This window comes from Bidens hawaiensis, unplaced genomic scaffold, assembly GCF_021521415.1.
Source record: "Bidens hawaiensis isolate Kalapana, Puna unplaced genomic scaffold, B.hawaiensis_p1.1 tig00019953_1, whole genome shotgun sequence".
In the NCBI taxonomy this organism is placed as follows: Eukaryota; Viridiplantae; Streptophyta; class Magnoliopsida; order Asterales; family Asteraceae; genus Bidens; species Bidens hawaiensis.
The window spans coordinates 365,906-437,994 of NW_027493034.1; the positions used below are offsets into that span (position 1 = coordinate 365,906).

The 72,089-nt window shown below is 33.9% G+C and overlaps 4 protein-coding genes and 2 pseudogenes across 4 annotated transcripts; 1 reads left to right on the forward strand and 5 right to left on the reverse strand.

Moving 5' to 3' along the window:
- Nucleotides 1-6,323: 6,323 nt before the first annotated feature.
- LOC143559624 (protein WHAT'S THIS FACTOR 9, mitochondrial-like) lies at nt 6,324-7,625 on the reverse strand. The gene has a single exon (XM_077048142.1). The coding sequence runs from the start codon at nt 7,623-7,625 to the stop codon at nt 6,324-6,326; it is 1,302 nt and encodes a 433-aa protein (XP_076904257.1).
- A 4,558-nt stretch (nt 7,626-12,183) lies between these two features.
- Nucleotides 12,184-17,577, reverse strand: LOC143559625 (uncharacterized protein At4g14342). The gene is made up of 4 exons (XM_077048143.1): nt 17,559-17,577; nt 12,686-12,771; nt 12,460-12,583; nt 12,184-12,277 (listed from the first exon to the last, which is right to left on the reverse strand). Exons 1-4 carry the CDS (start codon nt 17,562-17,564, stop codon nt 12,230-12,232), a joined length of 264 nt encoding a protein of 87 aa, XP_076904258.1. The 5' UTR covers nt 17,565-17,577; the 3' UTR covers nt 12,184-12,229.
- A 12,759-nt stretch (nt 17,578-30,336) lies between these two features.
- LOC143559626 (noroxomaritidine synthase pseudogene) lies at nt 30,337-31,656 on the forward strand (annotated as a pseudogene).
- An 8,199-nt stretch (nt 31,657-39,855) lies between these two features.
- Nucleotides 39,856-42,572, reverse strand: LOC143559627 (cytochrome P450 704C1-like). The gene is made up of 4 exons (XM_077048144.1): nt 42,282-42,572; nt 41,167-41,493; nt 40,235-40,438; nt 39,856-40,094 (listed from the first exon to the last, which is right to left on the reverse strand). Exons 1-4 carry the CDS (start codon nt 42,561-42,563, stop codon nt 39,900-39,902), a joined length of 1,008 nt encoding a protein of 335 aa, XP_076904259.1. The 5' UTR covers nt 42,564-42,572; the 3' UTR covers nt 39,856-39,899.
- A 20,223-nt stretch (nt 42,573-62,795) lies between these two features.
- Nucleotides 62,796-64,038, reverse strand: LOC143559628 (protein WHAT'S THIS FACTOR 9, mitochondrial-like; annotated as a pseudogene).
- A 4,547-nt stretch (nt 64,039-68,585) lies between these two features.
- LOC143559629 (uncharacterized protein At4g14342-like) lies at nt 68,586-69,263 on the reverse strand. Its single transcript, XM_077048145.1, has 3 exons — nt 69,103-69,263; nt 68,877-69,000; nt 68,586-68,694 (listed from the first exon to the last, which is right to left on the reverse strand). The coding sequence occupies exons 1-3, from the start codon at nt 69,210-69,212 to the stop codon at nt 68,647-68,649; spliced, it is 282 nt and encodes a 93-aa protein (XP_076904260.1). The 5' UTR covers nt 69,213-69,263; the 3' UTR covers nt 68,586-68,646.
- Nucleotides 69,264-72,089: the final 2,826 nt, after the last annotated feature.

Here is a 72,089-nt window from a genome sequence, read left to right on the forward strand (position 1 = left end):
ACTAGTTGTTAAATATGGTTCTTGATTCGACATCAATATTGATAAAGATGTGTTCTTGATGTATGTGAAGATGGTCGATTGAATAAGACGATGGTACGTAGGGCTAGAAGGGTTTGAAGATGGAAGTTGTAATGTAGGGCTAAAAGGGTTTGAAGATGGAAGTTGTAATCGTGTATAATGAATTGACGTTTAGTTTTTCTATATTATATTAATTTAATTAATTTAAAAATGAAAAAAAAAAACTAGATTACCTGCTAAGCAGGTAAAATATCTAGGATTGGAACAAAAATTAAACTTTAATTACCTGATTGAAACAAAAGATTTTATAAGTGACTTAATTGAAACAATTTAAAAACCTGGTTACTATTATATGGAGTAATCCCTTTCCGGAACCTCACATGTGTACCCATATGGGTTTTTGGTGTTTACCCTATTTTGTTCTTAATATATTACAAATTTATTAGTGACCTTAAAATTTTGAGTTTCAATTTGGTAAGAAGGTTGCTTAGTTCAATGTTCAAGCAATACAAGAAAAGATGACGCAAAAATTATTATACCCTCTGCAGATTGTGAATGTGTCTGAAAAGGGGACAGGAAGCATAAGCGATAACGATAACATTCGGGTATTCCATAAATGTGTCATGGTTTTTATTGTCAGTTAAAAATAGAGGGTCTAATACTGTAATAGTTCAAAGTAAAAGGGCTATGTTGTATGCAGCTTATAACGACTGCAACTGAGTTATAAAGTTGGAATTAGTTACAAATTATTTTGCACTAGGTTAGTAACCCGTGTATACACGGGCTGAAAAATGATATAATGTCAATAAAAAAAATGTTTGCATATTCGATACAAGTTATATGTGAGATCAAACATGAAAATATATGCCATAGCATATGAAACAAATATAATCATAATATATATTTAAAGCAAAACATGTTTTCTACATGGCATTCAAATATGCATCCATATTGAGGTAATTTTTTTTTTTGAAAATTAATAATTTTTTTGAGGTAATTAGAAATTATTAATAATATAATTTTATGAAAGTCATAATTGGTTTAATTGAGCTATTTAATAAATGTTAAATAGTAATAAATGCATTAATTGTTATATCATTTAACATAGAAATTTATTAAATTGAAAGAATGGTAATTAAAAAATTATTTAATTAGGTGGAATATGTATAAATGAAAATTGATTAGTTGGTATCACATGTGGATGACATATTTGAAGGCCATGTGAAAATTGAAAAACATGTTTTGCTTTAATATATTAGTTAGACTAGGTTAGAACCCGTGTGATACACGGGTTGATTAAGCAAATAATTTAATAATATACATAATAAAATACAAAATGGATTCATAAGATATAAAAAGTCATACAAGTTTAAATAACATGCAGCAATGTCTTGCAAATTACTAACAAATTAGAGTTGCCATAACACCCTTGTAAAATGTCCTACAAATGAATAAAAGAAATTAGGTTCAATTGAGTTAAAGAAATAAGTGAGACAGAAAGGGTGAATTGAGTTGAAAGTTTTTGAAAGAGCGCCTTAAATCCACATAAAATGAAATCAGTTAGGGGGTGTTTGGGTGGGCTTTTAAAACTTGCTTATTTGGTTGTTGAAAAGCAAAATGTGTTTGGCAAACCTCCTCCAAAAGCTTCAAATTGAAGCTTTTCAAAAGTTGCTTTTACTTTTCAAAAAGCAAATAAGCAAAAAAAAAAAAAAAAAACAATTTTAAAAGCTCACCCAAGCACCCCCTTAATATCATAAAACACTCATAAAAACTTGGTGACCTAAACTTGTTTTTGAACCAAATATGAACCCGACCCCCCGCCTGTTTAAGTTAAATAAAAACTAAAAAAATACATGAACAATGAATTTATCATTTATAAAGGAAAATGAACCAATTTTAGATAATTCGTTTTGAACGGAACTCATTCCGATCTTAAACGGTTTCAACCTGAACTCATTTTACTGAAAATCCCATTAACTCAAACTTATTTTGCTAAATATGAACTTGACACTTACCGTTTAAATTAACATAAAAACTAATTTAGCTACTTTTTATAGTTTGGTGAAAAGGGTGAAGGTGTACATGTAATATCTAAAAACGTACCTTTTGTTGGCTCTCGGCTCTCATGTCTTCTGATGAATCTTTAGAGTTTAGATATATACACCAAAAAGTCTAGGAGAATTTAAATTTCAACCCAACTTTCCCAAAAACTTCACCTCCAAATCCATAGAGATCGAGCTTGGTCTTACCCACTCCTACTGTAATCAAATTCTTACTCATTTAGTATGTGATACATAATTAACTTAAAAGAGTGCATAGTTTAATTTATAAATATTTCTACAACACAAAGGAACTCAAACAACCAACATCGCTAACAAAAATTTTTTAAAATTGGAATATAAATGTGGTCAACCCAACTACTACTACTTCAATAATAAAAGAAACAATATTTCTTTTGTATAAAGACAAAAAAAAAAAAAAAACTACATTCATAGCAGATCCATAACTTTTGTTGGCATCTTTTGATTAGCTGCAATCAAACTATTAACCAGCTCGACGGCAAGGCGAGCCTCTATATGTGTAATAAGAGTTTGAGGACTTGCAGTCCTACCTTCTAACAGTGTGCAGCCACAGCTAAGTTGGCAAATAAAAATAAATATCAGAAACCATCAAAAAACAACCAACATGTTTAAGAAAATGATTTAGTTTGTAAGAAAATGATTTATAGAAACATTCAAAAATGTTAAAAGAGCATTGGAAATTTCCTGAATCGGCTCTTTTGCTGCTTCTTCATAACCCTATGAAGAAAATAACACATTATTTAGGCTTCATGAACTAAACAAACATATTATTACATAAGATATTAAATATTATATATTCACCTTTAACTTTGGATATCCATGTTCATTACTCGGCACATGACTGACATTAAGTAAAGAGGTCAAATATTCAATTATTACCTTATCCCATTTCACAATTATGGTAAAAAGGCCAAATATAACACATGCTGCCCAAATTTAACCTCTTAACGTTCACACAGTGATATCAACGAAAACTTGCCAATAGATAAACGGGAAGTAATCAGACACTTAAATCTTACTGGATCCATTTCAGAGCCAGACCAAAAATACTGTTTAGCTTCTTTCAAGAAAAGGGCATAAAATGACATTATTTGTATGCCCTTTGCAACATTTTGCAAAATCTCATAAGCCAGCCTGCTATCTTCCCCTGACTCTATTATTAATACCACATGCTGTGTTAATAAAACAATGATAACTACAATACATAATTAGAAAAATGTAAGTTATTAAAGAATTTACACTATTGGTCGGGGCAACGGGGCTCTCCAAATTGGAGAGTGCGGTGGCCTAAACACAAAAGAAAAATAGTAGATTTGGCCTAAATAATTTATGTGCCAACAATAAAACAACAATAAAACATAAACATCATAATAAAAGGTAACTAAACAAAAACATAAAACATCACCAGTTTGAAACTAACACCAGATTCGTAAAAAGTACAGTGGCGAAACAAACATCTACATCATATATCAAAGGTATAATTTTTTGTCCAAAATAATCGATTAGAAGACCATTTGCATGAACAAACTTTACCCAATCATGCACCCTAAACCTCATATTACCTTGATTCCATTCAACATACACCTAAGTATAATTGTCCACGCCTTTAGGATTCGTTATGACCAAATCTGTCGCCATGCCCAATCCATTCTTTGTTGAAAATTAATTTGGAAAACACTACAAAATATAATAATAGATTAACAAAAATGATAAGAAGTTAACGAAATAATTTAAACAAATATACATAATATTGTAAAACATACCATAATAAACTAAAACAAATAAAAACATCATCTTATTGTGCATCTAGGACAACCAACACCAACTGCAGGTCACAAGCCGAAAACTTGTCATCATCATCTTAAATTGTTACAATCAATAGGCAAAAAGTCAAAAACCAAACAAAAAATCAAGTAAAAAAATTATTGTAACTAATGCTGAAACTTTAATGATCAACCTTGACAAAGACAAATATCAAACATAGAGAACACAATCATATGGCCTCATCAGTAATATATAGCATGCATAAAAATATCTGGAATTTTAGGGTAAAGAATAGAATTAGCTAACGAATAAATATGCAAATCATGATGAAATTATTGAATCATTAGAAGACGAAAACACTGTGAATTGACTCAGTACATATGAATTAGGGTATAATCATCATAAAATTAGGGTTGAGGATTACAATTACATATGAATTTCATTTGTCTTCAGAGAATTAGGGTCGAGGATTACCTTTAATGTTGAAGATGGATAGATTTAAAATGAATTCCGATTGAGGGAATTGTTAGGGTTAAGCTGAAGGATGGAATTGAGTTGACAGAGTCGTTTAGAGGATAGCTGCGATATGTGAATGGAATTTCAATTTGATGAAAAGAAAATTTTTAAAAAAAAGGAAAATTTTTCAAAATTCCATGTGGCAATTGAAGAGATTTGGTGAAAAGTAAGGAGATTTGTTGTTGAAAAACCCCTTCTTTTATTACATAGGTAGATTATATTAGTTTTGTAACTACCAGCGCCGCCACTACTAGAGCCGCTGCCACCATCATCGTCGCCATCTGACCACGGCCACCACCACCACCACTGTCACCGCTACTGCCACCGCTTTGCCGACCACCACCGTCATTGCCAATGCTGCCGCCATTACCATTTTTTTACTTTGATAAATTTTCTTTATTTTAAGGCAGGGGCATTTTTGTCATTTGTATTTCATTCGTTCGTCTTTTCATGTGACGGTAAGCTCCGGGACGGTTTTTAATACATTCTAGGTCAACCTGATTTACATTCAATAATTGATTTTAAGTTATTTAATATACAGGGAGTGCTGTGCTATAATACAAAGAATGCTACAATGAAATAGGAAAACATTAATAACTCTGGATTCTATCCTAATATATTACAAACTAGGATAGAGCCCGTGTAATATACGGGTGGTTAAAGAATAAAACAAAATGGAATGTTATGAATCTATAATAATTAAGAAAAAGAAAATGCTAACATCAATTCATTCTAGTTGAGTTGGTAAGCCACAATCATTTTAAAAGCAATGTAGTGAGTTTGATTCCCACCAACAACATATTTTTCATTTTATCATTCATAAAGAAGAAATTGTAAAAATAGAAACTTGTACATTTAACAGCTTATGTGGAAGGTCTAATTGAATGACATGTGGATTCATTGTCTTGCTTTAATAATATAGGTAGATAATATTCAAATTGTTTAATTGTTTCGGGCGGGAACCAAAGTAGTCACTAATAGTCTTTAGCCGAATCGAATGTTAATAATTCTGAATATAAGTTTGTTTCCTATCTCTATAGCATATGAATATGCATGTTGCTCTGCACAATTATCATATATGACTAAAAGTCTAAAATCATGAATTATTTTATTTATTTTGTTCTCAATTTAACTTGCATTATTTTTTCTGTTATTGTTCAGAACTATGGTGTGGACAAATCATAACCACCAAGACTGCCATTATCAGTGTGCTTATCCATGGGAGCATGCCCTCCCACATAACAGCGTTATTAGTATGAACTTCCCTGCATGTATATACCGAGCACGCATCTTTGACGTGACATAATGTTCTTGGTAAACAATTTGAAATTTCATTACTTGATTTAGTTGAGTACCCTTGAAACATGTTTCGCCCCTACTTGCTAAGATTTTGCCTACTAACTTCCGTGACTGACATTCACATGAGCCGCTAAAAAAAGCTTAAGCTTTCTCATGCTCATGATTCAAATGGCGTTCATGGATCCGTGAATGGGGTTAACAGAAATGAGCACCTTAACGTAGGACGCTTCTATGAATGGGATTTACGAGCACCCGAAAACCAAAAATTGTCACCTCTTAACCACTAACCATTATAAATTTTCAAATTCTCCATTTCTAACATGTCATTGTGTGATAGATTAGATGAGTTAATGCACTAATAAATAAACATAATGATTAACCAATTTCAATATCTTTTCTTGATCATGGGGTAATTGTAATAAAAGCAAAATTAAACTGTAACACTAAAAAATAAGTTAATATGAGAGGGAATACAAGATAACGGAATGAAAGGTGATTCTAGCATGATCTTTAATGGCAATTTATAAATTTCAATTTAATACAATCTCTAAATACCCTAGAGTTGCATGTAAAGACCAACCATTATGCATCATATAATTCACTCAACACTTTTCAACATAAGTTACAGCATCAGCAAGCACCATGTTACTCACACAATTTGAAAAGCCGGGCGGTTTCATCAGTTTCCTCAGATTCACATTCTGAAAACATATGACCTTCGGATTCCTCTTCATATTCAACTCCATTTTCACATGATTCAACCTCAGAAATATGACATAATTCATCGTTTTCACCAGAATTTTCATCAGTGTGTTTCTTATACAACCCTTGACTCCTACCCAAAAACCCTTCTTTCATCAAGCAGGCAAACTTACTCCTAATTTCACTAACTGGGTGTTTGTGAACAAGACGATCACCATCATAACATTCACGAAGAACAACCGTTTGTGTGTTGCTCTTTTTGGAAATATAGAAAATACCGGGATGTCGTTCAAACACCTTAGTGAACTTTTGAGGAAGATTTAAACGCTTTCTAAGATTACTAACATTTTTTCGTTCGGTTTTCTTTAGAATACTAAGATGCAAAAGCTCGTGAAACACACCCACGTTTCGTTTTTCAGAAACATTGGTTCGTGAATCCAAATGACTTGAATCAGTGTATGGTGATGTATACGGGAGTGTTTTCCATTCTTTTAACCACTCGAGAAATTTCACATTTAACCCATATCCCCTTGGAAATCCAACACGAAAACTTAACCGACCCGTTATGACATCTTCTTGCATTTGCTGTGAAATTGCGTCGGTTTCATGTTGAGAAACCGCAAGCTCTTTATGCCAAGATAGAAGCTTTAAACCAAAACGGTCATCCGACAGGCGAATTAACGAGAAAACGTGTTTGTAGTTCGGGATAAACGAATGGACATAATCATGAGGCAAACCCAAATCCCATTTTAACTGATCTATGGTTTGTATCGGAAGAATCATGTCTTTAGTGAGCATAAGAAGCTTGCAAACCCTATCAAGAAAATCCTTTTGATTTTCTTGAAAAACTTGAATATATTCTTGATTGAGCGTTATAGCATCCGGGGTTAATCTAAACCATGGGACAGGAGTGCCACCACTATCGGGAACATGAAACTCATCAAATATATTAGGGTATCTTCTTATAAAGGTTGAAACTTTATGGTCTCGGGGGAGACCCAGTGGGCCTCTGTGGCGGCCACAGAGGCGGTAGATCGGGAGGCAAACCTCAGGGTTGGCTGCTATGATTGACATGATTATCCAGGCGGCTTTGAGCTCTCTTTCGCCTGCTACAGCTCTATCTAGTACTTTATCCTTTACCCATTTCAGTTTTACATTAACTAAACCGTATCTTTGGTTATGTCTAAACCATAATTCGCGATGGCGGTGGTTGGAAATTTGACGGCCCAAAATTGAACGGAGCATCTTCGAAAATTATGCAATTTAATGATGAATTAGAGCAATCTTGCATTTGCGGGTTGTTAAACTAAGTAGAGCCGTTTCCTGTAATAACTGATACTTGTAAATTACTTTAAAAACCAAATAAATATATATGTAATAGTTGGTAATTATATGAAATATACTTTGGATAGCAGAAGAATGGATAAGGGCCACGGATATTTACTTTGCTTTAGGCCCCAAAAATAGATGAGTCGCCCCTGATGGTGTGATTATAGAATCTTAGCTACATTGGATGTTTCATGCTTTCTCGTTTGTATAATTATGTGTTCTTGGAATCTTAGAATTTTGTCTTCTGTGATCTCCCAGTTCGATTGGATTTGTGTTCAATTTTGTTGGTCAGCCTGCTGTTATCTTCACAACAAGAACATTAATATTGCAGATCAAGTAAAAAAAAAAAAACTAAAAAAAAATACTAGCAGATCATAGTTGTTCTTTATTGTGTCGTTCTTTTGGAAATCACAAACCGTCAGTTTCATATTGTCATGCTTACCGACGTTTAAGGACTCGTATTTACAGATTGTTGATAATGTTTTACAATTAGTTCAATCAAGTAACTGGATTAGTGCTGATTTGTATGTATATCTAAAGCATTGTTTAATCCTCAAATGATTGAATTAATCCTAATCTTATTAACGAATCAGCACTAGTTCATTCACTTGTCAAATAACAATACTTCAGATATAAATACAAATTAGCACACTAATTGATTCACTTGATTGAACTAATCCTAAACCTCATCAACAATCCGTAAAAATGAGCGCTTAAACATCAGTAAGAATGTCAAGATAAAAGTGACAGTTCGCGACTTCCTAAGAAAGTAACAATAACAAAACACTATTTATCAACTAAGGAATTTTCCATGTTTCTTAATTTATCTGCAATATTAATGTTGTTGCCGGTCTTTTTTATCACAAGTTTGCAGAATAGTGAAGATAAAAGCAAATAGAGCAACATACTAAGAATCATTAAACATACACCCGTGGCAGATTAAAGAAAGCAAAATTCATGATTTCAACCTTTTGTAATTCGAGGACGTACTTGCGATTTTGATTTGACATGGAAAAATTATCAAAAGGAATAAGCAAGTCCAAAATCTCAATAAACAACTAATGAACTAATTAGTATACCTGACAAAATGGACGGGTCAGAACGGTTGAAGCATATTTAGATGCCCATGTATCTGAAATCGAACACGCAACATATTTAGATGAATACTTGACCAACATAATTACCCCAGTGATGAGTGAGTAGAAAGTGAAAACTCATACACACTCATCACATCAAATATCATACCGGGTACGTATAATTATCAACGATATACAGATTCATACACTAATCATTTAGTGATACAAAATATGCAAAAATTAAAAAATATATATAATTTAAATGGGAAGTCTAAAATTTAGGGCTTATTTGGGGTTTATTTACAAAAGCATTCAAGAGTTCAAGAAACCCAGTAACAAAACACAAAATACCCAATTGATGAGTGCTTGATATTGTCTCTGGTGATTAAAGAGATGATTTCAATCCATGTATTAAGAAACATAATGACTAACTGAGCACGAAATGGTGGGCAATCACAGGTTACCTTGTAGCCGAACATGGCGATTAAGGTTAGAGAAATCTACGACAGACCCTCGTCCTCCTTGTCTGTCGCCTCTGTTTCGTCCTTTGTTTATTTTAAGGTGACATTTTTAGTAGGCTTTGGTCCTCCAACACAAGAAGAGATCCACACTAATTTTTTTCCTGTAAATCTCGTATAGTTCTATACGTTAGTATAACATCTGAATCGTATCGGTTTGTTTTGAATGTTTGATGGCCATTGTTTGTAGTGTCTCGTATATAGGCCATTTTTAGACACAATTTTAATTTTAAATATTAATACATTGATATCTTACATTTTATGTATTAAGTACATATACTTGGCTAAATGTGATATTTTAATATTAAATAAATCTGTCTATTAACATTTACATAACATAGATGACTAGAGGTGGCAATATGAGTGGGTTGGGTTGGATTTGGGTGATGGGTTAGGATGGGATTGGGTCAGGATGGGTATGGGTCAGGATAGATTTTTAAAATAGAGGGTTAGGATGGGTAAAGTTAATCCATCTTGACCCAAGTAAAGGTTAAAATGCAAAGGGTTTCAAAAACCCCTAAAAAATATTCAAAAATTTTAATAAAAAAATAATAACTCAAAATATAAATCAAAAACGCAAAAACTAAAATAACAAAAATGTCTCTCACGTCGTCCTCGTTCATTAAAAAAAACTCGGTTTCGTGTCGGTTCAGGTTTGGTTTTTTTATGTTCATTTTTGCTTTTTTTTTGTTTCGGTATCTATTCGGTTTCAATGTTTTCGGTTTTTGTTCGGTTTCGATTTCTCGGTTTTATTCGGTTTAGGATGGGTATGGGTCAAGATGGATAAAGTTAACCCATCTTGAACCAAGTAAAGGTTAAAATATAAAGGGTTTCAAAAACCCCTAAAAAAAATTAATAAAAAAATAATAACTCAAAATATAAATCGAAAACGCAAAAAGTAAAATAACTAAAACGTTTCCCCGGTCTTCCTCGTTCATAAAAAAAAAAAAAAAAACTCGGTTTTTTCTCGGTTCAGGGTCGGTTTTTTCTGTTTTTTTTTCGCTTCGGTTTTGCTTTTTTTTTCATTCGGTCGGTTTACGTATATGTTCGGTTTCAATGATTTCGGTTTCGATTTCTCGGTTTCTATTCGGTTCCGTGGGTTTTATTTGAAATAAAATTGGATAAAACTTGTTTTAGTCCATTCTAACCCATAAGCAAACCCATTCTAACCTGTAACCAAAAGTCACTAGTATTTTCCCAACCCATCTTGACCCTCTTGCAAAATTCTTTTGATCCATCCTGACCCATCTCAATTTTAAAAGTTATCCAAATTGACCCAAAACAATCCATTTGGGTTTGTTTTGCCACCTTTATACATGACTGTATAGGTTTTATGGTGTGTCAGGGAGCAATACGAGCCATTAAACACCTATACGGCCCGTATAGGCCCATATGATCCGTATAGGCATGTCCAGTCAGATAGGGGTGGTGTAATAATGGTGTGTGAGGATCACATCCCTTTTAACAAGTCTATTTATTTCAAAACAGAGAAATTGGGATTAGGGGCTTTTGCACTCACTTATTACCGGGTCAGAACCGGAACGAAGCCGAAATCAGAATCCAGTAGAAATGATAACTGAGAACTTGACTTGAATAACTATATTTGGGTTTCATGGGTTTGGACCTGAGATCTGTTTCGATTTCAACTCAAACAAATTACGAACAAGTAAAAGGACCGGGAACTTTAATGAGAATCAAGAACCGAACCTGATAGACGGTATCTGGGTTTTCACGTGTCAAGTTTCACTAGTTTGGGCCGTACAATTCACTTATGCCAAATTGTATATCTCCTTGTAGACTAGTATAAAACAAAATTCACTTGTCATTTTGTATTTCGATGGGACTATGTTAATTTATTTGTGAATTTAAAACAAGATTATTATTATTGATGGAAAATATGCAAGTTATGATAATTAAATCGACCCATAAAACAAAGAAATGAATACAAATTAGATAGGCGTGTTATAAACTTGCATCACCATCTAATCAAGTTGGAATGAGAACACTAGTTCATTTGACTACAAAAGTCAAAATGTACCATCTTTTTTCCAACAGATGAAATATGTAATCTTTTGAGGCTGCTTATAACAATCTTTAGACCAACAATCTTTCAAAGGATTCGTTTCTGTGTAGCGATCCATATACACCTAAGAGGATGTTCGGAACTGCTTATTACTTTTAGAATAAACAGTTTTGAATAAGCAACTTTAAGCTGCTTATTTCACTCATAAATGGTCAGATGCTTACGCACAACCCAAAATCATGGCAGTCCATGACAAAAAATCATGTCGTTTCGTGCCATCAAAAACACATGTTGCAAGTTTAATGTGGCCAAGTGAGTCGGATATGAACAAATTATAACCAAAATGATGCCTCGTTATTTACCCTTTAAGTTGTCCTGATGGTAATGTGCAGCAGGAATAATGAGGAAACTGAAATTAAGACAAGAGTTTAATATCAGCAGCTAACATGTGCCTAAACAAAGCCTTTTGTGTATATTTATACATTGTTCTTGCTCAACTTTATTCATATCACCTATCGTATATACAGGTAACAGTTAATGTATTGCATGATTAAGCAAATTAGAAATCAAAAAAATAAATTTTATAGCTTTGATCATGTAACCAACGAAAATGAAACGATAATAATTGTTCACAAAACAAAAACGCACAATCACTTCATATTTTAGCCATTCATAATCAAAAGTCAAAAATCTGATTTACCATTTTAACAATAAAACTTACTGAAGAAAACAAGTTTTGAACTAAACATGACCGCATACATGGAGAAGAGTAAACTTAAATAATAATAGCACATATAACATCGATATCCTGGAGAATTAGATATGTTAATTATCCTCTCACATTAATCCACAACGCGTTCATAAACACAACTCAAATCTCCACATATGTAATACTTGATGCCCTCAATCTTCTTCTCTCTCTGGTGGAAGTCCACACGGCAACAACATTTTCTGCAAAACAAAAAGAAAATAAACTAAATTAAACCACCTGCAAATAATCTCGTGAAACAGGAAACAGATATTACTCAAAAGGTCATATAAAATTGATATAGAATCCATATCACATTCATCTGAATGACCCTATATTAAAAGATTATAAAAATAATAATAAAAAAGTTGAAGATGAAAAACACCTGCATAAAATTGTAGCGTTCTCTCCCAATCGATTCATTCTCCGCTATTGCAAAATAAGCGAGCATAGGATAATGACCAACATATGAAGCATAGCTGTCTCGCTGGATATTAACTGCCCACTCACTTCAAGAAAACAAGAAAAAAAAACCAGTTTACTTTCAAAATGAAAATCAATATTTCTAATTCAAAAAAGTAAAACATTTATACAAAAGACAAAAAACTTACAATCTGCTCATGTCTGCATGTCCTGTTCCTACATACTTAGCTTGCAAATGCTCAAGTTGGGAGTTGATATTAAACCTGTCACTAGCCTGCCAATAACGCAATAAAAACATTATTTTGATTAATATATTTTAAAGAAATTATCAAAATAAATGGAAAGGCAGACAAATATTACATTAATCAGTCAGGTACAATATAAGGGTACCCAAACAAAGAGATTTAGAGCAAATACTCAAGAGAGAGATACCAGTTAAGAATAGTTTAATGCATACGTTGTTTGTTGAATGATGACTTTTTTTAAGTAGTTTTAAGATCAAACATTTATGTATAACATTAACTGGGGACATTGTTGTAAAAAATACGATTATTCATAGATTAATCAGTGATTAATCGCTAATCTGTATGCTACGAGAATCGATTTCACCTAATCAGGCCAACAAATAGGTAGGCCCTTAAAGCCGGCCCAAATCTGTCATAACTGTTCAAAATCGGTCAAAATCTTTCAAGTATTTGAAAAATTATACTTATTTAGAAAAATTACACATAAAATTCCAATCCAATTAATCCCTCTTAATCGCTAGTCGGTAGCCACCACAGTGGCGGATCCAGAAAATTTTCATACAGGGGTCAGAAATTTTTTGGGTCAGTACCCAATTTAATTATTGGCAGTTATTTTTTGGTCCGGGTCGGTTGTTTGGGTCGGGTCAAATCGGTATATACAAATTTTTTGATCCGGTTCGGTCGTTTCATTTGGATCAAATCGGGTCGGGACATATTAAAAAAAAAACAATAATCAAATAAAATATCATCTAACAAAAACAAGTACCTGGAACGTTACTAAAAACACATAATTAAAATACAATGTATGTAAAGTTGTTATTGACGGGTTTTCATTTTTTGAAATATAACCATAACATTTTATAGTTTGGCATTCCTAAGCAAGTGTTTGCCAATAAAACAAATACAAGTATCACTTAAATTCGCATAACTCATCCGAGCTAATTACATAATCTATTTGACATTCTAAGTAAGTCTAATTACATTATATATATATGAGCAAATTATACAATCTAACCTTGGTCGTTTTTAAAAAAAACTAATCTAACCACCTAAACTAAACTAAAAGCATAGTTCATAGACAACATAATTAATTAATATAACAGAAAAAACAAATTTAAAATTATATTAAGTGTAACTTAATGCATAGAAACAATAAATAGGTATAAGTGAAATATGGTGTGTTGTCAATTGTTGTCAAGTTTCTGTGATACCTCTGATTCCTTGGCATTAGGCTAGCTTGTTTTAATAGAGAACGTTATAAAATGACAAATTTATAATATGGCCTTATTAAATAAAACAATTTGGACTTTTCATCTTTTAAAAACACCCATAGTATTTTTTTAAATGGATCCAACCCACAATGACTCAGCTTATCTTCTTTCTTCTTCTTACACTTCAATAACCAGAGTGGTGCTCCTATTTTTCATTTTAACTTTAAATACTCTTCACGAGATCGAGAGGGTCGGTTTCAAAATTTCATAGGGATCATGTTGGGTTCGTAGGCCTTGTTGGCCCGGTTTATTATATGAAGTCAAAAGAGGAGACGGGTGTGGGCGGTCGGGCCCAAGCCCGGCCCGGTTTAGATTTCTTGCATAATAATTTACTAACCCTAGTTCAGTCTCTATATAAACAACATTATGTACTTGTAATATTTGTCACTCAATAAAGATATACCTAGTTGCCACCCGTGGACGTAGGTCAGTTTAGACCGAACCACGTTAAATCCTCGTGTTCGTTTATTGTTTTCGTGTCGTGTTCGGTTTCGTGTGTGCGTTTAATCCTAACAAGTGGTATCAAAGCTTAGGTTCAGATCACGCGAAGAACACGTTGAACCAACCGAGTCGCCGCCAAACCATCCAGCCGCCGCCACCCTACTGCGCTAGGGTTCCGCCGCCGCCTACGGTTTTCCGATCGCCGTTAGGGTTTCCGCCGTCGTTTCGCCGCTACTAAACCCAGCCCGCGCGATCTGCGTTTTTTTGTTGGTTCCGTTTGAAAGCTGTAAGCATCGTATTGTTCGATTCCAGGTTGTCTCTTTTGTTTCTGCTAGTGGCGTTTGAACAGAGAAGAAAAGAAGGGTTTGTATTATTATTTTTTCTCTTGAGATTCATGCCAGACTAGGAAAAGACAAGGAAAAACAATATTATTTTGTTGACAAGGGAGTTCAATGGCCACCAACTTTATCCAGATTGTTTAATTTTTGAGAGGGTCTAGCTTGTTTATTTTTTGTTGGGCCCGAGATCCATTTAAGCAAGGGTCGAGATTCTATTTTGCAAAGTACGAGTCAAGAATAGTTGAATCAAGATCCTATTTTTCGTTGAAGAACAGTTTTAAGTCAGAAGAAGCGTTAAAGAAACGGAGAACCAGTGCCAACCGCGTTTGTCAGGTTTTATCGTTTCAGTTTAAAGTTTCAGTTTCTGATTTTCAGTTCGATATTCCGCTGCGTATAAATAGGTTGATTTTTTAACAGAGTTCAGTAGAACAGTCGTTAAGTTCAGGCCCGTGCCATTGCTGTGTCTATCTCTGTTTTTATCCAGTTTTTCGTTTTAGTCATTGTTATGGCAGAAGACGGAAAGGTTTCGATACAGAAGTTTGACGGACAGAAGTTCGGTTGGTGGAAGATGCAGATTGAGGCACTACTTTGTCAGAAAGACTTGGATGTAGTGCTTGAGGATGAAAAACCAGAAAAGTTGTCAGAAGCATATTGGAAGAAGTTAGACAAGAAAGCTAGGGCTTGTATTACATTGTCGTTGTCGGAAGATGTGGCGTTTAACGTCATGAAAGAAACCACAGCCCGTGGTATGATGGACGCACTATCCAACATGTATGAGAAGCCTTCGGCAGCGAATAAGGTCTATCTTATCCGAGAGCTAGTGACAACAAGAATGAAAGAGGGTGGGTCAGTTACAACTCATATCAATAATCTTAATTCGATCTTGTCCCGCTTAGTATCAGTTGACATTAAGTTTGATGATGAAGTTCAAGGCCTCTTGTTATTATCCTCTTTGCCCGACAGTTGGTCGCAAACAGTGACTGCAGTTTGTAGTTCGTCTACAAATATTACTTTCGATGGGATTCGAGATCTGATTCTGGGAGAAGATTCAAGACGCAGAAGTTCAGGTGAATCATCAGGCAATATGCTAGTCACAGAAGGTAGAGGTAGGGGAAAACAGCGAGGCAGTGGGAGCAGGAAGAGGAGTCAGTCTAAGACTCGTAAGGATATTGAATGTTGGGGTTGTAAAGAGAAAGGACACTTCAGAAATCAGTGTCCGAATGGTAAGAAAGAGGTGAACGTTACAGAAGACGACACAGATGACGGGGTCAGTAGTGATGAGGCTTTGGTTTGTAGTGTTGAGAGTAGCGTTGATGCTTGAGTGATGGATTCTGGTGCATCGTTTCATGCCACTCACTGTAGTGAAACGATGAAGAATCTTAAATTTGGGGATTTTGGAAAGGTTCGACTAGCGAATGATGATATTTTAGAGGTTACGGGTATGGGAGACGTTGATTTGATAACTTCAGCCGGTACTTCTTGGACTTTGAAAGACGTGAGGGTTATTCCAAGTTTGAAGAAACGTTTGATTTCAGTTGGGCAGTTGGATGACCAAGGGCACGATGTTAAGTTCGGGAATGGGCAGTGGAAAGTAGTCAAAGGGAATCTCGTTGTTGCTCGTGGAAAGAAAATTGGTTCATTGTATATGGTCGGCATGTCATCGAAAGGAGTGGATCCAGTTTTGGTGAAAGACAAAATCCGGTTCACAGAATCTCGTGGGCAGAAGAAGGTTCGTTTTGCAAGTAACAAACCCAGAGCCAAAGTGAAGATTCGGGATGAACGAGCTAGTAAGGTTAAATCAGTTGGGGGACATCGTAACAGTGGGAGCACAGGTCGTGTTTCAGTTACAGTTCCAGGTCGACAGTGGATTAAGAAAACCAGTATTCCAGCTGTAAAAGTCTCTCCAATGAATTACTTGCTGAATATGGAGAGTGTTTGTTCTCAGGTTATCTCAGGATCCGGTAGTTCGTTACAGTGGGAGCCGGTAGGGACAGAGAACGGGTCAGGGGCAGTTTCAGCCATGACTGACGTGTTGGAGCTCCGGGGAGCTTCAACGGGCCTTCAGGTTAATTGATGAGAAGGCGGTGGCAACTAGAAGAAGTTTAATGTTCAGATTACAGAAGTACAATCAGGAGTGCAGACGAGAGTACTCAAGGCCTCCGAGTGGGAGATTGTTGGGTTCGTAGGCCTTGTTGGCCCGGTTTATTATATGAAGTCAAAAGAGGAGACGGGTGTGGGCGGTCGGGCCCAAGCCCGGCCCGGTTTAGATTTCTTGCATAATAATTTACTAACCCTAGTTCAGTCTCTATATAAACAACATTATGTACTTGTAATATTTGTCACTCAATAAAGATATACCTAGTTGCCACCCGTGGACGTAGGTCAGTTTAGACCGAACCACGTTAAATCCTCGTGTTCGTTTATTGTTTTCGTGTCGTGTTCGGTTTCGTGTGTGCGTTTAATCCTAACAGATCAGTGTCAAAATTTCACAGGGGTCGATCAGGATTTCAACACATATATAGTACTAATAACTTTTTTTTCACAGGGGTCGGCCGACCCCCGCACCAACATAGTGGCTCAGCCCCTGAGCCACCATCCGACAAGCGCCTAACTAGTTCTACAACACTGACCGGTGACATATTAGTTTGGTCAACCGGGACTTAGATATAACCTTTTGTAACCTGTAGTTATCTTCCATTCACAATAATAATAATAATAATAGTTTCAGATAAACAAGTATGAATATTAAGTATTAATCATACTTACCTGCATATTATCCCAGTTGATATAACTTCAGAAGCTGCAATGAAGTTTGTAACAAAACTTTAGAATTAGCATCAAATCCAACATATATAACATAAAAAGAGGTGAACATCAATTGATTACCAGCTAACCTACTGTTCACTTCTAGTCAATATTGGACAACATATTGCAAACTGATACACAATTTCTAGGGTTTCTATACAGTAATTCATAAATCAGGGACGATTTTTGTTTTTAGGGTTTCGGTAGAAAACCTAAACATAAAACAAAAATATGATATACAGCATGCTATTTGCTTCTATTACATAAGTTAAAACTCAAAATTGAAAAATAATAGAGATTAACATAAACCTGCAAGACCGTCGATCGGTGGTAGCCGCCTGTGATATGAGCTGAGCCCGTTGTCGGTGAAAAGGTTTTTATTAAAACTGGTGAAGTATAACCATAAGTTCTGTATTTTATATTTTCTGCACCAAAGTTTACCCTTTTGCTATAAACAACAAATAGTAGTGTTTTTGTTTGTTTGGCTTTTTCCTCTTGAACTACCATTTGTATTATTAACGGGCCACTGACCGATTATTTTCATTCCAACCTCATGAGGAAACACATCATCCGTTAGAGAACCCCCTTGCCCAATCTTGAACATTCTCTCTTTTTTCTTTTTTATCATGGGATTTGAACTCAAGATCTCCTTACCTTTTTAAATTAAAGTGTTTTGATGGCTCACCTTAACACCTCGACCAGGATCACTAGCATCCAATAAATAGTTACATTTTAACAATTAAATACACACCTTTAGGCAAATAAAGACTTAAACTTCAAAGTTTGTTTGATCAACCTAAACTTTATATACTTTTGTGAATTGCAGATTTAATCTTTGTATCTCAACAATTGGAATCATTATCATAAAGCGTAATTAAATACTTGTATCACATTGATGTTTTGTATGTCATGGTTTGGCCAAATTTATTGTAGTGAACTCAAATACGAATGTACTTTTAAGTTTTAAGTAAATGAAGTATTTATTAGTTGAATAACGTTTGTATTTTACTCTTGATTTGTTTTCTGTAATTTGATGTAAGATATGTATGATTATATGAAGCATCTTAAAGAGTGATACATATATTAATCATGCATATAAGAAAGTTTAAAGCAGATAAACGGTGTGTATAACGTGTGTGATTATGTACATATGTAATTATAAAAAAATGGTTGTGTAATTATTTATACAATGACACTTGTTGTCTTCTAATGACTTCGTACGCTTTGTATGATAAAAGCTTTGTACACAGTAACTCCACCCGATAAAATTAAATACAACATGTTTAAAAAATAAAAAAATTACCCAAATGAGTTTAAAAATTCCATTGAGTTATATGTTAATATGAAAGACCGACTTACAAATTAGGTGTTATGATACGAAGATAACAATACCATCTCCAACTTATGGGGTTTTGGGAAGTTGTCACACATATGAAAAAGAGACTCAACATATGTGGTGAGAAGACATGGCGGTTGTGGTCCATGGTCCATAAACAGAGGAAAGACCTAGTCTGGAGAGAGGAGAGAAAGGGAGAAAGGAACTAGAGTGGTCAAGGGACACTAACAAGAGGCCATGTTGTAATTGGTCTTCTGGTCCAATAACATAGGGGTGATCAATGTTGTTGAGACTAGATCAGACCGACTAGGATTCGGTCCACTGGCCGATCTGGTTCTGTGTAGTTCGTTCGGCTTCTAGGGAACCGGCCAGTCGAAGTGCTTCAACCGATCCAACCGGAAAACCGGACCGGTTGAACCGGTTAACCATGAAAAAAATAATTTTTTTTGAAAAATCTTTTTTTCGACCATACACGTCATTTTTTTACCAAAGTTGTTCGGCCGGTCCGACCGGTTGAACCGGTAAACCGGTTTCCCTTCCGGTTCGGTGTTCGACCCGGTTATGAAAACACTAGGGGTGATTGTTTAGTTTGGGATCTTTATGGTGGCAAGTTTAAAACCTAACTTGATGGGGTTTTCCCACAGTGGAATGTTTCCTCTAGGGCTAACACAGAGGATCTAAATACATCAGCCGAGCCGAAATAAAAAGATATGTAGGCCCTGACAAGTAAAGAAGCATGTAAGCTAATTTTTTACATGACGATTAACATTATGAATAAAAAATGTTATCGGCTCAATATATGTAAGATGATTAAGATCTATATCAAATTTGTAAACAAAATTTAGCCCTTGAAAATTGCCGACCACCGGTTGTCAAGCTTGCCTTGTATTTGAAACCATTGTAAATTATCTCATTTTTAACCCTTGCTAACATATATCAACATGATTTGAGTTGTAATATATAATTTTATAGAAACATTTTTATGTGATAAAAATGTTATTTTAGTTATATATTTGTTGAAAGATGATACCTTTCTTTAATAAAATTGTATTATGTATATATGCATACACTAGCTTTTAGCCCGTGTATTACGCTGGTTACTTTTAGGGTTTTTATTTTTTTAATTATTGTGAATATATATGTTTCATATATATTGTATTTAGGTATTAAAATAGAATTTTATATAAACACATAAAACATGTTATATTTATTAGTTGGAGTTAAATTATAGTGTGTTCTACTTTTCGTTTATATATCAAAAGGGTTATCATAGTTCTATCAGTTAGTGAGGCCCAAAATTTTATTGTTTAAGATATGCATGTTTTTTTAGGTAAACCTTGGGATGTAGATTTTGTATTAAAATTAAAGGTAACATGAATATTTTGCATTCATAAGTTACCAATAAACCATTCTAAAATGAACAAAAAGTGTATACGGATCATCCCAACATGACCCACCCCATTTCGATGCATGCTAAAACTTCATATGGTACAACCCGAACCTGCTTGTCCCGCTACTTATCCCACCACATCTAACAAGAATTAAATTGCTAAGCAACACTAAAAAGGTTGGCATAAATGAAGCACCCCAGGAGTCACCCCCTACACATCCCAAATTCTACTTTTGTGACACCAAAATCAATTCAACCAATTCATGATTAGGTCAAAATTACTACAGGTTTAAAACTCGGAAATTTTACAGTAAACCTCGGAAATTTTACAGTTTAGAAGATTGTCTGATTGTTTTTGTTGTGATTTCACAAGTCAAAAGAGGAATAAGCTCACCATCATACATCAAAGAGAAACTGGACCTAGACGGTACTCGACTCTTCATCCAAATCTGAACCCGTTATAAGTAGCAAACCTAACACACCCATTTTTTTATAAAGTGCAGAGTGATCCTCAATAATTGGTCTGCAAAGTCGAGTTATTAAGTAAATAGTGGTATCTATATAGGTTTTTTTATACTTTTCATTTAAAAATTTGTTTTCTGCTTTCCATTATATAATTGATAAGACTTATACCCATGAAACTTTAATATAATAAAATTCATATTAAAAGAAAAGAAAATTATGAAATCCAACATAAGTGATGAGTACATATTAAAACAATTTATATAATTATAAAAGTGGGTGAACTATGTATTACTCTTTTGTACATTGTGCATCCAAGTTTGTACAATGTAATATTTTTTTTTATATAATTTTTATTTTTTTTTACTTTTGATCCCTACACTTTTTCATAGTTTACAAATATGCCACAAAATATATTTTAGTTTTAGTCGTCAACATTTTTCCACTTTCAACTTTGGTGCTCAATACTTTTCATCTTTTACAATTTTTTTGTTTAACATTTACATTTGAATTTAACGAGTTAACGCGTTGCAACGCATGTGTAAGGTTGAACGTTTTTATGTCTATTTTCCCGTTTAACAGCCCCATCACAACACGTAGATGTTAAGTTGAATTAGTTATTTTTTCTACTCCCTCCGTCCCATTAAAAGTGTCCATATTTCCTTTATTATTTGTCCCATTACAAATGTCCACTTTCAAAGTTTATTAGCCAATTTCCAAGTTTACCCTTAAGCACACCTAACCTAGCATTAATAAACAATATGGTGGACCCATTTTCCAAGGGCATTATTGTCATTTGGTTAACAAAAAAATTAATCATTCAATCCACCTTAAACTTTGTGTTTTTCAAACTAAGACACTTTAACAGGGACGGATGAAGTATATTTTATGTTTCAGTCTAATTTTTGTGTCTTAACACAAAGCAATGAACGTGTGTGGTTCAACGTTTTTGCATCTACTTTTTGTTCAGTTTTCTTAATGGTTAACGTTAGTTACTAGCTGCAGGATATGGGATGACGAACGAAGGCAGTGGAGGTGGTAACTTCATGCTTTCGAGTGGAGTGGATATATAAATACACGGTTTTACACATTCGCCGCAACACGGGGGTGTAAATACTAGTATAGTATAATAGAAGAGAACACGTTAACTAAACTTATCTAATATCACATGTGAACAACACATATTGATCATTACTTTACTTTTCATGGAATGTAAAATTTAGGCTGTCACTCTATGAGTCTCTCTCAATATAAAACTAACTCCTCCTTTACAAATGACCATTTCTACTTTCTTTTCATAACTATGTAAATGTAACACTAATCTAACCAAAAAGTTCACTTTATATGGTATTTTTTTACATTTGTCATTTTCATTATTTTGAATATATTTTTTTTGTATTTTAATTTAATTAACTGTAAGGAAGTTTGTTATATTAATTTAGAATTTATATACGCATGGTTATATTGCTTCGGCTAGAGCCTGTTTATATAAATGGTTTGACATGTCGACCTGTTTGACCAAACAGATTGAAAGTTGGCCTATTTCTCCAAGCGTTTACTTCATTTGTGTATATAACTATATATCAATATCGAAGCACCATGTGCATGTCACATGAAATTCGCAATGTTTTTTTTGTCAACGTTGTCCTTGACCAGATTTTGATTGTTTTACTCAGTTTAGGTTATGTCCTACGTCTAATAGGTTAAGCAGGTCAAACTACAAAAAGTGCTTAAAAGGAAGTTGGTCAAACGTGTTGAAATTTTTGGGTCTAATTCTAATGCATAAGACCTCTTAAAATTATGTTAATCAAGATAACAGATTACATATATCTACAACTATCATATATATCCATGTATGACATATTTATTTATACACACAATATGTATACAACTTTTGTAAGAGATGCTACCTGAGGTACCCATTTAGAGGAAACAAAACTTATGGCCTAAAAAATATATAGCCCTATGAATTAACTATATCTTCATAGATGTAGGAACCATGCCCTTCTCATTTTATAACCTGTCTCTTGGACCAACTTCTACTATTTTCACATAACTTGGCATTTCTTAAAAAAAAATCTGTTTTAAATGATAAATAATAGATTAGTGGGACAGAACCTGAATCTTGATTAACCTAAAGGTCCCTCCTTTAGGTAAGAATGATATGTTTTGACATTTGGAAGTCAAAATATGAACATTTTAATAAGGTTATTGTGATGATCTCCTTTTTGACAGCAATAGGGACCTTTAGCCTTATTGTTTTGATTTCCACTAAATTACCCACCTCCAGATCTAGAATGCGCTCTAGGGACAACTCCAAAAAGAATTGGTTCCTGTGAGTCCACAAAGAATGTATTAGATAAAAGTAGAACATAATTTGACATTACTTATAGGTGGAACTATAGGGGTGAGTAAGCAGGAGACGAACCTAACTACAATAGTGAAAGCACTTTGGATTAATCAATTCCCTTTCCATCCTAGACTCGTCAGAAAACTTTCCTTCTCGTTCTCCATCTCTGATTCGGCTTCGTCACTAAGCTTGTGATCAAGCCCCATAAGCCGCAACAATCCATGAACCTAAAAAAATATAAAAATGTTTATATACAAAGGGGTACATTCATTATTCGTTCAGAATCATTTAAATGTGTTTTATTCAAGGGTTAAATAGACAATATAAAGTAATAATTTCAATTAAAGTTCATCATATGTCCACTTCTCCAAAGCAGTTTACAGATTTCAATTAAAATAAAAAGATTAGTCATGAGTACAGTCAGGCATTAGAAATCACTTTTCAGTGTGTGGTTACAATGATTATAGTAATGGTTATTTCACCAATAAATCATTGTTGAATAGCATATCCAAGAGTATATTTTGTTTCATGCTTTGTTACAGATTTTGGGGGAATGGATGATAAGTTTACTATTAGCTTGTCATTCACCCTTGTTAGCCAATTTAGCAAGACTTTAATCTGACCTCCAATATTTCTACGTAGTTAAATAGTTTAAAAGATTATTTCTATTTTCTTGAGAGAAACATAGTTAGATTAGTCAGATGTAAAGAACACACTTTTCAGTTTTCATCATAACAAAATGCACAAAATTGCCTTTGGAAATTTGCTTTCTATTAATAAGATTGAGTGTACCTTAGTTCATTCACTATAGCCATAAGTCATCACTTTCTTAGCCAGAGGAGCATACCAAAAAATATTCATATAGATAGATTAATAATTATACCCTGATGATAACACAATGCCCATGATGAATTATCAAGTATATGCTACTGCAGCATAACCTCCACGAGAGTAACTGCATAATACATTTAAAGGTAAAATAACATATTGATAACACAATTATTTCAAAACATCGATAAAAACCTAACATAACTCAACTGAAACAACAAATTGATTGAAATGTAAAAGCCTGTCCCTACAAAAATCAGCCTATGTAAAATATCTTATAGAAATCTTTCATAAAAGGTGGAAAAGAAAACACCAACTAAAAGGAACGATATTTTTTTATCAATGCTTGATAGTTCAAATACTTGAGCCTGCGCGCACTTTAACGTATCACTAATTAACTATAATATCTCATATCCTAAACTTGGGTTGGTCAAGTTCGATAATTGGGTTTAGGTTAGGTGGTTTCGCTAATGACGGGTGGACCGTAGGTCAACCCTTAATCATTACAAATATAATAACAATCGTGTGCTTTAAGGTTTAAATTTAAGAAATTAGATGACTACGGTGTATTTTGTTATTATAGGTACAATTGACATGAAAGGATGCTCGAATATGGTATGGTGGAGAGTGAACAAGAGACTTGAGGAATGAAGTAGACAACAAAGAAAAGGAGCAAGAATAATAAGCTACGGTAGCCACCGTAAGCTACGGTAGGATTTTCTTTCAAGGATTCCTACCATGGACAAAGCCCAGTCACCATGGAGGTTTAAAGTTACCGTAAGCTACGCTAGCCACCATAGCTTACGGTAGCATCAGTGCTGAATGGCAACCAAAAACCATTCACCCCATCTTCATTCTCCATCCATCTCTCTATAATATCCACCACCGCCTCTTGCCGACTGCCACAACCTTCCACTGCAACCACCAACAACACCACCATCACAGAAGTTGCACCCCACCACCATTGATGTACTCTTCTTGACAAAGCCCGCATAGCTGACCACCTCATCTTCTTCCCCAAATACAAGAAGTTCAGTTAGGGTTTTTAAGTGATGAAATTATGGAGAGGGTGATGCGTATTTTGAAACCTTAGATCTCTAAAGTTACGGGTTTTGCAAGCTCCGCCTGTCTCTGCAACCACGGCAACCACTGTCGACTATGCTTTAACCTGCAACCACGATACCACAACCAGAATACAACAAATTACCATCAATTCAAAATAGGGTTTCAATTGTGGTGGAGTTTAGTTTGTTCTAACTGATCGATGTCTAAATGTCAATCAAAAACATTTATAAATTACCTTTACTAGCTAGGGCAAGTAAGGTGTCGAATCCACAGGGAATCAGTGGAAAGTGCTAATCAAGTTTAATGCTTTTTAATTAATTATACTAGGGTGGACAAACGATGTTAAGCGTTTTGAATATTAATTTATTTGTAAAACAGTTAGAGAAAACAGTGACACACTTCAGGTTCTGGTAATGCAATGAACTGATTGACGATAATTTATAACAATTGGGAAATCACATGGATATGATTCGTTTATTAGAATAGATAAATGATTACTAGACACAATAGTTTGGTTATGATGATTCACATAACTTAATCCGAAGAATTGATACAACTGAGCACGGTCTATCTAATTACCAGTTCATTAATACAAAACTAAGCATCTATCAATGATTAATGGTAAACGGTTCAATGACGATAAGAACTTAATCCTAAATGTTGATGAACACAAACCAGATAATTGATGATAAATGAAAGTCCCAAAAACACAACTGTGTAATTAGTTTCAATAAACATGTAGATTCAATCAACCAAAAGATTAATCAAAACTAAATCCCAATACATGTAATGTTCATAAAAATAATCAGTTCATATACAAACCCTACACCTGAAGTGGTCACGAATGGTTTAGCCTCGCATCTTCATCATAATTAGCCCGATTATGGATTGGAAGGATGAAACCATGGATAATTTAGTGATTGAGAGGTGTTAAGATGGTGAAGAATGGCCCCAAAATCGCACAAATATGTTAGGTATGAAGAATGGGCAAAATATGGTTGAACCGGGCTTAAATAGGCAACCAAAAACCTTAAAGTCGCGTTTTTCCGCCCAGGCCACCGTAAGCTACGGTGGGTACCGTAGCTTACGGTTATCAGCCACTACTTTACGGTGACTGTCCCACCGTACTGTTTTGCCCATAACTTCTTCGTTATGGCTCCGTTTTACGCCCCGTTTTCGGCCACGTCTTCGTCTTCGTCTTCGTCTTCAAATTCTCTATCATTCCACATAATCAAATCTACATTTCCACTCCATATAAAATGCTCCAATTAAGCTCCTTTAAGCTCCACTCACTTGTAAACGTAAAACCACTCAAAGTAATTGTGTCCAAGACATATAAATGCACAAAACACACAATATAACTCACTTAACACACAATATTTCACCCACACATCACTAACATAGATATAGGGTTTCGATTGTGGTATAGTTAGGCTTCGATGAGGGGTAAGAAGAAGGGAATGGGCTGGTGATGGAAGTGGCGACTTTAGGCGGTGGTGCTCGAGGTTGCCGGAAACGATGGCAGTTTCAAGAGAGGAGAGGAAGGCATTTACAATGATGAAGATGATGATGTTGGTTGGTCATGGTGGTGGGATGAAGTTGGTGCAGCGATGATGTTTGGTGGCAGTCGATGGTGAGAATGAGAATGGGGGATGAAGACTAGGGATAAAAAGAATTTTTATGTTTATTCATTCAAAGACCAAATATTTTAAACTAATTACACAAATAACCCCTCAAGGGGTTAAAAAGACTAACTTGCCCTCACATGAGGTGTACATGACTGGATCTAAGGAGAAAAATTAATGGGGTTAGTACTAAAGGACGTAACATGATAAGGATTTGAAACATAATGTATGTTTTCCGTCATTTCTTTTGCTAAAGAATGTCCATTGAAAAACATTCAAACATAAAGGACTAGTTTTGTTTTTTTTTTGTCACTAATATAAGTAATTATATAATAGCTTAATCATATAATTGAAACATCATAAAAAATGAAAACTAAATGTATTTATAATTTTTAAATTTATAATAATTTAGAAAATATATACCTATTTTATCTACATGAAATTCTTTTGAATAAAGAAAAAAAGGTGAAAGGTACAAAACTGAGCCTCATAAATCGTAAAAAGTATTTAATTAAAATAAAATTAAATATAAGATAAAATATTAAAGGTTAGACTCTAATAGTCAGTAGCAACTTTTCACTTCTTCCCTCTTTTCACTTTTTTCTACAACTCATTTTCCACCATCTTGAAAACATATTTCAATGAGTTATTTTCTCATTTGGCTTCACCTTTTTTTTGTAAGTTCATGACTGGAAAGAGTGGTTGCTGGTTTAATAGGGGGACAAAAGATCGTCAACAAGTACAATATAAAATCCGGCAACCGGAATTTAGTGCCCCTGAAATAACATGCCCTGGACGGAAGTCCAGCTTTCCATAGCCCTGGGTTGGCTCTGGTTTCCTTTTTGATGGTGTTTCTGAATGTGCTTGGCCTGAAGTGTCAAAATCACTATAGATGCTGACATTTCGTCTCAAAAAAACTCTATCGGATATTAAAGACAGTTCCAAACGCTATTAAAAAAAATGAAGCAAGACAATGGCAACATGAAGACGAGATAAGAGGGGTTCGTAAGCCCTACTAAAAATACCCTTAACATTAGGGTTTAGCCCCAGTTTGTTGATTTAACATTAACTTCTATATGAAAATTCAATCTTACATAATTTACATTTGCCACAAAATCCTCGTTATTCAAAGCCGATTTAAATGAACGCTTTTACATCAAATGACGAAGAAAAGTATTATGATATACAATTCAAGATTTAAGTCGAACGATTAAATGCATTAAGTTAGTAATTTTAAGTTTAGATCAGCAAATTATAAACGATTCATTCTACTATAATTCAAATACCATTTAGTGTCTCTATGAACATGTTAGTAATTCATCACGCATATTGCTAGGCATTACATGACAATATAGTGTTTTATTTTTTTTTTTTGAACAACCAATTTGGATCATTGACGAACCACTAACCGACTTGATTATCTCGATTCCACTCTTAGGAGGAAACCCACAATAGATTAAAAAACCCACTTGCCCAACTTGAGCTGATCCCTATATTTTTTTGTCTCAAGTGAGGCTTGAAATCTTTGGTTGTCTCGTCATAACCATTTAGACTATAGATCATTGGCACATGACAATATAATTGTGTACCTAATTTAACTCGCATAGCATTCTTTAACGCCAACAAAATTTTTGGAGAGTTGATACGTGAAACCAAACTCACGAGCCAACTTTAGCATACATATAGTTTTCTTTTACGACAAAATGGAAAAAAAAATTGTGTTGCTAAAGTTAGGAACTTAATAACAGATAACTTTTTATTCAATATAATAGTTGCCAACTTACTCGTCACTTCTTGGTAAATCGTTTGGATGTTTATTAATGAAAAATCATTATTTAAATTGCAAAATAAAAAAAAACATATATAATAGTTGAACACTGAAGTTAAACTAAGACAAAACAGTACAGCCATCTACTATACTATTAAAGCAATAACTATTTTCATAAATAATATGCATTCTCATAATTTTTTGCTAAAAATTCAAAATTATATTAAATTACATTCAACTTAATTACACTCAACATATTCTAATCTACTACTACTACTACTACTACTACTACTACTACTACTAATAATAATAATAATTATAATAATGCATGTGTTTCTTAATGAGTTTGAGTTTTTTCTTTTCAAAGTTTTATGGTAGTTATTATTTTATTTTGGTTTCATTTCGGTTTTTGGTTTTTATTCGGTTTTAGTTTTTATAAAGTTGTTTCGTTTCAGTTTTGTTTCGGTTCGATTTTGTTTTGTTTTGTTTTAGGTGGTTTTAACTTTATACAGTTTTTCGTTTTGGTTTTACAGTTCTTGTTTTTGGTTCAGTTTCAGATTTATCGGTTTTAGTTTTTCAGTTTCATTTTGGTTTTTGTTTAGTTTTATTGATATTTGGTTTTATTTAGGTTTTTGTTTTAGTTTTTTTCAGATTAATTTCATTTCAGTTTGTATTTAGTTTGTTCGGTGTTTGATTTTATTATCTATTGAAAAATGAAAGAATATAGAGGCGGGGTTCACAAATTAAGTGAAATGTTCATATGAGTTTCAATTTTTAAGTGAGTTGAAATCATTGAAGCTTTATATTCTTTTTTGGATTTGATAACCAGTAATAATGAATTCGCATTTGTTAGAAAGGATTTCAAAAGCTAAGGCGTTGCATGTGTTACCCTTCATTTTTCTTCTTAGTCTTCAAGTGTGTTATTTCAATTTTCATTTATAAAAACGGGTCATTTTAGAAATGTTTTGATTTGCTTTGGCTTAGGTCAAAATGGGTCATTTTAAAAGGGTATCAGTTTAGTTTTGGTCAATAAGTCAATATAAAAAGGTATCGATTTCATCCGGGTTTCAGCGAGTCTTTTTAAAATCTTATTCGATTTGACTTGGGTTAAAAGGGATCATACTAAAAAACTAACGACTTGATTCTGGTCAAAGCATGTCATTTTAAAAATGTTTCGATTTGGTTATGTTTTTAAATGCGTTTTGGGTGTGCTTCGATTTATTAGGGTGCAAGACTTATCACATGGAATGTAAAAACAGTTATCGTAATGTTAGACACTATGTTTGTTAGATTGGTGTATGAATGTTTATGTCATCTACTATATTCCCAGTACAGGAAGAAAATTAGCACGAATCATTCTTGGATGCTTATCAGGAATCTTTCCTGGATGCTTATTTTCTAATTTGCTGGTTTGTTTTCTGCTAATATTATTTTTTTAAAGTTAATGAAGTTTATGTTTTAAAGTTTTAAATTTTCCTCGTAAAAATTCTGCTATATAAAGTTATTCTTTGTAAGTTTATGTATTTCAATACTTTGTTTGCGTTTGAATATGAATTGCAATTAGAAATCATGTTGCTGTCTCAAAAGATATATTAAAAAATAGACATCGTTTGAAATTAAATATGTGTTTATTTAACGATTTTTATATTTCCGCTCGTTTAATGTACGGGCCAATAACATCCTTCATTGCCAGAGCGGTCCCCGTCCCCACAAGGCAAGCGCCGTTTCCTATAAAATAGTATGACAACTCACATGGGATAGATACCATCTTATTTAATGTGATGAGTTATTGCCTAACTCTAAACAACACACCACTTGCCTCCTCCCCCTAAAACACATGGCTCTTCTCCAATACTACTCCTTTACTGGAGAAAAGGCCTCCCGATTAACTGGCCGTTTCTCGGCATGACGCAAAACAACGAATGCGTCCGTGTTTAAACACCCGAGTTTCCAAACAATACTCGAAACAACGATCATGAACAAAATTGAGAAAGGGCTTCTTCCGGTTATCGAGCATTATGGGGAGATGGATTTACAGGATATATTTCAAAGGTTTACTTTTGATGCTATATGTTGGTTGCTTTTGGATTATGATCCTGAAAGCTTGTCGGTTAACCTACCGATTGTGGCGTGTGAGAAGGCGTTTACGGATGCGGAAGAGGCTCTTTTGTGGAGGCATTTTATACCGGAAAGGGTTTGGAAGTTGCAGAGGAGATTTGGATTAGGGAAGGAGAAGAAGCTGAGTGAAGCTTGGAAGGCTTTTGATGAATTTATATACAAGTGCTTGTCTCAAAAAGAGGTAAAACGGAGTTTGATTAATTTACTTTTATACATATTTATACATATATAGTTATAAATTTATGCATATAACTCAATGATATATATTATTTAGTTATTTTATTCGTAGTTATATATAATATTTACTTTAGATACAGATCTATTCGCTTATATACATATATTTGTATGTTTATGGCTTGCGAATTATCTTGTCATAGCGTAGAAGGAACACATGGAGTCGACAGGCTTGTTAACGTCCTTGATGAGCGGATTTAACGGACAAAGTGGGACTTCATGTGACTCAAAAAAGTTCCTAAAAGACACCATACTAAACCTGATGATTGCTGGTAGGGACACAACAAGCACATCCCTTTCTTGGTTCTTCTATCTCCTAACTCAAAACCCAAGTGTCGAAAACAAGATCCGAAAAGAGATCGAGAACAAAACAGGTGGCGGGAAATGGAAACCTTTAACCATAAAACAGTTGGAGGAACTCCTTTATCTTCATGGAGGTATATGTGAAGCTTTAAGACTCTATCCACCTGTTGGTTTGGAGCACAAAGCTCCGTTGGAGGCGGATATCCTCCCAAACGGTCATGTTGTTGATAAAGAGTCGAGGATAATTCTGTCATTTTACTCGATGGGAAGAATGGAAGGGTTATGGGGGGATGATTGCTTGGAGTTTAAGCCAGAAAGATGGTTTTCAAAAGGCGGAAGTGGGATTAAGCATGAGCCTTCTTATAAGTTCCCTGCGTTTCATGCAGGGCCTCGGACATGCTTGGGTAAAGAAATGGGGTCTATTCAGATGAAAATGGTTGCAAGTGCGATTATTTGTAATTATCATGTGGAATTGGTGGAGGGTCATTTGGTTTGCCTGAGTGATTTGATTATACTGCAAATGAAGTATGGTTTGAAGGTTAGGCTGTTTCCGATCAAGACTGTTAATGAAGGCGGTTGATAATCTCATAACACAGAAATTGCCAAATATTAGTTACCATATATTAGTTTACAGTGTTTCAGTGCGGTACAATATGGTGGTATTAATATGCATACGTTTAATGAATAATTAAAGGGCTTAAGCTGGGTGTTAAGGGGCTATTAGAGTGCCTTAACCTCCTTTCTACAACCAAAGATCATGCATGGTAAGTGCGCGCTCTAAGTGGATTTATTCAATTTTGAACTAAAATGAGACTTTTGATGCTACTGTGTTTTAGACACTAACTAGTATTGAGCCACCCCGCGTTACGGGGGTATTAAATAACGATAAAGATCGTGCTTTGACAGTCGACGAAGTTTCTTTGTAGTGTTTGTAGCGTCTTTTCAACTATACAAAATATTTGCAGGAGCTATAAGATATGCCAAAAGCATTTGCTTGATAATTGTTGCCACAATATACTTGACCTGCCACAATATGTAGTGCATTAGTTTGTACTATGTTTTAACTTTTAAGGTTGCATGTCACTTTACCTGGTTGCTAGTGGATGTTCTACATTCTTTTTTCTTTTTAACTGGACCTGGACCTGTAGTAGAAATCAAGAAATTCAAATATCTTAAAATTTTGGAGGTTTTAGTTGGTGTAAACAATAATAACAATATAATTGATTCTTTTCTTCTTTAGGCCCATTTGATAATTTATGGTCCTTTGCTTTGCATTTCCTTTTGTTTATAAAGGGTCGGGCCAAGTTTCACAACCAAAGAAAAAAGGCGTTACACCTATTTATGTAGAGTTACTATACACGAAGAAAACAACTTTAATACAATGGGATACCTACACCTATTAAATAAACGATACTAAAACAGAAAAAATGTTTTGAATAGAAAAAATTAACTAACCATTAAAGCAAATGCGAAGGAGCAAACCACTTAAAAAACTCCCAAGAGCTACTAGCAACATCAACCATCTACAGCAGGATAATACAAACAATATACAAATAAGAAAACCGTGTCCACAAAAGAAAAGCATTCTCTGTAGCACAAATTAGTTTCACACACAGTAATACATTACTGAGAAAACAATTATTAGAATGATAGTTAAAGATGCGGGGCAATTGATATGATTTAAAATGAAACTTTATATTAGTATGACTACTAAAAGCAACACAGGGGTAACTCCAGAGCTAATTGATAAACATCATCAAACCGTCCACTTTATGCATTAACTCTAAAAGTCAACAATCATGACATTATTAAAACACAATAGTCATAACTCTGCATGTGCATGAACCTCAACACAAAACAATGCTAAAACAGTTTAATATGAATACATGAACTTCCATATATGCAAAACCCAAATTAGGATTCAATCACAAATCTTTAAGCTTTTCAAAGTTCATTTTTGGAGATTTTTGAAAGAAGTCATAAAATTAAGTGGATCACCTAAACAACCCAAATGAATTGATAACAAATAAGCACAACTACAAAGGCAAGTGAGCACACACAGTCACTCACTGACAATAAGATTCTAGGACTCAAAAAGATTAAACTAAAACAAACACACAAACGTATTTCTAAAATTAACGCATGAGTAGAAGCAAACTGAATTAGATAAAATACAATAAGAAATACACAAACGAAGGAAGTATTAATAGCAGTTAAGAACAGTAACGATGGTTCCGATGTCTGCAAAACAAAGAACGCACATCTAAAACGATAATGTAAGCTATATCTCGAATTAGGTAAATCGATTAACTTAGTCTGCAATATCAGTCAAGTGGCGATGGTCCATGCCCCCACCAGACCACCGCGACACCACACCACCGCCACCTAGGGTTCTGAAATGGAACCCGGCAACAGTAGGTGATGATCGATGATCGGAAAGGGATGAACCGATCTGATTAGGACGAAGACATTGAAACCCTATGAGGTGAGAGGCGATGTTTTTCCTGGATGAGAAATGATATGATCGGTGCTAATGATGGAACAATATTTGAAAAGAGACATAGTGGAATATATGGTCCAATGAAAAGACAGTGCAACTACTGATGCCTGATGCACAACATCCAACCATGAGAAAATAGTACAAATTCAACAGCATGATGCACAACCAACACTACAGCATTTTAGTTGAAATTGTAATATTATAAATTATTATTTATAATTATCACAACATCTGCAACCCTGAACATGTAATTAGGCTACATAAACAGAAAATTATACAACGTAGTTAAAGAAAGACCACTAACTGGTATTAAATTCACTAGTGTTATAGTGCATTGCTTCATAAGACAGCCTATAATTATCCTAAAAAAATGCTATACATCTAATCTGTTGAAATTTAACCAAAAATCATAAATGCTAAAGATAGAACAAAGAGGCTAATGATCCCACCAAAATGTACGCGAACAGATTCCTAACCAGCCGATCAATAACGAGTCCACAGGCCACAAAGTGAGTCAATTGATCGTTTTGCTGTTCGCGCCAAAACCAGTAAACAATGGTGATGGAGAATGTCGTATCACTGGTTTCTTCCACATGAACGATGTCCAGCTCAATCACCGGATTGGCCAACACAGATCCTGGCATTGTTACACACTCTTCCCCAATGTCATTAGCCGGAAATAGTTTGTCCACATGCATTTAAGACGCACAATTGCCCGTCTTGATGCACTGGCTGTCTCATTATTGGATTCTATAGGTAATTCCTCTTGAACGATGTTCAGGTCCATCTGAACCCGACGTCATCACTCCTTTAGCCGACGTTCCTGGAAGGAAATAGTGAGTGCGCATGGCAATTACCCGTCTTGCTACTATGAGTAGAGATTGATGCACCAGTGACACGAGGTCGAAGACTCGCGCAAAAATAAACCAATTACAACTAAATAGATAGTGACAAATGGGTATCAAACACAGGGAGTTGTGGAATATGTGTTAAGAAGTAGTTTAACAATTAAGCTAATATAAATGTAATTTACGAAAAAGTAATTCTCAATTTGGTTTTGATTTGATTTTATAAACTAGACAAACTAAACAAAGGTTGTAAACAATTGATTAAATGAGCATTCCTCTTTGAGTTCGGTTATTACGCAACTCTTTTGTTTAAGTTCAATGGATAAATCATAATATCTTGATTTCGTGTAAGTTTAATTGTTTGTGATTACTCAAGAACTAAGTACTCGGATTCCTAGAACGCGAGGTCGTTACTTGGTGATCAATCAATATAATCTTAACCCTAATTTCTTCTACTAAATCTCGATTGTTAACAACACCAAGAACATATAGAATGAAGCTAGGTTAAACGATATGGACAAATTACAAACAATCAAACAACCAACGTGATTATATTAATCTAAACGATTCGATAATCAATCCAAGTGCAAGAACAATAAACAAAAAGAGTATTGCAATAACCTTACAACCAAGAGAAATACTAGAAGTTTTAGCCACACATAATTGAAATCATCATACCAAGTTTGATCCGAAGTAATCCAAGATTATGATGTTAATCTTCAATTTGAAATACCCAAAATATTGTTCCAAGGCACCAAAATCACCCCCAACAATTGTCTAAGTCGAAATCCTCTGAAAAGGATCTGAAAAGCCAATTATAACATCAAATTGGAGTTGTAACAGTCACCAGCGTGCAGGCCCCACCGAAGCTACGGTGGCCACAGTAGCTTACGGTGGCTTCAAAAACTTCTACGGCAACTTCCATCTGTTTACGCTAGACCTCCTACGCTAGCTCTATACCGTAGCTTACGGTGGCTACCGTAAGCTCCGGTAGGCTCAGCTCCAAATCCTTCTTCTTTGGTTGACTTGTTGACTGCTATCACCAACTCTCAAGTCTTTTGCTCCTCTCCATCGTAGTTCACTTGAATCACCATTTTTTTTAGCATCTGTACCTGCAAACACACACCATATACGGTAGTAACCTAAATCCTTGAAATAACACGTAAACGCTCATGTTTTGCTTAGAATTACTACATTTAAGGGTGGCTCTACAATCCACCCGTCAACCGGCCGTCTCGTTATTGGTTTCAGCATGTCGTTCCTCAACCATGTTAATGTTGGCACAATTGTTGTTTGGCCCAAGTGTAAAGCGCAGCCCAAGAATTAATTAGGGTTTTATTATATTTGGTAATATCTTGACTAGCAAGTTTGGTTAGTTTATATAAGCCGAGTTATGGTTAGACATTAGAATAAGAGAAGTTGGTGCAACCGAGTTAGGGTTAATCAAGAGTCAAACCGAGTTAGGGTTTGAGGTTTCTAATAAGTTTTTAGAGTTATATTTTCTGATTAATATAAATGAGAGTTATTCGTTTACTTGGTGTTTGATTGTCGATTCGGGACTTGAATTGGTATCAGAGCCAAGTTCAATAAATCGATAATCGGTTAGAGACGATCGGTGGTTTGAAGAGGAGCTATCAATTGTCGCATATCGGAACCAAGTTGGGTTTTCGGATCGGTGTTAATTTGTTAAAAGAGGTTAGTCGGACCTTGTCTGCGTTTTCTGTGGTCCTGCGGCAACAATAGGAGAGCGGGTGGAGTTCGTTTGGGTTATTCTCCACTTATCTGTTTTTGCGGTTAGTCAAAGAAAAGGAGTTACTGAATTGTTTAACTAAAAGAAAGGTGCTGAATTTCTTTTACTGTTTTGAATCGGAAATAATCAGGATTTCTTTAATATATATTTGTTGAATTAAAGAAAATATTCAAAAAAGAGTTTTTGGTGGCCACGTGATGTAGAGTTCAATGAAGAAAACAAGTTGGTTTGTTTTTTCTTCTTTATTGTTTTAACAAGTTGGTTTAACCATTATTGTTGGGTTGAACAAGACTGTTCAATTCAGAGTTCGTATTTTACTGGGTTAAACGAGTTAGGTTTTAACCAAAGTTTGATTTATTCTGTGGGCAAACGGATTTGGTTCTGAAAAATTGTTCGGGACTGAGCTGTTTATATTTGTTCCAAAGAAGTGGAGCAAAAAGGGGTTTGATGATGTCAATGGCAGGTGACGAAGAAAGACTAATAATCCAACCCAAAGTGAGTGGGGGGATTTTGTTATAGGTTCCAAAGCTGAATGGAACTAAGTACATCACATGGGCGATTGTAGTGGAAGCGATTTTGGACGATCAAGACCTATGGGAAGTTGTTCAACCGGAAGAGGGTGCGGTTATTGATGCGAAGAAGAATAAAACGGCAAGATCGTTTTTGTTTCAAGTGGTGGATGGTAATATTCTTTTTCAGATTTCTCAATACAAGAATGCACGGGATATATGGACGGCTTTGAAGGAACGGTATGTTAGGGCCGAGCGAGTTCAAAAGGCTCGACTGCTAACTCTGAAAAGTGAATTTGAGAAACTCAAGATGGCAGAAAACGAGACTGTTGACGAGTTTGCAGGAAAAATAACAAGTATGGTTTCAAAGGCAACAAGGCTAGGTCATGTGTTCGGGCAAGATGTCTTGGTGAAGAAGTTACTAGATGCGGTTCCAGACAAATACTTCCAACTCGTAGCCTCAATCGAGCAAAGTGTTGATCTTGATAGTTTGACGTTTAAAGATGCTATTGGAAGACTTAAGGCATTTGATGAACGTTTATGAGGGAGAGAGCACACTTCAAATTCACTAGGTCAGTTACTTTTCAATCGATCGAAAGGTAGTTACAAAGGCAAATCGTATGATCAGTCCGGTAGCTGAGGTAAGGGTTGGCCGAGTTCACAGGGGCAAGGAAGAGGCCATGAAACTGGAGGTCAAGACCGAGACGATGAGGACCAAGATGGTTGCGAAAACCGAGGTGGTCAAGAACGTAGGTCAAGTCATAAGAAACAAAGAAGAACCAATGATCGTCAAAGGGGTAGAAAGGATAGATCACAGGTTCAGTGTTACCGTTGTGATGAGTTTGGTCACTTTGAGTCTATGTGCCCGGAACGTATGAAGAAAAAGGAAGAATCTAATTTGAACAAAGTTGATGACTTTGATCCATCTTTGTTTATGATAAAAGGTTATCAGAAAAGGGTTTTTCTGAATGAAGACGGGGTGATTCCAAAGCGTTTCGAAACCGAGCCGATGGAGAAAGATGTTTGGTCTCTCGACAACGGAGCATCGAACCACATGACGGGTAGTAAAGCGTACTTTTATGAATTGAATGAACAAGAAACGTGAACGGTGAAGTTCGGAGATGAATCTTGTATTGATATCCGGGGAAAAGGGTCGGTTTTAATTGAAGGGAAAACGGGGGAGCAGCGCCTGTTAACCAATGTCTACTACATCCCGAGCCTACAGTGCAATATCATAAGTCTTGGTCAAGCAACGGAAGGTGGATGTGAGAGTCACATGAAACATGATTTGCTAACCATTAAAGATGATAAATGTAAGCTTTTGATGAAGGTGACAAGGACCAAGGACCGATTATACAAGATTAGTCTCAAGATAACAAGTCCCGGTAAACGAACCATCATTGGAATGAAGAATTTTGCAGGTCGGGATCTTCAAAGAGTTGGACTGAAAGAAGACAAGCCGGTTACAAGTCAGATTCCAATCAAAGATCCAAGTTCCAAAATTCAAAGTCCAAAGGAGAGTGTTCAAGAAACTAAACGCATGGTCAAGAAAGTGATTCAAGCCCAAGGGAAGACGAGTAATGATCAAACGAAGCAAGTGTTACTCCAAGCTAAGTGGAGCCCAAAGAACATTGCAAGAGATCAAGAAAAGCCTAGGGAGAATCAACAGAATGATGACAAGCGTGAAGTTGAAGATCCGCCAATTTCGTGTAGGAAATTAGGGGGTGAGTTGGGCGAGTCGGATACAACAATTGAGGGGGTGATTGTTGGCACAATTGTTGTTTGGCCCAAGTGTAAAGCCCAGCCCAAGAAAAAATTAAGGTTTTATTATATTTGGTAATGTCTTGACTAGCAAGTTTGGTTAGTCTATATAAGCCGAGTTATAGTTAGACATTAGAATAAGAGAAGTTGATGCAACCGAGTTAGGGTTAATCAAGAGTCAAACCGAGTTAGGGTTTGAGGTTTGTAATAAGTTTTTAGAGTTATATTTTCTGATTAATATAAACGAGAGTTATTCATTTACTTGGTGTTTGATTATCGATTCGGGACTTGAGTTAAGTTCGACCACGGGATCAGCCAAAACAGCTCCCAGCATCACTACACCTACTTCTTGCGGGAAATAGGGAGTCTGCCCCCGTTTAAGAGACGCAACTGCCCGTCTTGCTGCTATGAGTGGAAATCTGTAACCACTGGCCGTTTCATTGGTTTCTGATGGTAGTTCCTCAAATGCGTTCAATGCGACCTCTGGATTAGGCAAAAAGGATCTCGGAAATGTTACATCTTCTTCCGCCAATAATAGTTTTAAGTTTGATTTAATCAAAACAATGAACGTTTAAATGATTTCGCATCAAGTTTGGATGACTAAAAACACCGTAATTTATTTTCCACTATTATTATTATTATTATTTTTTGTTTACGAAATAACATTTAGTGCTAACATTTTGAAAAGTCAGGGTAACCACTATTCGAAGAACCCAAATCAGTACCAACAACGCACTTTGGTTTCAGCAATGACAAGGTGGGCCATGAGAATGAGAAGTATTTTCATACTTTGTAGTCAAATTCTTAGATCAATGGCAAAAGGTGAAGTAATTAAGCTGAATAAACACCCATCTAGCTTGTCATATCCTTAATGAAAACCCTTTAGTTGCAACTGAGGGTGGGCGGGTCCCACATGAGTTCGTTGAGTATCTAGCATACTTCCCTGCCTAAAGTGAGTAGCGAATGCGGGTTGGGCATGTGGGTTGTGGAACTCGGGGCTAGGTGATGAAATTTGAACATTGACAACGGTCATTTGATTGATTGTTATGCATTAAATAAAGAAAAAAATTCCACATTTTCATTATGTAAATTTAATCAATTTCAATTCATTTATACATAACCAAATTAACCATTCTGCTCGTCCTTTTTTCAACCCTATATTTTTCTATTCAAATGTCTTGATCTGTGACAACTGCAAAAATTAAATATATATTATATTCGCTAAACTAATTTATGATGCATAAACTTCACTCAGGGCACTATGCAATATGAATATCATTCATTTCTCGATACACAGAACATTGAAGCTATGTAATATCAAACAACATTTATTATTCATATAACTTATAGCTTCCATTACATATTTTTATATTAATGAAAATGTTCGATGCTAGCATATGCTACGTATGTTCTGCTGAACACACATTCGACAACACAAAGGTACGTAGCGCAACTTCAAGGATTTTGGAAAGATCTGCGGGACACATAAACTTGCAGTGGACCATCAACGTGAATATTAATTGAGGTTCTGTAACTTAGGACTTTGTTTTCATCACCCAACTTGAACACAAAGTAACCTAACAAAACTGAAGAGATTATCTTCAGTTGCCGATATGCAAAATCTCGACCCAAACAAGTTCGTGGTCCGGCCTGTGTATGAACAAGAAAAGTATAAGGGCTGATTAGTACAATATATAATTAATATATAACTAGTAAAAGATATAGTTTGAAAACCCATGACCAACAAAATTACAATTAATTTTTTTAAATACTCATTATATTATAATAACCTGGAAAGCTGTAAACTTGAAGGGGCTCTCCGAACGAAAGCAACCATCTTGATCAAACCACCGTTCTGGTTTGAATTCAAGTGCATCATCACCCCATATAAACTTCATCCTTCCCATAGCATATGGCAAATAAGCTACCACATCCCCTTTATTCACATGACAACCATCTGGTAGAACATCATCTGAAAAGCATACCTTTGGATCCTACATCATTTGTATGATCTCAATATTGTTACTTTGTTAGGGAATTAATTGTTGATATACATAAAACAAATTTAGATGTTGCTTTAATAGTGTAATAATGCTGTTTTGCTTTCTTAGTTTTTTTTGAAAGCCAATCTTAAACCCTAACGTACTTCTAAATTTACACCAATTAATATTCTTTGTGTTAGTTGATTCATGTCATTGCAGTTCGGTTTTTACAGCCGGTAAACATAGAATTTAGTTTTAAACTTGGGTTAACATTTGGTTAGAAAGAACAGTCAACTTGCAAGCCAAGTAGAATGGAAATTCAGTTGGCTGCAAAAGGAATATGCAAAAAGTAGCTACAAAATAAGCAAGTGGTTAGGATATTATTGAAATAATTTCAATTATAAAAACTCAATTACAAATTAAGATTATTGAAATAATTAAATTTATTTGGGTGAAAGGCTAATTAAAGCCATTATATATTGCTGAATTATCAGCCACTATAATTGGATCAAGCAATACAGCTTAAATACCATGAAAAATGTCACACAAAACCTTAAAACAGAATATACCGTCGGGCGAAATGCCCTTTGCTAACTGCTATAACTATATTAGCTGCTCTAATAAATAAGTGAATGAAATAATGCTAACTCTTAATAGTTTCCAATTTCCCTTAGAAATTAATTAGAAAATAAAATATATGAAACAGGTACTATTCAAACACGAATCGAATGCATGCATACCACTGGCAAAGCAGGATATAGTCTAATAGTTTCGGTCAAAGCAGCATGAAGATATTGCATCTTGTCAAGTGCACTGTCACTCACACGGGCAGCAAAATCGGCAACATCTGTGATCTCTTGGTTCATGTTTGTTGCTTCTATGATTTCCTTTGCAACCTTATCTTGAACTTTAGGATGTTTGCAAAGCAAGTAAATGAACCAAGACATGCTGATCGCTATAGGATCTTTACCCGCAAGCATAAAGTTTAGTATTATATCGCGCAAGTACTTTGGATCTCTATCATTAAACTGAATAAACCGTGATAGGATGTCTTCTTTTTTAAGCAGCTGCAAGTTCCATAAACCAATGGTTGAATTAATAAAAAGATAATCACCTAACCAGCGATTAATTGCTGGTATCGTGTTTAGCGAAAATGGCCATTGACTTTTAATTTATTAAAAAAAAATTGTCGTCACCAAAAAAGATGACGTGTTTCTAGCTTATGCTGCGTCTGTGCAATAATATGGAACGTCCTGCCCAAAAGTTTTAAAAAGTTTAAAGCTAAAAATCAAAAAAAATATTTTATCTTTAATTACTAAAACTTCTAAAAAACAAAATATTTAAAAACAATTTTTTAAAGGCTTTAAAAACTTATATATAATTATTAAAATTTAACATCTTAAAATGTTTAAATACTTAATTTGTAGTCATTAATTTTTAGGTGTGTTTTATAAATAAAATTATAAACTTATATTTAATTAAAACTTAACTTTTTAATATATTTAAATACTTAATTTTTATTCATTAAATTTTTAGAAAATTTAGAAAACCAAAATATAGTCGTGTTTTATAAATAAAATAAAAAATCAAAATGTAGACGTACACGGACATATTTTTTTTAAAACATTTAAAACTTAGTTAGCGTTTGGTCAAACACATGATTTCTTTCTGCATTTAGAATAATAAGGACGTAATAAATTTCACACCAACGTTTGTTCTATATCCAAATTGTATGTCATGCATCATGCATGTGTTTCAAGAATTAATCCTTAACATCGATTATGAAGTTAGTTCAGTCTTTTTGACCCAACGAGTCAAACTATATATATCAGGGGAAAGTACGATAAAAGCTTACCAAACAATCATCCTTTGACTTCTTCATTTGCTCAAGCTTGACTTCTATCACCTTATAAACAAACTCATCAACAATTTTCATATTTTTCGTCAACTCTGCTTCAAATCCAATATTTAAAAACCTCTTGATCTTCCATGTTACATCAACAAATCTTTTATATGTTAAGTTGTTTGCGATATCGAATGCACGGCTAAACCTAACGCCTTCTTCATTTTGACCACTCAAGTTGTCAAGATCGATTCCAAAACCGACTTTGTATATTGAATCCGTCGTCGCTTTCATGAACAAGTCCTGTATGTATATATACACATAAAGAATGATATGTGTCACGCTAATTATTTAATACCAAATTAAGTCACTAGCTAATTATTTAATACCAAATTAAGTCACTAGCTACAATCGGCTAATGTTTGAGGATGATGAATCACTTCGTATGCTGCCAATAAACTTTCTAGCCTCATATGAGAATGGAAAATTGCAGCATTATCTGCATCGGTGGATGAAGACTTACGAACATAAGAAATTCTGGTTGACTATGTTCCTAAAAACAGATAATTTCAAGAAACAACAAACACTACTAAAGTGGCTATATATACATACAAATCCATTTACGGATCTATATGCTCAGAACAGTTTGCTAGTTTGCTGGTATACTACCATAACGAAACTGCCTTTTATTTTCTTTATTCGGATCGAATTTATGTTGACTCCATTGCGGGGATCGCGTAGTTTGTTACGTCAATTCCAAAAGAAAAAGTTTCCTTGGAATCGAGAAAGTTAAATGTAATTCTTAATTGCATAAAAGGATAAGCGCTTCGGTAAAGACAAGACATACTTTGATCATATGTACTTGGAATCTTTTTGCCAATTCGATAAAACGGCTTCGCCTCCTCGCTTTTGTTCAATATTATAAATAAATAAATAGCAACTTTAATGGAGATTTATAGCATCATTCAAGTAAATACAGATTAAGACTATAAAAACATAATCTTATAGTATAGCTAATTCCAGACCGATTAATGCAAGAACTACAAATAAAGGAATAAGATCTATAAAATACAAAATATCATTCATACATAGCATAGTCCAAGCGAACCTAGTTAAAATCTTTACTATACTATGACTGACCATCATATTAGCAAATAAACGTATTCCTAAGCTTAATGCACGAAAACAACAAGAAATTAGCTCAATGAGTACCAAAAAATGTGCTAATAATAGCGGGACCCCTGCGGCTAATAAAGAGTTTAAAAACCGAAGTCTGTTTCTATGAAATCTCACTATAGTAATGCGAATAAAAATTGAAAATGAAAGACCTAAAATAATGAGAAGATGACTTATAACTGTAAAGCTATAAGGTATTATACCATGAAGATTACAAAATAGCAAAAAAGTAAAAGTGATCACATGCAAGGGAAAAACTTTTGTTTAACATTTCCGGAAGGACCCCGGAAGCTCTACTTTATGGTTCTTTCTTATGCCTAAAAGAGATCTTTCATTGAGAAGTTGGTCCTAGGGATAAAAGATCGAATCTCTTTAGTTGACCCCATAGCTAAGAGCTAAGGTAGTCACATGAGAGCTTGTTTCATAATCAGATAAAGTAATTGGGACAACCCAAGCCAAGGATGATGCAAAACCTTTGGCACCAGCTAAGGCGACCTCGTGCGCAAGGTAGATGAAAGGTATGCCCATTGTACCCATGGCTGGTGCATTCATTGATGCAAGTCTCGGATCGATCTATTTATTTTTTCGGCTAGCCGTATTCATTCATCTCTTTTTAGTCGAGCTGAATTACATTCACCCTCTTCTTTCTTATGCCCATCTACCTTGCCTGTCTTGTCTTATTTAATTGGAACATAACCCAACCTATAAGTTACCTTATGATACACAAATTTTAGTGACCCTTTGTTCTTGCTTAAGAATCAGACCAACGAAAGTTGCATCTTTAACCAATGTCAGGATCGCATTTCGTTATAACAATATAAATCGGACAAGAACACACGAAACACAAAGTATGAGAACCCCTAGCGAATGTAGCCAGCGGAATCAACCACAAACAGTAAGTTGCTAATTATAGTGACTGAAGAACATATTCCATTATCATTAATATCAATATTCAATCAGATACACGAAAACTTAGGGTTTTAGAAGGAATGTCGGAATATCAATAAAGTAGTTAAGTGCGGCCGTCAAATATGTGTAAAGAGGTCTCACATCAATGTGACCTAAACATTCTATTTATAGACACACCTAACATTCCTTCTAGAAACCCTAATCATTACAAATACTAAACAAAATTATTACAAGTATAAAACAAGTCTTCGAGCAGACATCTTCATTGACGAGTAGAGCTTCTTTGACCTCGTAATATTCGAGCAGACTTCAGCTTCACGAGCATACCAAACTTTGGTTGGATAGCTCCTACAAGCAAACAAGTTCTTTGCTTGAATCTCTTCATCCTTTACTTAGAATTATTTGAACAATCTAAGTATGCTTGGGTATTGTAGACTTGCTCGAGGATGAATCATGTTAGGAGTAACACTTAGAGAAATTCCACAAACTCCTTACCAGCATACTTGAGATCCAACATTATTGAATACCTTGCTCGACCCACTAAGTTGCTCGTGAACTCAGTTTAAAAAAAGTATTATCAAGGGTTTGCTTGTTAGTGAACCATGCTTGATAAAGAACAACCTTGCTCGGTGAAGTGTAGTTTGCTCGAAACAAACACTTAGAAGATTTACATGAAGAACATCCTACTCGTATAGGATATATTGCTCGAGGAAGTACATACCTTGCTCGTAGTGCCTGAGCAGCTGAGCTTGCTCGGAATCCTTAACAAATCTAGGGAGGATGAGAAGATTTCAATTATTCCTTCGGACCCAACAACCAATACAGAAAAACCAAGCGCGAAAGAGGTTTCGAGTTGATCAAAATTACCTAAAAGTTATAGGACCCTATCAGAGCATTCTCATTAGATTCTCTAAAATTTTGTGAGGAGAGTTTGTAAATTATAGGTGGGGTTTTGAGTGGCTGTGAGTGTAAATTATAGGGTGGAAAGAGAAAATGTTGTGATTTTTTATAAATTTGAGGAAAAGGTAGTGATTTTTTGTAAATTATAGGATGGAGAGAAAAAACTGTAATAATTAAAGTACAAAAAATATTATTTAATTAAACAGAAGAGAAAAATATGGTATTTTTTAGTGTAATTATAGAGATGAGAATAGGGAATCGGTTGAGAATGCTCTCACATTTTACAACAGTCAATTCCAACTCCTTTTTTATCAGGAGGAAAATAGCTGTTTGCATGGATATGTCTCTCTATCGCCCTAAGAAAGCATGCCATATCGTCCCCCATCCCCAATAGATACAGGGCTTATATTTCGCGCTGAAGGTTGTCAATGCCATAGAGCTAGACATGTGAGCAACTGTACGCTTTCCATATAAGGATGGAGCTGGTTGTCATAACTCACCATTTACTTAGCTAGAACACAACTTCCAAATCATCCATCATAATTTATTCTACCCATTTATAAAGGATATAATTTCGATCTTAACCTGAAAAAGCCCAAGCCACTATCGACAGAAATGATTACTAGAGTATTTAAATAGTGGGTTAATGCGGTTGTTTTTTTATTATTAACTACAAATTTTTTGTCCATCTAAAATCCTTCAAACCTTGCGCTTGCAAGGATTTAAACCTATAACCTTATTTTTGTAAGGGGATACGATACCGCTAGACCAATAGGTCATGTGTGATTAATGCAGTTCTTATAAGCATAAGAGTACTGATGGCTGAAAATTGATATTACGTAGAGCAAATTACGAAGATTCATGCAGACATCAATAGCATATTTGTTTTCATTATTTAAAAGTCAGAAATAAAATTAATTTCAGATGATTTGAACATCAAATATCAGGATTCAGAATGCGATCAGAAGTCAATACAGTTCAAGCTATTTATATCAGGAATAGGCCGTCTATACATTGAAGTATCGGCCGTCTATACATTGAAGTATCTTGAAATTTTGCAAGAAAAAACAAAAAAAAAAAGTTGTTACAGATTTTAGACGAAAGCTGAGCCATGAGATTGAATGAGTGTCTAAGATAGTGTTTTGTCCTATTTGTGGCATTTACTCTTAATTAAGACCTAGCTACAATAGCCAAGTTGAATAAGTCAATAAGCACATATTAACGTAGCGACATGTAGGGCTGCCTAGGAACAAAAACTCATGAAGCCAAGGTCAGCGCAGACTCAGTTCGTTAACAAATTCAGGGGCGGATCCAGTGTTGAGTCAGAGGGAGCGTATGCACACACTCAAATCTCTAGTTTATATTATAAACTTCTAATATATTAAGCACAACGACCCATGTGTCCCATCCTTATTATTTTCAGTGTCCCAAACCCAACCTTTTGTGCTCAATTTTTCAAACCTAAAATTTATTTTGTTATGAAAAATAGCAATTAAGCTCAAATTGTTTAATTGTCTAATAACATCATAAATTGAAATTTTGGAATATGCAAGTTATACGGGAGTAAGAGATGAAAAGGTTTTCACATCTAATCAAGTATGTGTCGTTTAGATTTTTTTTTTTTTTTGTGATTTCGGATTCTTGTTTTGTTTTGAAATATGAGATATGCTCATCAATTGTTTACATTTTTTATTTTGATTTATGTTGGTTTTGTTTTGATTTCATTGTTTACGTGTTTCTTGAAATTCAAAAGGCATGGGATTTTTGTTGTCATTTGAGGAACGATAACACATTCTAGCTAATTTAGAGCCTAATATGACTATTATAATAATTAGACCGAAATATGAAATTTATTCAGAGTATCAGTTTTTAATGATTAATAATTAATAAATCTACACTATTTAAATAACGAAAAAATGCACTTGCAGGTGTTATGAATGATATTATAATTGACCGTTTTCAAAAGATAAAATTGCATAAATGTCAATTTTAATATGTATTTTGTTTATTATATATGCTGATGAAATTTGTTGCTTAACTTTCTATACATAATTTGTTTAATGTAACTTTTTTACCCTCCCCATTTTGGTTTGACCCGACTCATCTTGGGTTGACCCGTGTTAGTTTAACCAGGCCCATTCTAGGTTAACATTTTTTTTTGGCACCCACTGGTTAAAATTTCTGAATCTGTAACTGTTTACAAACTGACCGGCTTGTTTACAACCAAGTCAATTCTAACAAGCTAATTTCAAATGAGCTTCAAACTATTTGAACAAGTCTAACTTAAGACGATCATTACCCGAGGCACGGGCAACCTTGTTATATTATCGCGATGTGAGTTAGCATGACAACTTTCTTTTACGTTATTTATAAGTTGTCTAGGTCAAACTCTCTTTATTTGGATCGCTCAGCGCCTCACCAATCACCATATTAAATATAGTTTGAGCAACAACTCATTTATTATGATATCTTGAATGTGTAGCAGCCATACGTCTAAATCAAATAGAAAGTCAAAATATCTTATTTTTGGATAAATACTTTAGAGAGATTTTGATCAGGAAAAGATAGAATAGAGAAATTATTCAACTTTTGTCTTATCAATTATGATCTCAAACTGTTAAGTACACAACTACCAACTAACAGTTTGTTACAACTATTACAAGTTTACAACAAGAGATCTAACCAATTACAATGTTACAAGATCAGTCCTTTAACGTACTTCTGTTTATTACATTCAAGCCCTTAAACTTCTTACCCGTAACAATACTTTCCCCTTCAAAAGATTCTTGTCCTCAAGAATCCAAATAAGAAATGAGTTCCTCATTAACGGAGCTGCCAACAGTTTCGATCTTGAATAGAATTTGGAAGTGGATGCAATCAGTTTAGCTTGATGAAGTATTATTTGTTTACGGTTTGATTGATTATTACTCACATTATTTTGTTTGCGCAGCTATTATTTATCATTTATTACATATTATTATTAGTGTCAAAAACCGGTGATCATCTCACTCAACATGTATTGTTGACAAATCTCTGTCATTTTTTACGCATATGTATGTTACTAGTTGATTTGAAACTAAGGTGAATGACACATAGAGAGACCATTAGATATTAAAGCAATGGATATTTTCATTTTATTTGTTTTGGATTATTATTTTTATTTGTGCACATATTTGAAATTTTGGAATAAATAAATTAATTAGATGTTATATTTTATATTACATGATAGTACCTTGTGAGCTGTGAACCACGATTCGTACCCCGAAATTTCCGTCTTAGATTGGGGTGTCACAGACAGAAAGTACAAAGAAAAGAAAAATGGAACAAAAATGTAATTCCGAAGATACCCCTAAGTGTTCAAACTATTTTAGTTTCAAAAAGTGGATGTGGACAATTATAGGCCACAAATTGGGTTTTCATGGTTTCTAAACTCATTTGGGTTTTCAATTTATATATATATATATATATATATATATATATATATGTATATATATATATGTATGTATTCAAATCATAGGAGCTAGCAATCGTCGATAATATATATATATATAGGCTAAGTATAAAATGAAAACCCACTTGAGTTGTGAAAACTCTAGAAACCCATTCTCAACCTCATGTTTTTAATTAATGTTTAAATCTTGTGGTCCACAATTAAAGTGAATAAAAAATGTAAATATAAATATAACTTTTTCTCTCTCCTGAAAACATATATAAAAATTAGTAAAAAAATGTTAAAAAATAGCAAAAAAAAAAATATATATATATATATAGGCTAAGTATAAAATGAAAACCCACTTGAGTTGTGAAAACTCTAGAAACCCATTCTCAACCACATGTTTTTAATTAATGTTTAAATCTTGTGGTCCACAATTAAAAAGAATAAAAATGTAAATATAATATAACTTTTTCTCTCTTTTGAAAACATATATAAAAATTAGTAAAAAAATGTTAAAACATAGTAAAACATTTTATTTTTGATGTTTCGATATTTTGTATTAAATGTTACAACATATATTACATGTAACAAAAAAAAAACCGATGTTAAATAGTGTTTTCGCGGGTTTTCAAAACTCAAATGAGTTTTCATTTTAACCTTACCCTATATATATATATATATGTATGAATATGTGTGTGCGCACATATTCAAAGTAAAACAGCAGTGGAGTTTGAAAGTGGGCTTCTGATTGCTAAGAAAAACAAGGTTTAAAGTTTAATACGTGTCTAGACTTGGAAGGAAGACATGCATTCTTTGTTGGCACTGTATGTTTAGAAATATTTGAATCAGAATAAGTTACAGATATCATATGTCTGTATATTAAAGTGTAATCGTATTATGTGCTAGATCATCCGCTAACGACGGGAAGAGAGACAAGCATTGTGCATTGCCATTGTATGCATTGACTGGTCACAGATCCACCTTCTCTCACAAACCTGCCCTCCTCGATCAGTCCTCTCGTATGGAGATGCTCATCTGCATATGCAGCACATATCCTATCTCCTCGTCACGTAGACAACTCTCCTCTCTATTCCGCTTCATCCCATGAGCGCATGCGGGTATCAGTTAGATATGGATAAATGGATGTCTTAACATCAGATAAAAGTGTAGAGCAGCGTGCTTATTCAAGTGGTATGGAGAGATGAAACAATCTTGAACTGCATGATATTTTGTACTATTAAGAAACAAACTGCTTGATTCAAGCACAATTACTCTAGTTAGAAACTTTTGCATTCTCAGTCAGCAAACCAATAAAACAAACAAAAATAACAAAAACGTGGGTAGCCATCAAATTTATGATATGGAATGAACTGGACTAGACTACATCTCCTACAAGTTCCAGAACAAGAAAAGGTCAATGGTGTCATCAAAAGTAATATACGTACTATCATTGATGAATACGAGATTATCAGTTAAGATGCTGAATTAACAAAATCATATTAAACATTGTGCAACAAATATGCCAAATTCCTATTAAACTTTTTCAAGGGAGCAAATGATAGCATAAACAGATATGGGAAGAGGGTAAACTTAAAAACTAATTAATCAATCATTTTGTGATTAGCTTGCTAGGTTATTTGTATCGATAATCGCGGAATTTTTTGTAATTATAGGTGGTTTAGAAAAACACTTTGTATTTCTAGGTGGTTTGACAGAACTTTTGTAAAAATAGATAACTCGCATGGGGGCCTGTGAGTTTTAACAATTTCTTTAAACTCGCAGGGGGGGGGGGGTGCAGCGACTTTTTAAAAAAATCTGATACATCTTCTAATCTCGTAAGGGTGGGTTGCGATATATCAAATTGTCAGTAAGTTGCGATATATCTAATTGTAAGAATCTCTATATATTATTCTCTGCACATACCGTAAGAATTTCTATCAAATTGTAAGTTTTGATTCCTTACATATATTTGATATATCACACCCTTAGATATACCTAATATTCCTTCACATGCTTTGGTAAAATTATTGGTCAAACAAAAAGAAGGTGAATGCATGGTTTGGAAGAGCTCACCTACAAATAGATAAACCCAACTTCACATGCAAAAATCTAAATCTTGTCTTGAAGAGATAAACCTAATCTTGCTGTCAAAAATATTTAAAAAATGAGAAGTTGAAAATGGAATCGTTTAGGCGGGGATAACGAGTCAAGGGGACAGGTATACATGTTTCATATCGGCAGCCTTTATGTCCAGACATATTGTGAGATTAGCCCCTATACTTAATACACATATTATATAGTATATATAAAACATGTCTTGTCATTTATTGAGGGAAACCAGTATGTTTTACAGAATTAGAACTTGCTTGTCACATGCTTTTTGAGATCTTAATACCACCACCTGTATGGAGATTAGGACTTTAGAAAACCCGTTCCGTACATATTTCATCACTAAATAAATTTCTTACCCGGCATTATCCCTTAGGAGCCCGTTTGGACCTTATCCTTTTTCGTTTGCTAAACTGAACATTACACATTGCAGCCTTGGCCTTTATTTTATTTTTACCCGTGTGATGAAATACAGTTCGTTATCGAGTTGTATATATTCCAAAAACTGCAACTTTAAACAAAGAGATGATTCATCTAATATTAGCATCTACATCCAGCCATACAATAATTCATGGCTGTTGGTAAAATATACTAAAGCATTACATAGTTGTGAATTAAAACCCCTAATAATAAAATTGATTGATAAGTATGAGAATCACAGCACGATATTAATGAATCCTAATAATTATGTACATGATACTGAGACAAGACCTGAAAATCATCTATTCCATGAGTAAACAAAACTTAAAGCATGTAACGATTATCAAAATTAAAGATACTAACCAGCGCCAAACAAGTGAAAAGGCAGCAGGTGACTTGATTGCCTATATTCGCCTCTGCATCCACTGGGTATATGGTTTGATGCCATCGTCGGTGTCCGAATCAGTTCTCCTACAACTTGCAAATAACCATGAAGAAAATTATGATTATCGCATTTCTTTTAAAATATCGCCTGAAACTGAAACAGAAACAGATGAAAGTGAAATAAAACCAAGAAAATCGGTGGTCTCCATAGTCGGTAATTGTTAATAAGTTGCAGCGAAGTGGTGGGGGATATGAAGCAAAACTGAATATAGAAGATGGAATTCATGGCGGGATTGGAAATTTTGGATCTAGTCAAATTTTTTGAAAGAAAAGGAAACGCTGAATGAAAATTCGAATATGTTCAATTTTTTGTTGTTTTCGAGTTCTGGGTTGGTGGATGGTGGTGGTGGTGGTGGTGGTGGTGGTGGGTATTGTAATGGTAGTGATGATACTGATTTGTATTATCAGAGTATGATTGAAATGAACCCGAGTAACTCGTTGGTTCTGACAAACTATGCCAAGTTTTTGAAAGAGGTATGTACAATATAATTCTACTTTATGTATTTAGTTTAAAATATGTGTGAACAAATTATTATTTAAATAATGTATAAGCTATAAGACATTTAAATAAATAGAATTGTAACCTTAGATATATATGTATTACATGGTTTATATAATGGTTTTGAATTAAGGAACCGCCACGAACCATACATAAACTGGGTCTTAAGTGTAGGGGTGTCCATAATACCCGAATCTGATTAACTTGACTCGAACCCAAACGGTGTGGCGTGAAGTTCATATATGTTGTGATCATTTAGTTAAACGAACGAACATGAACACGTGTTTTATTTGTTCATCTACGTTTGTGAATGTTCGTTTATAATCGCTCAGTTAAGTTTGTTTGTATTGGTTCATGTTCGTAAAACACAATCATAGAAAATTATTAAATATTATTTGCAATTAGAAACTTTAGCACCATAATATGTTTTTTAGAAAGCCATTTTAAAAAGCGAGGATTTGGGGCTTTGAAAAATTGTTTTTAACCCTTTCAAAAGCTAAAATAAAAAACATTTTTGTAATTGTCAAACACATTTTACCTTATTGGCTTTTCAGAAACACTAATTAGCCAATAAGCATTTTTCAAACTCAATCCTAAACACGCTCTAAGTATTAATAGATGTTTTTTTTTTTCTGATTTTGCTATAAATAATATTAAACTAGTTTCAGTTATATTAGTCCTATCAATTTATCTTATACTTTTAGTAAAATGGCAAACGTTCTCCAAATATTTTGAAGACTGAAAATTAGTTCTTGCTCCTTTCACATTCAAAAGGCGTTAATGACTAAATATCATTCCGTAATTCGATCACTTTTGGAAATACTAGGAACTAATTTTCGATCTCCAATATGCCTCCTTTTTAAAGACTATGGATCGGTTATCAATACAGTCGCACTGTTTTTTTTTACTACAACATATTTTGGACTAAAATGCAATGGCAACTAAGTTTCCCTTCAAAACCTTATGGCTTATATTGTGCACGCATGATTGTAAATTTAGACGCAAATAATGTTCCAAAATATTAGCGACTGGTTATCAGTCGCTAATATAAGTCACATAAAAATTAGTCCTGGTATTATCAGTGAGTGATAAATTAGTCCCAAAAAATATGTATTTGAGACTGATATATTAGAACTATGATATGTTCCTTCTTTATTAGAGACTCAATATCAGTATCTAATCTACTTCCTTGAAATGGTAAAATAGGTGTCGATGACTAGAGACTGAACATCAGTCTTTACTTATTTCATCTACAAAGCATTTCGAAGACTAAATATCAGTTCTGAAAAAGTCGCTTATATGACTTTTGTGGCTGATTTTCAGCTGCGTTACTTCTTTTATTTGGTAAAAGTTACACAAAAAAATACTTTAAAACTGGATATCAGTCTTTGATCCTTTCATATACAAAAGGCATAAAACTTATTATTAGTCCCTAATTAGATACATTTTGCGAACATTAAGAACTGATTTTCAGTCTCTAATATTTTCCTTCCATGTTAGAGACCAGAGATCAGTCACCATACATTTGCCACATTGTTCATTATGTATTTGAGATTGAAACTCGGTCGCCAATAAGTTTACCTTCAAACCCTTATATTTCTGAGACATACTTAGGACTGAAATTTAGTCTTAGATAGGGTATCATAATATTAGCGACTGATTATTAGTTACAAACATTAGTCACATAAAAGTCAGTCCCTAATGTTATTTGGGACTGATAAATCAGTCCTTGATATTATGTATTTGAGACTGATATATTAGTCCGTCATAGTTTAGTTTCTAATAGTCACTTTTTTTGTAGTGGTGTTTCACGAACGGTTTACGAACACAAATAAAATCAACAGAGCCTAGAGATTAAGACGACGTATTCATCAATGTGAATAATAAAATACTGTAAACGAATCGAACATAGACAAACAAGGGCATGTTCGTGTTCACTTATTTAACTTTAAACGAATACGAACACTTAACCAAACAAATATTTATGTTCATTTTTGTTTATTTAAAAAAAATGAACATTTGTGTTTGTTTATAATCTAAACGAACATAACTAAACAAACATAAATGAACACAGATGAACAAACGAACATCAATGAAAACACTAAAATGAACACAAATTAAAAAAATATAAAACCTTTAATTAGATAACTCATCTAGATAATTATTAATTCTTTTCTATTAATACATAAACGAACATAAATAAGCAAAGGTTCATGAACATAAATGAACGAACGGAACATGTGTTCATGTTCGTTCGTTTAATTAAACTAACACAAATTTTTTGTTCGTGTTCGTTCGTTTATTAAATAAATGAACATAAACGAATTTCTCGCCAAACGGTTCACGAACAGTTCACCGAACGTTCGGTTCATTTACACGCCTGTTGAAGACGAAATGAAGGATGATAATAAGAAGTCTGAAGAGATTTTGAATGGTGGTGAAGGTTTCGCCGACGGAGAAGGTGGTGAAGGTTTCGCCGACGGAGAAGGTGGTGAAGGTTTCGCTGGCGATGCTGAAGGCTTTTTTGGAATTAAAGAGAAGGTTAAGAAGACATTTTCTGGACTGAACCTGGATAAATCTAGGGCCGCGTTAGGAATGGTGACGGATGCTTGTCGAATTAGCCGGATTGTCAAAGGTTCTGGTGGAGCCGAAGATGTCGGTGCTGTTGATGGCGGCGGTCGTGGCGACCAGGTTAGGGCGATAGTTATGGATGAAACGGAGGTCTTACAAACTAAGGGTAAAGAGTTTGTGCTGGGTGATGTTCTTGTTGTTGGAGATGGCAAAGTTGGTGGTGAGAAGGAAGCTCCGGGTGGTGAAGAAGGTGAAGGTGAAGGTGAAGGCTCGGAGAAAGGTGAAGATAAGGATGGTTCGAGTGAAGATGAGGATGGTTCGGGTAGGGCGGAGGTGATGAAGGCGGTGGAGAGTATTCAGATATTTTGAGCATTTTTGGTTGATCGGGGTTGATTGAGGCCGTAATTGTGAATAATTGTTTGGCATAGCTTGTTATCGGTACAGGGGATATTGGTAAAACGCATAGAGGTATATTGGTAGGGAGATTTTGGTGTAGACTTTGTGGTTTTGAGTTTTGATTGTTAGTAAAGGTATATTGGCACGCATAGAGGTATATTGGTATAGAGGTATAATGATCACTGATCAGTTTTGATCATGTCGGATTAGTCTGTCGATAGATTATGAAGTGTCTTCTGGGGTAATATTGGTGTTTTAAAAAAGGGGTTAATGTTGGTTTATTTGCCTAGCCTTTCTAAATTGACTGTTTAACTTTTTAAAAGTCAAAAACTAAATCATTTGTGAACCATATTTGAACCAACCAGGTACAGTAGCCACTCAGTATTTGTTTTTTAGTTTATATTCATGCCAAAATTCTATTTCTTAAATTCAAACAATTGGTAAGGTGCAGTTCCACCAAAACATGACACTTTATTTGTGATGAATTTGTCAAAGTTTTGACTAAAATGCAAACTTTGACAACTTTGAAAATGGTAATCGAAATTAAAGTATCATACTTACCTATTTCACTATAAACCTACTTATGAAATATTTTTAACCATTTTTTACAGTTTAATTTTTAACTAGTTTGAAGTGAATATATTCTAAATCCAGTCTATTTTATCAATTCACTTTGTAAGATAAGAAAAGCAATCATGAAGATGAATCATGTAATCACCAAGTTCTTACAAAGCTAAAGCTATGAATCATGAATTTCGTAGGATTGCTTTTTTTTATTTTTCTTTTTTTAATTAAAAATTTCCCATAAATTATATAAGAAAATAAAAACATGTGATAAAGGTTTGCGGCACAACCAAACCCGACCCATGCTATAATGTACAACCATTACCCTACCCCACCAAGTTAAACCGTTGATTGTTGTCCAATATGGTCATCCATACTCAAGTTCTTAAATGTAGCATTCATCATATAATAAATAATTAGTTACGTGCCCGCACGATGCAGCGAAGTACACGCACAAACACGACATCGAACGTGTAAGTAGTGACCTCACAATAGTATGTGTGTAGCCTGACTATAGTATGCATGTAATGCGATGTCGAACGTGTAACCATTGTCGGTGAACATGTAACTCAACCTGACATATGACCCACGCCCACCCGACCCGACCCGTTGCAGTATTAACTTGTAATCACGCAACATGTTATTTTTTAAAATTTAAAAAGTATAGCAATATCATACTCAAATTAAAGAGAATAAAATGCTTGTTTTTATTGTGTAATTCTTTTTAGAAAATATTAACATGTAAAAAAGTTATGATCGTTAAAACTTCGTGGGGTAGTTAGTTTAGAATAAGTGGATAAATGTGTAACTATTTAATAAGTTAACTAAACTTACCCTTTAAGTTTAAGGGTCATTACTTTAGGTAATATTCAAACTAAATTGTTTACCAATTTAATCGTACATCATCATGTATACATTACCCCTAGATTTTCAAATTTTGTTTGCATTATTGATTGTAATTTATGCAATAGTGATTGTACCTCTTAAATTTTATATATTGTATAAATATAGATTAAGAGGTACAAATCATAGATTACTCATACATTATATGGGATTACTCCATAGAATAGTAACCAAGTTTATAAATTGTTCCAATCAAGTCACTCATAAAATCTTTTGTTCCAATTAGGTCATTGAAGTTTCATTTTTATTCCAATCCTAGATATTTTACTTACATATCAGGTAATCTAGGTTTTTTTTTCATTTTTAAATTAATTAAAAAATTGCATAATAACTTTTAAAGGTTGCGAAAACCTGTAAAGATTACGAAAAATAATTTTAAAATTCCAAAAATTTTGAAAAATTGCAATAAATTGAGAAAATTTTAAAAAATTGCAAAAATGTTCAAAACTTTTTTTTTAAAAAAATTTCTACAAACCACCACTTTCTTTATAAATATCACAACCTTTTATAAACAATACCAATTTCACAAAAATAACGCAAGTCTTTCATAGGCATTTTATCGAGCAGTTGGCGTGCACGTGTTAAGATTTTAGGTAAACTAAATACACCTGTTGTTCGATTGGTACTGAGGCCATGTTGTGATCGTTGTTGGATATGCCAACTTCCTCCTCAACACTAGTTGTTAAATATGGTTCTTGATTCGACATCAATATTGATAAAGATGTGTTCTTGATGTATGTGAAGATGGTCGATTGAATAAGTCGATTGTACGTAGGGCTAGAAGGGTTTGAAGATGGAAGTTGTAATCGTGTATAATGAATCGACGTTTAGTTTTTCTATATTATATTAATTTAATTAATTTAAAAATGAAAAAAAAAAACTAGATTACCTGCTAAGCAGGTAAAATATCTAGGATTGGAACAAAAATGAAACTTTAATTACCTGATTGAAACAAAAGATTTTATAAGTGACTTAATTGAAACAATTTAAAAACCTGGTTACTATTATATGGAGTAATCCCTTTCCGGAACCTCACATGTGTACCCATATGGGTTTTTGGTGTTTACCCTATTTTGTTCTTAATATATTACAAATTTATTAGTGACCTTAAAATTTTGAGTTTCAATTTGGTAAGAAGGTTGCTTAGTTCAATGTTCAAGCAATACAAGAAAAGATGATGCAAAAATTATTATACCCTCTGCAGATTGTGAATGTGTCTGAAAAGGGGACAGGAAGCATAAGCGATAACGATAACATTCGGGTATTCCATAAATGTGTCATGGTTTTTATTGTCAGTTAAAAATAGAGGGTCTAATACTGTAATAGTTCAAAGTAAAAGGGCTATGTTGTATGCAGCTTATAACGACTGCAACTGAGTTATAAAGTTGGAATTAGTTACAAATTATTTTGCACTAGGTTAGTAACCCGTGTATACACGGGCTGAAAAATGATATAATGTCAATAAAAAAAATGTTTGCATATTCGATACAAGTTATATGTGAGATCAAACATGAAAATATATGCCATAGCATATGAAACAAATATAATCATAATATATATTTAAAGCAAAACATGTTTTCTACATGGCATTCAAATATGCATCCATATTGAGGTAATTTTTTTTTTTTGAAAATTAATAATTTTTTTGAGGTAATTAGAAATTATTAATAATATAATTTTATGAAAGTCATAATTGGTTTAATTGAGCTATTTAATAAATGTTAAATAGTAATAAATGCATTAATTGTTATATCATTTAACATAGAAATTTATTAAATTGAAAGAATGGTAATTAAAAAATTATTTAATTAGGTGGAATATGTATAAATGAAAATTGATTAGTTGGTATCACATGTGGATGACATATTTGAAGGCCATGTGAAAATTGAAAAACATGTTTTGCTTTAATATATTAGTTAGACTAGGTTAGAACCCGTGTGATACACGGGTTGATTAAGCAAATAATTTAATAATATACATAATAAAATACACAATGGATTCATAAGATATAAAAAGTCATACAAGTTTAAATAACATGCAGCAATGTCTTGCAAATTACTAACAAATTAGAGTTGCCATAACACCCTTGTAAAATGTCCTACAAATGAATAAAAGAAATTAGGTTCAATTGAGTTAAAGAAATAAGTGAGACAGAAAGGGTGAATTGAGTTGAAAGTTTTTGAAAGAGTGCCTTAAATCCACATAAAATGAAATCAGTCAGGGGGTGTTTGGGTGGGCTTTTAAAACTTGCTTATTTGGTTGTCCTACAAATGAATAAAAGAAATTAGGTTCAATTGAGTTAAAGAAATAAGTGAGACAGAAAGGGTGAATTGAGTTGAAAGTTTTTGAAAGAGTGCCTTAAATCCACATAAAATGAAATCAGTTAGGGGGTGTTTGGGTGGGCTTTTAAAACTTGCTTATTTGGTTGTTGAAAAGCAAAATGTGTTTGGCAAAGCTCCTCCAAAAGCTTCAAATTGAAGCTTTTCAAAAGTTGCTTTTACTTTTCAAAAAGCAAATAAGCAAAAAAAAAAAAAAAAAAACAACAATTTTAAAAGCTCACCCAAGCACCCCCTTAATATCATAAAACACTCATAAAAACTTGGTGACCTAAACTTGTTTTTGAACCAAATATGAACCCGACCCCCCGCCTGTTTAAGTTAAATAAAAACTAAAAAAATACATGAACAATGAATTTATCATTTATAAAGGAAAATGAACCAATTTTAGATAATTCGTTTTGAACGGAACTCATTCCGATCTTAAACGGTTTCAACCTGAACTCATTTTACTGAAAATCCCATTAACTCAAACTTATTTTGCTAAATATGAACTTGACACTTACCGTTTAAATTAACATAAAAACTAATTTAGCTACTTTTTATAGTTTGGTGAAAAGGGTGAAGGTGTACATGTGAAATCTGCATAATATCTAAAAACGTACCTTTTGTTGGCTCTCGGCTCTCATGTCTTCTGATGAATCTTTAGAGTTTAGATATATACACCAAAAAGTCTAGGAGAATTTAAATTTCAACCCAACTTTCCCAAAAACTTCACCTCCAAATCCATAGAGATCGAGCTTGGTCTTACCCACTCCTACTGTAATCAAATTCTTACTCATTTAGTATGTGATACATAATTAACTTAAAAGAGTGCATAGTTTAATTTATAAATATTTCTACAACACAAAGGAACTCAAACAACCAACATCGCTAACAAAAAATTTTTAAAATTGGAATATAAATGTGGTCAACCCAACTACTACTACTTCAATAATAAAAGAAACAATATTTCTTTTGTATAAAGACAAAAAAAAAAACTACATTCATAGCAGATCCATAACTTTTGTTGGCATCTTTTGATTAGCTGCAATCAAACTATTAACCAGCTCGACGGCAAGGCGAGCCTCTATATGTGTAATAAGAGTTTGAGGACTTGCAGTCCTACCTTCTAACAGTGTGCAGCCACAGCTAAGTTGGCAAATAAAAATAAATATCAGAAACCATCAAAAAACAACCAACATGTTTAAGAAAATGATTTAGTTTGTAAGAAAATGATTTATAGAAACATTCAAAAATGTTAAAAGAGCATTGGAAATTTCCTGAATCGGCTCTTTTGCTGCTTCTTCATAACCCTATGAAGAAAATAACACATTATTCAGGCTTCATGAACTAAACAAACATATTATTACATAAGATATTAAATATTATATATTCACCTTTAACTTTGGATATCCATGTTCATTACTCGGCACATGACTGACATTAAGTAAAGAGGTCAAATATTCAATTATTACCTTATCCCATTTCACAATTATGGTAAAAAGGCCAAATATAACACATGCTGCCCAAATTTAACCTCTTAACGTTCACACAGTGATATCAACGAAAACTTGCCAATAGATAAACGGGAAGTAATCAGACACTTAAATCTTACTGGATCCATTTCAGAGCCAGACCAAAAATACTGTTTAGCTTCTTTCAAGAAAAGGGCATAAAATGACATTATTTGTATGCCCTTTGCAACATTTTGCAAAATCTCATAAGCCAGCCTGCTATCTTCCCCTGACTCAATTATTAATACCACATGCTGTGTTAATAAAACAATGATAACTACAATACATAATTAGAAAAATGTAAGTTATTAAAGAATTTACACTATTGGTCGGGGCAACGGGGCTCTCCAAATTGGAGAGTGCGGTGGCCTAAACACAAAAGAAAAATAGTAGATTTGGCCTAATATAATTTATGTGCCAACAATAAAACAACAATAAAACAACAATAAAACATAAACATCATAATAAAAGGTAACTAAACAAAAACATAAAACATCACCAGTTTGAAACTAACACCAGATTCGTAAAAAGTACAGTGGCGAAACAAACATCTACATCATATATCAAAGGTATAATTTTTTGTCCAAAATAATCGATTAGAAGACCATTTGCATGAACAAACTTTACCCAATCATGCACCCTAAACCTCATATTACCTTGATTCCATTCAACATACACCTAAGTATAATTGTCCACGCCTTTAGGATTCGTTATGACCAAATCTGTCGCCATGCCCAATCCATTCTTTGTTGAAAATTAATTTGGAAAACACTACAAAATATAATAATAGATTAACAAAAATGATAAGAAGTTAACGAAATAATTTAAACAAATATACATAATATTGTAAAACATACCATAATAAACTAAAACAAATAAAAACATCATCTTATTGTGCATCTAGGACAACCAACACCAACTGCAGGTCACAAGCCGAAAACTTGTCATCATCATCTTAAATTGTTACAATCAAATACAGAGAATACTACAATGAAATAGGAAAACATTAATAACTCTGGATTCTATCCTAATATATTACAAACTAGGATAGAGCCCGTGTAATATACGGGTGGTTAAAGAATAAAACAAAATGGAATGTTATGAATCTATAATAATTAAGAAAAAGAAAATGCTAACATCAATTCATTCTAGTTGAGTTGGTAAGCCACAATCATTTTAAAAGCAATGTAGTGAGTTTGATTCCCACCAACAACATATTTTTCATTTTATCATTCATAAAGAAGAAATTGTAAAAATAGAAACTTGTACATTTAACAGCTTATGTGGAAGGTCTAATTGAATGACATGTGGATTCATTGTCCTGCTTTAATAATATAGGTAGATAATATTCAAATTGTTTAATTGTTTCGGGCGGGAACCAAAGTAGTCACTAATAGTCTTTAGCCGAATCGAATGTTAATAATTCTGAATATAAGTTTGTTTCCTATCTCTATAGCATATGAATATGCATGTTGCTCTGCACAATTATCATATATGACTAAAAGTCTAAAATCATGAATTATTTTATTTATTTTGTTCTCAATTTAACTTGCATTATTTTTTCTGTTATTGTTCAGAACTATGGTGTGGACAAATCATAACCACCAAGACTGCCATTATCAGTGTGCTTATCCATGGGAGCATGCCCTCCCACATAACAGCGTTATTAGTATGAACTTCCCTGCATGTATATACCGAGCACGCATCTTTGACGTGACATAATGTTCTTGGTAAACAATTTGAAATTTCATTACTTGATTTAGTTGAGTACCCTTGAAACATGTTTCGCCCCTACTTGCTAAGATTTTGCCTACTAACTTCCGTGACTGACATTCACATGAGCCGCTAAAAAAAGCTTAAGCTTTCTCATGCTCATGATTCAAATGGCGTTCATGGATCCGTGAATGGGGTTAACAGAAATGAGCACCTTAACGTAGGACGCTTCTATGAATGGGATTTACGAGCACCCACCCGAAAACCAAAAATTGTCACCTCTTAACCACTAACCATTATAAATTTTCAAATTCTCCATTTCTAGCATGTCATTGTGTGATAGATTAGATGAGTTAATGCACTAATAAATAAACATAATGATGATTAACCAATTTCAATATCTTTTTTTGATCATGGGGTAATTGTAATAAAAGCAAAATTAAACTGTATCACTAAAAAATAAGTTAATATGAGACGGAATACAAGATAACGGAATGAAAGGTGATTCTAGCATGATCTGTAATGGCAATTTATAAATTTCAATTTAATACAATCTCTAAATACCCTAGAGTTGCATGTAAAGACCAACCATTATGCATCATATAATTCACTCAACACTTTTCAACATAAGTTACAGCATCAGCAAGCACCATGTTACTCACACAATTTGAAAAGCCGGGCGGTTTCATCAGTTTCCTCAGATTCACATTCTGAAAACATATGACCTTCAGATTCCTCTTCATATTCAACTCCATTTTCACATGATTCAACCTCAGAAATATGACATAATTCATCGTTTTCACCAGAATTTTCATCAGTGTGTTTCTTATACAACCCTTGACTCCTACCCAAAAACCCTTCTTTCATCAAGCAGGCAAACTTACTCCTAATTTCACTAACTGGGTGTTTGTGAACAAGACGATCACCATCATAACATTCACGAAGAACAACCGTTTGTGTGTTGCTCTTTTTGGAAATATAGAAAATACCGGGATGTCGTTCAAACACCTTAGTGAACTTTTGAGGAAGATTTAAACGCTTTCTAAGATTACTAACATTTTTTCGTTCGGTTTTCTTTAGAATACTAAGATGCAAAAGCTCGTGAAACACACCCACGTTTCGTTTTTCAGAAACATTGGTTCGTGAATCCAAATGACTTGAATCAGTGTATGGTGATGTATACGGGAGTGTTTGCCATTCTTTTAACCACTCGAGAAATTTCACATTTAACCCATATCCCCTTGGAAATCCAACACGAAAACTTAACCGACCCGTTATGACATCTTCTTGCATTTGCTGTGAAATTGCGTCGGTTTCATGTTGAGAAACCGCAAGCTCTTTATGCCAAGATAGAAGCTTTAAACCAAAACGGTCATCCGACAGGCGAATTAACGAGGAAACGTGTTTGTAGTTCGGGATAAACGAATGGACATAATCATGAGGCAAACCCAAATCCCATTTTAACTGATCTATGGTTTGTATCGGAAGAATCATGTCTTTAGTGAGCATAAGAAGCTTGCAAACCCTATCAAGAAAATCCTTTTGATTTTCTTGAAAAACTTGAATATATTCTTGATTGAGCGTTATAGCATCCGGGGTTAATCTAAACCATGGGACAGGAGTGCCATGGTTTATGGTCTCGGGGGAAACCCAGTGGGCCTCTGTGGCGGCCACAGAGGCGGTAGATCGGGAGGCAAACCTCAGGGTTGGCTGCTATGATTGACATGATTATCCAGGCGGCTTTGAGCTCTCTTTCGCCTGCTACAGCTCTATCTAGTACTTTATCCTTTACCCATTTCAGTTTTACATTAACTAAACCGTATCTTTGGTTATGTCTAAACCATAATTCGCGATGGCGGTGGTTGGAAATTTGACGGCCCAAAATTGAACGGAGCATCTTCGAAAATTATGCAATTTAATGATGAATTAGAGCAATCTTGCATTTGCGGGTTGTTAAACTAAGTAGAGCCGTTTCCTGTAATAACTGATACTTGTAAATTACTTTAAAAACCAAATAAATATATATGTAATAGTTGGTAATTATATGAAATATACTTTGGATAGCAGAAGAATGGATAAGGGCCACGGATATTTACTTTGCTTTAGGCCCCAAAAATAGATGAGTCGCCCCTGATGGTGTGATTATAGAATCTTAGCTACATTGGATGTTTCATGCTTTCTCGTTTGTATAATTATGTGTTCTTGGAATCTTAGAATTTTGTCTTCTGTGATCTCCCAGTTCGATTGGATTTGTGTTCAATTTTGTTGGTCAGCCTGCTGTTATCTTCACAACAAGAACATTAATATTGCAGATCAAGTAAAAAAAAAAAAACTAAAAAAAAATACTAGCAGATCATAGTTGTTCTTTATTGTGTCGTTCTTTTGGAAATCACAAACCGTCAGTTTCATATTGTCATGCTTACCGACGTTTAAGGACTCGTATTTACAGATTGTTGATAATGTTTTACAATTAGTTCAATCAAGTAACTGGATTAGTGCTGATTTGTATGTATATCTAAAGCATTGTTTAATCCTCAAATGATTGAATTAATCCTAATCTTATTAACGAATCAGCACTAGTTCATTCACTTGTCAAATAACAATACTTCAGATATAAATACAAATTAGCACACTAATTGATTCACTTGATTGAACTAATCCTAAACCTCATCAACAATCCGTAAAAATGAGCGCTTAAACATCAGTAAGAATGTCAAGATAAAAGTGACAGTTCGCGACTTCCTAAGAAAGTAACAATAACAAAACACTATTTATCAACTAAGGAATTTTCCATGTTTCTTAATTTATCTGCAATATTAATGTTGTTGCCGGTCTTTTTTATCACAAGTTTGCAGAATAGTGAAGATAAAAGCAAATAGAGCAACATACTAAGAATCATTAAACATACACCCGTGGCAGATTAAAGAAAGCAAAATTCATGATTTCAACCTTTTGTAATTCGAGGACGTACTTGCGATTTTGATTTGACATGGAAAAATTATCAAAAGGAATAAGCAAGTCCAAAATCTCAATAAACAACTAATGAACTAATTAGTATACCTGACAAAATGGACGGGTCAGAACGGTTGAAGCATATTTAGATGCCCATGTATCTGAAATCGAACACGCAACATATTTAGATGAATACTTGACCAACATAATTACCCCAGTGATGAGTGAGTAGAAAGTGAAAACTCATACACACTCATCACATCAAATATCATACCGGGTACGTATAATTATCAACGATATACAGATTCATACACTAATCATTTAGTGATACAAAATATGCAAAAATTAAAAAATATATATAATTTAAATGGGAAGTCTAAAATTTAGGGCTTATTTGGGGTTTATTTACAAAAGCATTCAAGAGTTCAAGAAACCCAGTAACAAAACACAAAATACCCAATTGATGAGTGCTTGATATTGTCTCTGGTGATTAAAGAGATGATTTCAATCCATGTATTAAGAAACATAATGACTAACTGAGCACGAAATGGTGGGCAATCACAGGTTACCTTGTAGCCGAACATGGCGATTAAGGTTAGAGAAATCTACGACAGACCCTCGTCCTCCTTGTCTGTCGCCTCTGTTTCGTCCTTTGTTTATTTTAAGGTGACATTTTTAGTAGGCTTTGGTCCTCCAACACAAGAAGAGATCCACACTAATTTTTTTCCTGTAAATCTCGTATAGTTCTATACGTTAGTATAACATCTGAATCGTATCGGTTTGTTTTGAATGTTTGATGGCCATTGTTTGTAGTGTCTCGTATATAGGCCATTTTTAGACACAATTTTAATTTTAAATATTAATACATTGATATCTTACATTTTATGTATTAAGTACATAATATACTTGGCTAAATGTGATATTTTAATATTAAATAAATCTGTCTATTAACATTTACATAACATAGATGACTAGAGGTGGCAATATGAGTGGGTTGGGTTGGATTTGGGTGATGGGTTAGGATGGGATTGGGTCAGGATGGGTATGGGTCAGGATAGATTTTTAAAATAGAGGGTTAGGATGGGTAAAGTTAATCCATCTTGACCCAAGTAAAGGTTAAAATACAAAGGGTTTCAAAAACCCCTAAAAAATATTCAAAAATTTTAATAAAAAAATAATAACTCAAAATATAAATCAAAAACGCAAAAACTAAAATAACAAAAATGTCTCTCACGTCGTCCTCGTTCATTAAAAAAAACTCGGTTTCGTGTCGGTTCAGGTTTGGTTTTTTTTTGTTCATTTTTGCTTTTTTTCGTTTCGGTATCTATTCGGTTTCAATGTTTTCGGTTTTTGTTCGGTTTCGATTTCTCGGTTTTATTCGGGTTAGGATGGGTATGGGTCAAGATGGATAAAGTTAACCCATCTTGAACCAAGTAAAGGTTAAAATATAAAGGGTTTCAAAAACCCCTAAAAAAATTAATAAAAAAATAATAACTCAAAATATAAATCGAAAACGCAAAAAGTAAAATAACTAAAACGTTTCCCCGGTCTTCCTCGTTCATAAAAAAAAAAAAAAAAAAAACTCGGTTTTTTCTCGGTTCAGGGTCGGTTTTTTCTGTTTTTTTTTTCGCTTCGGTTTTGCTTTTTTTTTTTCATTCGGTCGGTTTCAGTATATGTTCGGTTTCAATGATTTCGGTTTCGATTTCTCGGTTTCTATTCGGTTCCGTGGGTTTTATTTGAAATAAAATTGGATAAAACTTGTTTTAGTCCATTCTAACCCATAAGCAAACCCATTCTAACCTGTAACCAAAAGTCACTAGTATTTTCCCAACCCATCTTGACCCTCTTGCAAAATTCTTTTGATCCATCCTGACCCATCTCAATTTTAAAAGTTATCCAAATTGACCCAAAACAATCCATTTGGGTTTGTTTTGCCACCTTTATACATGACTGTATAGGTTTTATGGTGTGTCAGGGAGCAATACGAGCCATTAAACACCTATACGGCCCGTATAGGCCCATATGATCCGTATAGGCATGTCCAGTCAGATAGGGGTGGTGTAATGGTGTGTGAGGATCACATCCCTTTTAACAAGTCTATTTATTTCAAAACAGAGAAATTGGGATTAGGGGCTTTTGCACTCACTTATTACCGGGTCAGAACCGGAACGAAGCCGAAATCAGAATCCAGTAGAAATGATAACTGAGAACTTGACTTGAATAACTATATTTGGGTTTCATGGGTTTGGACCTGAGATCTGTTTCGATTTCAACTCAAACAAATTACGAACAAGTAAAAGGACCGGGAACTTTAATGAGAATCAAGAACCGAACCTGATAGACGGTATCTGGGTTTTCACGTGTCAAGTTTCACTAGTTTGGGCCGTACAATTCACTTATGCCAAATTGTATATCTCCTTGTAGACTAGTATAAAACAAAATTCACTTGTCATTTTGTATTTCGATGGGACTATGTTAATTTATTTGTGAATTTAAAACAAGATTATTATTATTGATGGAAAATATGCAAGTTATGATAATTAAATCGACCCATAAAACAAAGAAATGAATACAAATTAGATAGGCGTGTTATAAACTTGCATCACCATCTAATCAAGTTGGAATGAGAACACTAGTTCATTTGACTACAAAAGTCAAAATGTACCATCTTTTTTCCAACAGATGAAATATGTAATCTTTTGAGGCTGCTTATAACAATCTTTAGACCAACAATCTTTCAAAGGATTCGTTTCTGTGTAGCGATCCATATACACCTAAGAGGATGTTCGGAACTGCTTATTACTTTTAGAATAAACAGTTTTGAATAAGCAACTTTAAGCTGCTTATTTCACTCATAAATGGTCAGATGCTTACGCACAACCCAAAATCATGGCAGTCCATGACAAAAAATCATGTCGTTTCGTGCCATCAAAAACACATGTTGCAAGTTTAATGTGGCCAAGTGAGTCGGATATGAACAAATTATAACCAAAATGATGCCTCGTTATTTACCCTTTAAGTTGTCCTGATGGTAATGTGCAGCAGGAATAATGAGGAAACTGAAATTAAGACAAGAGTTTAATATCAGCAGCTAACATGTGCCTAAACAAAGCCTTTTATGTGTATATTTATACATTGTTCTTGCTCAACTTTATTCATATCACCTATCGTATATACAGGTAACAGTTAATGTATTGCATGATTAAACAAATTAGAAATCAAAAAAATAAATTTTATAGCTTTGATCATGTAACCAACGAAAATGAAACGATAATAATTGTTCACAAAACAAAAACGCACAATCACTTCATATTTTAGCCATTCATAATCAAAAGTCAAAAATCTGATTTACCATTTTAACAATAAAACTTACTGAAGAAAACAAGTTTTGAACTAAACATGACCGCATACATGGAGAAGAGTAAACTTCAATAATAATAGCACATATAACATCGATATCCTGGAGAATTAGATGTTAATTATCCTCTCACATTAGTCCACAACGCATTCATAAACACAACTCAAATCTCCACATATGTAATACTTGATGCCCTCAATCTTCTTCTCTCTCTGGTGGAAGTCCACACGGCAACAACATTTTCTGCAAAACAAAAAGAAAATAAACTAAATTAAACCACCTGCAAATAATCTCGTGAAACAGGAAACAGATATTACTCAAAAGGTCATATAAAATTGATATAGAATCCATATCACATTCATCTGAATGACCCTATATTAAAAGATTATAAAAATAATAATAAAAAAGTTGAAGATGAAAAACACCTGCATAAAATTGTAGCGTTCTCTCCCAATCGATTCATTCTCCGCTATTGCAAAATAAGCGAGCATAGGATAATGACCAACATATGAAGCATAGCTGTCTCGCTGGATATTAACTGCCCACTCACTTCAAGAAAACAAGAAAAAAAAACCAGTTTACTTTCAAAATGAAAATCAATATTTCTAATTCAAAAAAGTAAAACATTTATACAAAAGACAAAAAACTTACAATCTGCTCATGTCTGCATGTCCTGTTCCTACATACTTAGCTTGCAAATGCTCAAGTTGGGAGTTGATATTAAACCTGTCACTAGCCTGCCAATAACGCAATAAAAACATTATTTTGATTAATATATTTTAAGAAATTATCAAAATAAATGGAAAGGCAGACAAATATTACATTAATCAGTCAGGTACAATATAAGGGTACCCAAACAAAGAGATTTAGAGCAAATACTCAAGAGAGAGATACCAGTTAAGAATAGTTTAATGCATACGTTGTTTGTTGAATGATGACTTTTTTTAAGTAGTTTTAAGATCAAACATTTATGTATAACATTAACTGGTGACATTGTTGTAAAAAATACGATTATTCATAGATTAATCAGTGATTAATCGCTAATCTGTATGCTACGAGAATCGATTTCACCTAATCAGGCCAACAAATAGGTAGGCCCTTAAAGCCGGCCCAAATCTGTCATAACTGTTCAAAATCGGTCAAAATCTTTCAAGTATTTGAAAAATTATACTTATTTAGAAAAATTACACATAAAATTCCAATCCAATTAATCCCTCTTAATCGCTAGTCGGTAGCCACCACAGTGGCGGATCCAGAAAATTTTCATACAGGGGTCAGAAATTTTTTGGGTCAGTACCCAATTTAACTATTGGCAGTTATTTTTTGGTCCGGGTCGGTTGTTTGGGTCGGGTCAAATCGGTATATACAAATTTTTTGATCCGGTTCGGTCGTTTCAGTCGGATCAAATCGGGTCGGGACATATTTAAAAAAAAACAATAATCAAATAAAATATCATCTAACAAAAACAAGTACCTGGAACGTTACTAAAAACACATAATTAAAATACAATGTATGTAAAGTTGTTATTGACGGGTTTTCATTTTTTGAAATATAACCATAACATTTTATAGTTTGGCATTCCTAAGCAAGTGTTTGCCAATAAAACAAATACAAGTATCACTTAAATTCGCATAACTCATCCGAGCTAATTACATAATCTATTTGACATTCTAAGTAAGTCTAATTACATTATATATATATGAGCAAATTATACAATCTAACCTTGGTCGTTTTTAAAAAAAACTAATCTAACCACCTAAACTAAACTAAAAGCATAGTTCATAGACAACATAATTAATTAATATAACAGAAAAAACAAATTTAAAATTATATTAAGTGTAACTTAATGCATAGAAACAATAAATAGGTATAAGTGAAATATGGTGTGTTGTCAATTGTTGTCAAGTTTCTGTGATACCTCTGATTCCTTGGCATTAGGCTAGCTTGTTTTAATAGAGAACGTTATAAAATGACAAATTTATAATATGGCCTTATTAAATAAAACAATTTGGACTTTTCATCTTTTAAAAACACCCATAGTATTTTTTTAAATGGATCCAACCCACAATGACTCAGCTTATCTTCTTTCTTCTTCTTACACTTCAATAACCAGAGTGGTGCTCCTATTTTTCATTTTAACTTTAAATACTCTTCACGAGATCGAGAGGGTCGGTTTCAAAATTTCATAGGGATCATGTTGGGTTCGTAGGCCTTGTTGGCCCATGGTCCATAACAGAGGAAAGACCTAGTCTGGAGAGAGGAGAGAAAGGGAGAAAGGAACTAGAGTGGTCAAGGGACACTAACAAGAGGCCATGTTGTAATTGGTCTTCTGGTCCAATAACATAGGGGTGATCAATGTTGTTGAGACTAGATCAGACCGACTAGGATTCGGTCCACTGGCCGATCTGGTTCTGTGTAGTTCGTTCGGCTTCTAGGGAACCGGCCAGTCGAAGTGCTTCAACCGATCCAACCGGAAAACCGGACCGGTTGAACCGGTTAACCATGAAAAAAATAATTTTTTTTGAAAAATCTTTTTTTCGACCATACACGTCATTTTTTTACCAAAGTTGTTCGGCCGGTCCGACCGGTTGAACCGGTAAACCGGTTTCCCTTCCGGTTCGGTGTTCGACCCGGTTATGAAAACACTAGGGGTGATTGTTTAGTTTGGGATCTTTGTGGTCGCAAGTTTAAAACCTAACTTGATGGGGTTTTCCCACAGTGGAATGTTTCCTCTAGGGCTAACACAGAGGATCTAAATACATCAGCCGAGCCGAAATAAAAAGATATGTAGGCCCTGACAAGTAAAGAAGCATGTAAGCTAATTTTTTACATGACGATTAACATTATGAATAAAAAATGTTATCGGCTCAATATATGTAAGATGATTAAGATCTATATCAAATTTGTAAACAAAATTTAGCCCTTGAAAATTGCCGACCACCGGTTGTCAAGCTTGCCTTGTATTTGAAACCATTGTAAATTATCTCATTTTTAACCCTTGCTAACATATATCAACATGATTTGAGTTGTAATATATAATTTTATAGAAACATTTTTATGTGATAAAAATGTTATTTTAGTTATATATTTGTTGAAAGATGATACCTTTCTTTAATAAAATTGTATTATGTATATATGCATACACTAGCTTTTAGCCCGTGTATTACGCTGGTTACTTTTAGGGTTTTTATTTTTTAATTATTGTGAATATATATGTTTCATATATATTGTATTTAGGTATTAAAATAGAATTTTATATAAACACATAAAACATGTTATATTTATTAGTTGGAGTTAAATTATAGTGTGTTCTACTTTTCGTTTATATATCAAAAGGGTTATCATAGTTCTATCAGTTAGTGAGGCCCAAAATTTTATTGTTTAAGATATGCATGTTTTTTTAGGTAAACCTTGGGATGTAGATTTTGTATTAAAATTAAAGGTAACATGAATATTTTGCATTCATAAGTTACCAATAAACCATTCTAAAATGAACAAAAAGTGTATACGGATCATCCCAACATGACCCACCCCATTTCGATGCATGCTAAAACTTCATATGGTACAACCCGAACCTGCTTGTCCCGCTACTTATCCCACCACATCTAACAAGAATTAAATTGCTAAGCAACACTAAA

Excerpts from the sequence above, each read along its gene's own strand:
- LOC143559624 (XM_077048142.1), bottom strand. The coding sequence starts at position 7,625 with ATGCTCCGTTCAATTTTGGGCCGTCAAATTTCCAACCACCGCCATCGC.
- LOC143559625 (XM_077048143.1), bottom strand. Across the intron at positions 12,584-12,685 it reads CATGCAGACATGAGCAGATT|TGAGTGGGCAGTTAATATCC; the intron begins GTAAGTTTTTTG and ends GTTTTCTTGAAG. Across the intron at positions 12,278-12,459 it reads AACGCTACAATTTTATGCAG|AAAATGTTGTTGCCGTGTGG; the intron begins GTGTTTTTCATC and ends TTTGTTTTGCAG.
- LOC143559627 (XM_077048144.1), bottom strand. The coding sequence starts at position 42,563 with ATGAAAGCGACGACGGATTCAATATACAAAGTCGGTTTTGGAATCGAT. Across the intron at positions 41,494-42,281 it reads AGTCAAAGGATGATTGTTTG|CTGCTTAAAAAAGAAGACAT; the intron begins GTAAGCTTTTAT and ends TGGAACTTGCAG. Across the intron at positions 40,095-40,234 it reads TCAAGTTTACAGCTTTCCAG|GCCGGACCACGAACTTGTTT; the intron begins GTTATTATAATA and ends GTTCATACACAG.
- LOC143559629 (XM_077048145.1), bottom strand. The coding sequence starts at position 69,212 with ATGTTTTTATTGCGTTATTGGCAGGCTAGTGACAGGTTTAATATCAAC. Across the intron at positions 69,001-69,102 it reads CATGCAGACATGAGCAGATT|TGAGTGGGCAGTTAATATCC; the intron begins GTAAGTTTTTTG and ends GTTTTCTTGAAG. Across the intron at positions 68,695-68,876 it reads AACGCTACAATTTTATGCAG|AAAATGTTGTTGCCGTGTGG; the intron begins GTGTTTTTCATC and ends TTTGTTTTGCAG.